Raw genomic sequence first — 62,527 nt, forward strand, 5'->3', positions numbered from 1 at the left:
AGTCACCATCTCGGAGTTGGAAATTGAAATTAATATTTTAACTTGCAGCTCTCGAGATTTTGCTGGGTCTCAACCCAGCTTAATTAGCTGACACCTGGCTCCCCATGTTCCCATTGTGCTAGTTGCACTCCCTGGCAACTGCTTTATTAACATCTCCACCCGCATGCTGGAGTTTCCAGAAGCTTTAGCGGTGGTACCTGCCAGTGAGGCCCACTATTTCTGGCTTGGCATTTGAGAACAGTTAACCTGCGAACATACGCAAGCCATAGACTTTTGGAGGTTAAATGAGGTTTGGATCCAAAGTAGGCACCTCTAAATAAACAGAAAGGGAATGTTTGCGGCTCTGAATCCCCATTTCCCACAAGGTACATTGCTGCTCAAATGATTGAACACTGTTCCTGACACAGTTTCTTTACCCAAACATACGGGGTGACCAGCTTTGCTTTCTTTTTAGGTTCTGCCTCTCTGAATTCTTATTAGAAAGTCTATACTTTTCAGGTGATTTCTGAAAATGTCAAAATTGCTAGTCACCTCGCAAACGGACTTACTAATTAATCTCCTCTAACTCCCCCACCAAAAAATACGATGCCACTGAAAACACTGAATGGCCATCCTCCCCAACTCATCCCACCATGATTAGGGGGAACATTTTAGGAGAAGACAAGTTACCCCTCATTCCCAGTTTTGTCCATCATAGTAACTCGATTTCAATTTTGGCCCCCTCTTTCACCTACTACATAAATTAGTTAACAATGAGAGGGAAGTTAAGATCAGTGAAGCTACCCAAAGTAACTATCCAAATAAAAGCAATTAAATGAATTATGTGCACTAAAACAACCATAATAAAAAATATCTCATTTTCTCAAAGTATCATTTACTAACAACCTTTTCAAAGGACTTAAATAAATGCAAAACAGGAACCCAGTTTTGCAACTTAATTTAGAACAGGATATCAGACAAATATATGCTTTTCTCTCAGTTCAATAACATGCCCAAATCCCGCAGATTAATATGCAATTTATAAAACTATATTTGGATTATGCTATCACCCATGTGAATAAGTCTCAGCCTAAAATGAGAAACAGGAGTCAAAAATATGACTCATTATTGACCATTCTTGTTTTTAAGGCTTGTCTTAGTAAATAAAATATTGATCTTGTCCGTTTGGGACTCTGGTTTAATTCCATTCTCCGGCCTTAAGTGAAACGAATTCAATGGTCTAGAGTTATTCTTAGCAAATAGTAATCCTCATAACAACAACAATAACCAAAAATAAACAGTTCATTCTAGCTAATTTGGTCTTGTTTTTCTAAGAAAGATGCTCTACCTGTGCTACCATGGAGACTGAACAGACCATATTACAAAAGTATAATAAGACAAACACACTTCTACTCCATCAATAATTTTAATCAACATTGCATTCTTGCCACATTTCTCCCAGTTTTATTCAGATCAAGTTACACACTCTCTAATTTTTTTCACCCAGTTTTCTGCACGTGCACTTTGTAAAGGCGGGAAAGTTACTTCACACAGAGTCTAGAGTTTCCGTTTCCCCAAACTGTTAATAACTTCTAGCAATTAGGCAGATAAATTTTATAATGGCCACCACTGAAACCTGAATGATATTTAGAGTGTAAGACACAAATTTCTATGTGGCACAATCTTTCTTTGATCAGATATTTAATATTTTGGAAAATTTCCAAATCACCTCTAACAATTTAACAGGAATACCTGCCCACCAAACTTATTTGGAAAACAAACAGTATACCTGTTCCTCCTAATAATGAAAGGCACAAATTAAAAAGAAATGAAAAAAGAAACTTGTAAGCAATTGGAGATATGATGCATTTCTGGAAAAATCAAGATAGAGTGCAAAACCCAGAAAAATCATCCTAGCTAAATATAAGCTGCTGACTAGCCAAGATATGCAGCAATTCTATTCAAAGCAGAGTCTTCATCAACCTGCGACACCCATCACACCGAGAGAACAACCGGTTCCCAACACTGGTTATCTGAGCAGAGGATGGGAGTCAGAATATTATTCCAATTCTATAACTAGTTTCAAAAGCTTTAGTATTTAAGAGTTCCTGGTATTGATCCATCAAGGTGGGAGCACATCCTAGACTCATGCTTATGAGTTGGATGTGGTTAATATTCTTATATATTTTTCTAAAATTCTGTTGATAGTCTCTTCATTGCCTGGGTTCCCATGAGAGTAACAAAGGTAGTGTTCTATGAATAAAATGTTGTCAACTTATTCTCAAAGTGCTAAGACACAAAGGGAATATAGCTATGAATGAAAATCTCTAGTTCATGTATACCGCTGAAAAAATGGATTTTTAAAAAAACTCCAAATATATCCATGGTAAAAATTCTCATTTAAAAAAAAAATTCCAGAGTCACAAATTAAACTGCATATGATGTGTTGCATAATCAATTGAAGATAGAATATTATCATTTAAAATTCAATTAATATAATTAACTGATACTGAAAACATTCTAATACTTTAAAGCATATCCCTTTACAATAAAGTACTACTGAATAGCTTTCTTTTTCTAGACCATGCTCAATGGCCTATTACTACTGACTTTGTTTCTTTGCTGAGAAGATAATTTAAAAATACATTACCACAGTAAAGTGAAAGAGTCTTCAAATCTGGTTAAAACCAGTCCCCAACCTAAATTTTACCCTGTTGACAGACCAAAAAAAATAAATATATATAAAAAAATGGAAAACTGAAATCTCTCCAGATGAATTTTTCTAAACTTCAGAATGTCTTGGGTGAATCTTCCAGTTACAAGTGACACACATATATGTTTTCTAAATATTTATGACTCTAAGGTTTCTTGTGACACAGACACAAATATTTCCACCTTCTACCCTTTCGGGCATATTATAAATTCATTCCACCCACAGAACTCTCATGGACATTAATGAGGGTTCCTCCATTAAAATGGGTGTAGAATAAGCCTTGACATTTTTAATAATTAAAATCAAATCCCATTGAGTAGAAATTTTACAGAAATGGAAAAAGTCCAATAATTAGATTATCATTACATCTTTGAATTGACTATTGTCAAAATCAGTCTTTTTAAAAAAATGAAGAAACAGTCATATTTGGTAATAAATTATTTAATAAATGATGAAAGCTAAAAATATACTTCTTATGCAGGATATGCTGAGGTGTCGATAAAGACAATCCGTGTAACAAGTACCCTGTAAATAATCTAAATAAGAAAATAATTTCCTACGCAGTTTAAATATCACTTTTATTAAAACTTTACAATGGAAATCAAAATGTGACTAGCATATACATTTCTTTAACTTCTTCTTTGTTCACCTTTTTGAAGGATAAAAAGTTACTTGAGTTTTATCCTTTACAATGGTCAGGATGAACACTTTGGACCCCATCAATGCTAAACCAGATGCCATGTCTGAAAAGATTAATAAGCTAATTGTTAGCAATATTTCTTTACACGCTTTGCCAATCAAGTACATGAGAATTAAATTCTTATTACTTTGAAAAACAAGACCAATTTGCTAACAAAATATTTACCCAAAGCATATTAATTCATGTTTTGCTAATCAGAAGTCTCATTTTTTTCCCCGCAAGAAAACAGTGCATTTTCTTACCAGTTACCAATTTGAACACTTTATGAATACTGCTACTTTAGCTACAGAAAGTACAAGGGGTAAAAAAATTTGTCACTGAATTGTTGTCACCAGAACATGCAGGTTTTCATTCAAAAACTAAGTCTGAGGATCTCAGTACATTAAATCTACAATAAGTTTACGCCCCTATCAGATAGAAGCACAGATTCTTCTAGCACCAATAGGTAAGGACACAGGTAGGGTATAAAAAGACTTCTTTGGGGATTGCCACCTTACTTCCCTCAGAAACTAGTAGGTTAGTTCCCGCTAAAACTCTGTATGGGTAGCTGATGGAGCTCCACAGAGATCTGAAAAAAAACACAAAAGAAGAGTTAAATGCCATATCAGCTAAGTGGTTTTTATTTTGGCAAAGCGCATTTTTTGGCAAGCTAATTTAAAAGAGCTGCAATGAGATGCTTTTATAACTTTAAAACCCATAAAGATCCGATTTTAAACTAGACTTGCCGTGTGAGGGAATCATCAGCGACCAATGGAAGATAGGATGCGGACACAATAGTTCTGCATCATAGCCACTCTTAGATGCTTAGAGAGTGCATTAACCAGCTAATGAGTTTGCATTAACCAACTTCTATTGTCTGGGCTCTTTCTGGACATACGATGCTGATGTTATTCTCCAGATGTTGCAAGTTTAGGCAAATATGGGGAAGACTAAGATAGGAAAATACTGCACACTTTAATTAAAAATGATCAGAGCATGCATTTCTGGATATTGGGTGTCACATTTTGTAGATTATCTTTATGTGAAATAATCTGGTCATTTGGGTATTTCTTTGGTGATAATATTCCACTAGGATAGATTATTAGGTGTCTCAATTCTTTCTGCAGAGAGGAGATTAATAGGAAGTGAATTTTATTCTGAAATGTATATAAAATTTATGCTATTGTCAAACCAGGTGATATGAGACTATTTATGTCCTGGGTTGGGGACTTGTATCCTGCCTCAGGTTGGTATAACTCTACTTATTACCATGATACCATATTAGGATTTGAATTAGAAACCATCACCCTGACTCTGCCTAATCAGTGATTAACGTGGAAATGAAACTTCTGGCCACCAGCAGTGATTTTACCTTACCTTCACTAAATATTCTAACAGTGACTTGGGCCAACCTGGTAAACTCATTCTTAGTTGGCGTTGGTTAGAAAAAAAGGTATTGTGTCAGAAATGACCACTAACCCCCGACACTTGGATTTTCACGCAGTTTTCAGATGAATTTTAGGATTTTGGTCTGTCGGTTGAAACGGTGATAGCAGCCTTTTACGTGGGAGATCAAAGTCAAGTTTTAGAAGAAACCTGATCGATTACAGTATAGGAATTCTAGAACACCTGACTGATATTCTTCACTCATTAAAAAGATGACAACATTTATGGAATTTGACACAAAAATGATATAGCTAGACAAAACACTGACACCCTAAAATTAAAATGAGGTTTGTTTTCTCATTAGCATTAATGAGAAAGTTGCTGGTGAATATTTCAGTGTTCGTAAAGGGTGCTCAGACTTTTGGATATATGTTTATTAATAGCCAAGTGAAGTAGATAATACTGCTTTACCTCAAGCATGGAGTCAAAATGGAGGCTTGTGCAAAGTTTTCCTTTTGATTCTTTCTAAGGTTGAATCAGCAGCATCAGGTGTGCTATTCTCCCTAATTAGCCTGAATAGAGGCAGTATCTTTTCATTTCAAACACACATATAAACATGCATATGTGCTTGAACAAAAATTACTCCCTCTTGATCACCTAGTTTGCATGGAAGAACAGGTACAAGTAAAGAAGTGACTCTCATATTTATAATTACTTTACAAAGATGTGGATTTGTTTCCAGGCAACATTTTGGATGCAGCTAGGACAATCTCCGAGTAGTAACCCAAATTGCCCAGATATTTTGAAAGAACTTCACAGTCTATTAGCTATTACTTTCTGCTTCAGTTGTCATTTGTAGTCATAGGTATTGAGACTTTTCTTTTGTTAATGGTTTTCTTTGTGTGCTTTTTCTGGGAATCATTTTTAGATGTAAGCAAATTCATTTCTTTAAATTTCCTCCTGTGACTGATTAGCTTAAATCATCTCAATAGGAGTCTTCATTCGGGGCTGATCTCTCTTTGGCTGTAATTTATTCCCTCTCAATTTTAACCAGCAAGGTTAATGCGTATGAACCATGTGCTATATGCATCTTCAAATGTTCTTATAAAAATGTGGATGTATACTGGGGGCTTTATTTCTATAGAGGGCCAGAGTGTTGTCTTTTTGACCAATTGTCTCTCCCCTAATAATCTAACTTCCACTTGGGTCTAAATAGACAAGGACAATCTACTCTTCAATGGAATTTATATTTTGTATCCACTGCTATTAAGGAACACCTGCTTCCTGAGCATCTGTGCTGTATGGTCAGAAACGTATCTATGTGCTTTTACATGTTATCAAACCACCAATTTGTCCAGTTGAATTTACGAGTTCTATTGTAGTGGACAATGTTGGAAATTTATGAAAGAAAATTGTTTGGCGGTTCAGTTTAACACCAATACGTGTAATTTAAGAGGAGATTAGGAATACTGACAATAATCTGGAAAGAGTTTTTGTTACCCAGTTGGATGTCTTATTGCTATATAAAATTTATGAAACATTTTTCAAGGCCTGGATCTTAAATACAGGTAAAGTAAAATATTTCCACCTGTCCTGGATAATTATGGTAACCGCTAATACAGGGGAAAAGAATACAGAAAAAGAGTACACTTGTTATTCTTTGAAAAGTTTAAAGCTTTCTCCCATCAGAAAATAAGTGAGCTGGTCGGAAAATTCAAACTCTCCCAAGAGATGGCCTCATGGAGGGGCATGTCTGTAGTGCTGTCCACAGAGGTCACGTTAGTGAGAGGACAGATTTTCTTCTAAGATAAGCAAAGCATGTCACAGAATAATAATATCTGCATCATTATTTAGCACTCATGATATGTTAGGCACTGTACAAAAATTAGCTATCTTTAGGAGGAGATGGGATGTAGGAGAGTTATTTATGCCGATCTCTTCAGTTGTCTCATTACTTGGCCCAAATAAGTCACAAACTGCCCACATTCTCCAAAACACTGGACTAATATCGCCAGAATGCTTGGATTAGAAAAAAAATTTAGATAGCCTATCTGTGTGATATAAGGGAAATATGAAGTGTTTGAGTTGATGGAAATTTCCAGTTGTTTGGAAATATAGGTTCCTATTTTGGAAGGGAGTTTAAAGAAATGAACCAAACTTTGAACACCTCTCCTCTCATCACAAGTACACTGTATGATACAACCACCTACTGCTGATCGCAAAATACATATTACTTGAACTGTTCTTCAAATCATAAATGTCTCTATATATACTCTATTAAAAGTGCATTAACCCTTAAAAGTGCATCAACAAGAAAATGCCTACATGTAGATATTCTTATGACAATTTTAAAGGGCAAGAAATGAAGTAACTAAAGAAACCTATTCAGTGAAACTCAAAACCGATCAGTAAGCTAAACGTATGGGTTTTTCATAATTGCAAACCAAGTTCGGAGGCCTTCTTTTCTTTTTTAAGTAATTTTAACACACCTAAATTTCAAGGGCTGCTCTCATCTAAAAAATATACATATACAGGTAGATGGAAGCCTGTTTCCTTAAATATATGAATAGAAACCCATTTCTAAAAACTCTTAAGTGTCTTAATAAATTGTTAATGTTCACATCTCACTTAGCAATCAATCACGACTGGGGCCAAAAGAATGGGAAACTCCTTTCATTATTCAGATTGGGGAACTCTGTTTCTAAAAGAGAAAAAAGAGGTGGTGACGACCTAGTGCCGAAAGAGATGGACTGAGTGATATTTAGATTGGTGAAATTAAAGATCGGACTGTGCTGTAAAGAATTAAAACAAGCTGAGGTGATAAAATCCTCTGCAACTCTATTTTTTAACTCCACGTGGTGACATTTCTGACTCAGCTTCAGAACAATCCTCCCAAGCAGTTTGTTGCATCAAAGCAGTAGACTAGGTTTGGAAAAAAAAAAAGCTGAAATGCTGCACAGAGAGAGCACATGTTACATCAGACACACTACCTGATTTTTCACTGCACAGCTTGTCAGCTAGATAGACTGCCTCTTGGGCGATAAGTGCGTATATTTCATCTTCATACTCTTCTATTATAGTTTCACACTGTAGAAATGAAATAAAACACATGTGTACAGACACACACACGTAGAGTTTCTTGCTAAGGAAACCTAAAAAAATTCTCATTAGCTAGAACTATAAAATCGTATTACCGTGACAGCCCCTGTTTTTGCATTTGCAGTTTCATAGATTATCATGATGGAATAACGTTCTTCGAAGAGTGCTAATTGCTTAATTTTCTTCCAACTTTAACTCTACGCTTGATCAGGTTGGAGGGCGGAGTTGGGAGAGAGGGTTCAAGTTTGAGATTTGGGGTTGTTTTGGTGAATAATTTGTTTTTTTTGGTTTTTTTTTAGAAAAGTCCAAGAGAGATGGAGAGATGACACTTTTTGGCTAAAACAGTGATTTAAAGTAACAATAATGCATTTTTAAAAGCTAGATGGCATCTTCACATTTGACCAATAATCAATTTTTTAGTATGACAAATAATGCCCAACATGTGAAAACAATTGTCTTCTTTGCAAAACACCTTCAATTTCGCCAAGATAATATGTTTGACAGCTACTTAGGAAAGTTTCTTTTAACACCATTAAAAACAACAGTAAACTAGCCCCATTGTACAATGCTGAACAAAAAATGAAATCTGACGTATTAGAGAGGCGGTCAGTTTTTTGGGAATCCTAAATTCTGGATACCCTAAATTCAATGTAAAATATAGATCTGAATGACAGATTTGTGGATTTTCCCCATGTTTACAGGATTCCAACTGCAATCCAGAAAGTTTGTGGCAGATCTCTTAAAGTGGTTCTGTTTTCTCCATGCAAAGCCCTACAGAGGTGATGCATTGATATTTTTAGTAGAAGGAAAATTAAATCATGCCAAATATTCATTTTGTAAAAATGTGAAAGAGAACACTTGGCGTTTAAATTCATGCCTCACAGTGAACTAGTATTCACTTTACTTTTTAATACTGATATATTACTACCTTTCCCTTCTAATAAAAATACCATTTTCTTCCATAGCCTAATCCCCTCCCTTCAGGGTTTCTACTTGTCTGGCAGTTTTACCCAGGAGTGAATAAACAAGCATTTAAAACAGGCTTCACCACCACTTGGCTTGTCCAATAGTCTAAAGGACAGAAAAACACACTGCATGTTTGCAATATATTCCATTTCCACGGCCTTTCAATAAACCAGAGAGACTGACACTCATGTAAAATAAACATTATTTGAAGAAGAAATTGGCATTAAGCCAACCACAGTACCTACGCATTTAACTTAGTTTTATGTCAGGATGTTCCAATGAAATCAAGAGCAATGCCTTCCTCCTCTGTAAGGCCTCAGGAAAGGACGACACTCCCTCTCCCTCCCACCCCCCTCCCAATCTATAAATATTTGAAAACTCCATTGGTCTTAATTTTGATTTTAACTTAGTAACCACAGCCCTGATCTCTTGCATGAAAATCTGTGAAGAGACTTCCTTGGAAAACAGTTGCTTGGAATCACTTGTGAAATAAAAAAAGAATTATTCTTAAGCTATGTCAGTTTGGGGAAGGTTTAGGTGCAAAAAGAGTACTTGACCCAGTGGATTTTGAGGTTAGCTCTTTCAGTTCAAATACCACTTACTACTATTTAAGAACCATTTAAGACCCACTGTAGATCTTATAAAATATTCTGCAAAATGCATTATTAACCAACAGGTAAAATACCAAAATCAAATTTCAAATTAATCAGAAAAGCACAGAAGGACATTTAAATATATTGTTCAACCAATTGCACATTTCTGTTTTGTGCTTAAATGAATTCACTATTTTCTCCTGCTGTTAGGTGTCTCAATTCTAAAAGAACAAGCATGGTCTAACATGTTTTCATTGAAAGCATTAACTATTTGCTAAAATGACAGCTTACCGCAAATTTCAAAGGTTTGTAAGCATCAGAATAAAAATAAAATCTTTTAAATTCTTCGTATATTTTATCCCCTTTCCTGGGGGCAAATCTCTTGAATGATTTCTCCTTAGTTTGGGGGTCCTCTTCAAGTTTGTAGTCATTCATTCTGTTACATACGTTTTCCAGAACTTCTGTTAAGAATGCCTCTGACTTGGCTAAGGAAATCTAGAAGAGGGTTAAAAAAAGGAAAAAAATGATATGACCGCAGACACCTCAGAGGATCCGCATATGGATACAAACCTCTACGCTCTCCACCGTCAAGCATGTTATCCCTCTCTTAATCTAAACAGCTCTTCACACAAATAACATCACATACATCATTTAAAAGGTTAGCTGCATTTGACATAAACTCCACAGATGTCTGAAACAGCCCTGGAAAAAAATGAAAAAAAACCCAACCCTTCCCACCCCTATAATTCTAGAATTCAGCTCTAGATTCTTAGCCCACCTCCCTCGATGCCCCCCAAAACTGTCATTTTTCAAAGATGAACAAACATTCAGAAGCCAGTGACACCCTGCCGGTTGTTCTGCATTTACACGAACACGAGAGATTTCTTGTTTCAGGCACTCGTGTTCCTTAGCAGGAGCCGAATTCAAGGAACAAGCTGGGGAAGGTCTTTGGCTTTGAGTTGGTCTGTCCTGTTGCTGTGCGTCAACTCGGATGCGGCTGTTTGGAGCTTCCCAAGGGTTTTGCGGAGAAAGACAACAGCTCCCCAAATTTCACTTCTCCCAGGTTCTACTATTTCAGCTTTATTTGAGAGCAGCTGGTCCGTGTCTTTGTCCAGTCCTTCTGCCTCAGACTTAAGCAAGAAATCAGCAGAAACATTTAGACGCTACCTACATGCTTAGTGAGGGTCTCAACAGCTAGTGTTCCCGGGGGTCAAAGAGCATCCCTCGCCCTTGGTAACGGGGACAAAAAACTTCTCTCCCGTCTAGACAGGTCAAGGTGCAAGATGCTCCTCTCCCTGTTGCTTCTTCCGGAAGGGGGCGTGAATGGGAGCCAAGTGCACAGTAAACAACGGGGCTGCATCCTTGGGCCTTTGGAAGATTTTTTTTCTCTCCACCCTCTGCTGATCAAAGTAGGAAGTTTTCATGACAACCATAGTCAAAGGGGCTGAATCACAAATGAACTCGATTTCTGCAATGTTGATATATCCCGTCTCTATTGTCTCTTTTCAGACACAGTATGAACCCTTCCGGTCTCAATGATTACATTACAGAAGCACTTTCACATGTGGGCTTCATTGACACAAAGGGTTTCCTTGCTCCACCACCATCTGGCCACAAATCAGATAAATAAAGGCTTGAGAATTAAAATTGAAGCCCAGGTTTCTCTTTTTTTAAGCTAGGTCCTATAATGAAACATCCCCTCCCCGCTCCCGACTTCTCAATGTGGGGAATCTGCTTTTCCGCTGTTTCATTAAAAAAAAAAGGGGTGGGGGGAGTAAAGAGGGCAAAGAGCAAACGCCACAGGCTTATCCAACCCAACCCACCCACCACCCCAAAAAGAAATCAATTTGAGACTTTAGTCTAAAAATATTTTCTACATATATATGTATACATACATATATATACACATTTATATGTAAATTTATTTTACATTGATGCCATTGTACAAACCAGAGTATGCCATGCAAAGAGATTACTGGACTCAAGCTTAGATAAAGCTAATGAGAGTCATCCAGCAAAGAAAGTTAATACCACAATGTAGAAAAAATAGCTTTAACATTTCTCAGTGGTGCACTGCAACCATAAGTGAAATTCCAGACATGAGTTGAGGAAAAATAAACACATGGAAAACATAGATTCCATGTGACTCTGATGAAATCTTATGAACATTTTCAAACAAAAAACCACGATGGATTTACGATAAATTAGAAAAGCTGACTTACTACAACATTTTACAAGAGCGAAGGATTAAAGTTGATGTGTTCATCACTAAATGTAAGATTCAAAAACAGAGCTAAATGCTTGAATTACATCTCGCCCAGACAATGCAACAGAAGAGGAATATTTGTAATAGATTCATGAGTTTTAAGTATATTTCCTTCTCCAAAGAAAAATATCTGCAGCACTTTCTGGAAGTGAGTATTTATTTTTATGCTCTGAAGAACATATTGCACTTCTTTTTTTCCACAAATTCAACTGCTATTCAAGCAGCCTCACCCTCATTCTCTCTCTCTCTTTCTCTCTAACCAATCAGAAAAGCTAACACAGTAGCTTAGCGTGAGTATACAGAGTGACATCATATGAGTGGCAAGTATAAGACCATTGAGAGAGATCGCTTAGAAACTTAAACACCACCGCATATCGGAACACTACCAACCTACTGAAAATGTTACAAGATAGAAAGGACATTCTTGAAAACGATTTCTAAAATAAACAAACTCAGATTCCTTCTTTTGTGGAAAAGCAGCCAATTTCTGCACAGAGACATACTGTGAAAACACATGAAAGGCTTTTAAAATTCGTGTTTGCAAATTATTTGTTAATTCTGCTAATCTTTATATTTAGCAAGTCAAAAAAAAACTTCCGCCTAACAGTGGATGCTTTTCCAATTTTTTTTTTAAACTTCCATGCATATCTTAAAACATAATATCAGATTGTCTATAGTTAGCATAATGTCATCAATAGACTCAACTACCTATTATTTTGGACCAATGTGAATTTTAGAATTTTTGGTGAGGTGTGGGGAGAGAATTCAGCACATTTTAGCTAGCAGTTTAGGATAAGAATGCATTCTTTAAAGAGCTCAAATATAAGAAATAAATTTTTTTCTTAAAGAATGACACGGATGTCCAATATTCAGTAAAAAAAAGAGAGGAAAATAGAGAACGTGACCTCCAGATAACTTCATTTTTTGTTTCATTTACTACGAGATACAAAGATCAGTCACCACCAACAGGCTTTGACTTGTTGCCTTTCAACTCTCCGGATACTGAATATTTATATAGAAAAATAAATATATTTAGCATTTAAACAAGTACATTTTTTAAACTATCCTCGATAAAATTAAACAAGGCTCAAGGAAGAGTTGAGCCCTTTCTTTCAGAAGTGTTTTGAGCGCAGTAAGTGTAAGAGAGCAATAAGTATTGGGACAAGTGGCATAAAACTAGTCTTTCTTTCTACACTGTGAAGATTTTGAATAGTACTTGTCAATAAAGCAACTCCTATTGTAATCTCACCGGAGACATGGGCCTCCACCCTTAAAAGGCCGTCTCAGAGATACTAACCTCATTAAAATATGAATGAAGAAGGCAACCATCATTGTAATGGGAGAAAGCCATTTTACCCAGCACACAATTTTTTAAAGTCATTTGTATATCCACATCTACTTTCACATAAATACACATATCTTTATATAATATACACCGTAAACATGAAATGACCCCCTAGTTAATTTCCAGTCAACTATGGAGATGAGGGGAGATCCGAACAAGTCTAACTTTTCAAATAACTTAACACCTCTGGATCATTCTTAACGTGTAACTGGAATACATTTTACATTTCGTAGATGGTCCACTGGTCACTTTCACGATCATTTCATGCTGGGTCGTACTTAGAGTAGTTAAAGCCCTCAATTCTTTAATACTTTCTGGGGCATTTGGGCTGTAATTTTAGCCCTTAGAAAACTGCAACCAGGAAATGTATTAGGGACACTAGGACAGCACTTTAATAACAGTCAATTACAGGGGGCATCCCATGTTTGTTCATTACTATGTCTCTGTTAATCTTGTAGTAAATTTCTTGCTTGATAGCAATCACAATCAGCCAGGAATACAATTATGCTAGACAGTGCAAGAAGGGTAAACGGCCATTGCTGGGTGTCTGCCTTTTCCAAGCCCAGGCTGCCAGTGTCAAATAGATTTCCAATCTCTTTTATGGCTACGTTGCTGTGTCCTTCAGATAGGTATGTAGCCACTACTTAGCATATTCAGTTACTAGTAATTGATTTGAAATTGTTGCAGAGATTTCCTTTACAACACTTTTGGTTAACGCAAGCGATTTTAATTGCATTACAGAAAATGGTTCGGGTAGTTTAATCACTAACTTTTCATCCATAAAAATGTTCAAATCATTTCTGATAGTAGTTAAAAGTTAATATTTAGAAGTGGAAATTCAAACCTCCTTTGCTCTAGGCTACAACAGGGGAAGCATGAATTCAAAAACCTCTCACAAGGCTGATGAGATATATAATTAGCTATTATGTTAATTGACTCGACTATGAGTTTGTTGTATGAGATTTCTTCATATAATATGCAAATAGCATCTAAGATTTAGTTTTATTAGACAATATAATTAAAAGTGTTCTAAAGGGGTGAATTGAAACAAGGACTAATAAGGGTTTGGAAAATTTCAGCTTGCTGAGTAACTAAAAAATAGGAGTCCACCTGGGCTTAATCAGTAAGAGAGACTTTTGGTAGCATATGTTTAGGCAACAAAGCCAGACTGCATAAAACCAACAAGAATTAAAACTGCCAATTTCCTTCACCAATGGTTCTGCCTTAAAGGCGGTAGGGTTTGGGTTAGAAAATAAATTATCCGGCCAAATTTTGAGTTCAATAAGCAATCCAAACAGTATATAACCCAAAGTAACCCAAAGAGTATATAAACAAGCCCTCTCCAGACAGCATTCACACATAACAACGGAACTATAGCAACTGTGAGTGTTTCTATATTCACCAATTCAGGTAAAATGTTTCTGAAATAGTTCAGTTTTAGTGGGAAAGTGTTAGCAGCAAAATAACACTTGCCCTTGCTTGGAAGGATTTCAAGAGGATCAATATACCTCTTTGAGGACTGCCCCAAATGTAACCACTGGAATAAATAATTTTCAGTCACATTTTCAGTCCCAAGCTTTTTCCAGCTCTAGTGACCAACCAAACTTATTAGAACAACTAGTGAGGTAAACTACCTTTACAATATCAGCAGTGGTGTTGGTTTTACTTTATTTGATTACTTCCTGGTGGGAGGGGACGACTGGTTTTTGTTTTTTTAGGGCAAAAATGGCACTGTTTGCTTTTCTGTTAGAAACAACTCTCAGATTCTTGGGCGACAAAACCTGCATGGGCTCAGAATGAAGGTCCAGGTTGACTGCATAGAATGGAGCTAACCTAAATGTACAGGAAATGTGAACAGTGTTTGACACATAGTAAATGCTTAACAAATACCATAAGATAAATAAATAAAAGTCATTGTTAATGAGATCTGAGCCCAATTTAAAAACTTTTTTCTTGGCTGTTTATCCCTCTAGGTGGCAGGTATTAAGAATAAAGTTCGAGTTTGTTATTTTTCGATAACTGGGTTGCTCTAGAAAAACCTTTATGGTCAGAGGATAAATTGGGTAGGAATAAGGCCTTCAGCAACCATAAACTGCACAGTCTTCATTATTTTGTAAGGCTCAGCTAACACACACTTTTTTGTTAGTTCCCTAGATAACGGCAATCCTTCCTTATTCTAAATAGAATTTAAATATAGAACCTAGGGGAAGGCAATACATGCTGTAAACACTCAACCAACATCAGCAATAAATGTCTATATATACATTCTCATGTTACACCAACTGTCTATTACCTCTTCTTAGAACTAATACTTCTTGATCCTTTGCCAACAGAGAACATTTAGCTTCTCCCAATCTCTGCTTCAGCCACTGAAGGGGGCCACCGGCTTGTTACCTGCCTTGGTCCTTGGCCATGATGCTAAGACAGCCAACTCTACCAACCCCCTTCCAGTCAATCATTCAATCAAAGCCATTTTTTGAGGACCGACTATGTGCTGGGCACTGTACCAAACAGCAAGATATATGTTCCCTGCCCCTGTGAAGCTTACAGTTTAATGGGGGAGACAGAGAGATGGCATTATTTACCAACAGTGAAAGCCTAAAGGAGAACTAGGATTAAGCAGGAAAAGTGCAGACATGTCAGGGCAAGATAGCGGAAGACATAACTGAATGCAAGATGAATAGATCCATAAAATACATACAGTAAATAAATAGCCTTAAAAAAAAGGGTTAAAAACAGCCTTCTTTGAGACACTGTTGGCATCCCTAGTACTGCCATCTGTACAAGCGGCAAATGGTGGATTTCCTATGAAAAAATTAAGGAGAAGGTGACAAATATATTGAATTATAAATCATAATCTACCCAAAATATGCCAATGTCCCATCTCCCCAGATGTGAAATCTCACACACAGCCCTCGCCAATCACACACGCATATTGTGCAAAGTGAGCCAGCTGGCCACGTAACTGACAAGCAAGCCAGAAAACTTTATATAGCTTGTGGTTTGGGCCACAGACAGCTAAAAGGAGTAGGGGGATGAAAGGCTTGCTGACATTCTGCTCAACCTTAACCGGTCTTTATTCACGGGAAATAATGGTGAGCTGCAGGAGTTTGGCTTCCACACCAGCTCAGGAAAGGTAAAAATGTCACACCCTGGTGGGTTCAGCTTCTCTTATCTCCTTCTCTGTCTCTACCACTTTTTCTCCTCTCCTCTCCCTCTCGGTCTTACTGGGCAGGAGCCGGGTCTAGCGGAATGAGCACTGGACTGCCCTGCTCTGCCACTGCTCTGCTGTGCCACATTGGGCTAGTCACTTAACTTCTCTGGGCCTCCATTTCCTCATCCATTAAATAGGGATAATCATACCTGTCTGTCTCTGAATCACAATGTAGGGAGACATCCTAGGAGACCCAGCCATACTCCTGGAGTGGTGATTCTCACCTACGGACTCCCAGGAGAGCCTAGAACTTGGGATCTCTCCCTCCTTTCCATCACCAACTCCATCTTCAGGGTTGGGGAGGAGTTATTCTAGATAAATTGCTGCACTTGGAGTGTGGTGGGAATCAATACCTGGTTTGAAATTCTAGTTTCTAACCTTTTAACATCTTCTACACTCTAGAGAAAGCAAGCCCGCAAGAAAACCACATGGTAAGTGGGATAAACTGAACTGAGTTACTCCCACTAGGGTGGAATGGGGAAGACTATCTCATCCTCATCGACCTCAGTAATGATACCTTGGAGCCCCTATTTGGGCAGAGCAGTACCCAAAGAATTGTGGGGAGTTGCAAAGGAAGGATAAGACATGGATCCGGCCTTAGGGGAGTTTATAATTGAGTGACAGCAAGGAGCCAACACAAAAACATGAATTACGCCAAAAATGAAACTCTCCCAGACGTAAAATTTAAGTGTATAATTGATATTTATGGTTCAGAGGTATACGGAATATATGTGTGTGTGTGTGTGTGTGTGGTAGAATATGTATGTTCATATATATACATATATGTAGACATGGCAATATTATCAGTGCTTATCAGTGCTAAGCAGCAGTGTGGCTCAGTGGAAAGAGCACAGGCTTGGGAGTCAGAGGTCACAGGTTCAAATCCCCGCTCAGCCATTTGTCAGCTGTGTGACTTTGGGCAAGTCACTTAACTTCTCTGGGCCTCAGTTACCTCATCTGTCAAATGGAGATTACAATTGATGACCTTGTATCTACCCTAGCGCTTAGAACACTGCTTAAATGTCGTTATCATTATTATTATTATTATTATTACTAGTGTAGGAGGTGAGAATAACATGGCTTGCTGTTTGGGGCTTTTCAGCTGGGAACTGACTGAAGAGCAGATCGGGGCAGGGTAAAGAGTTTATTCTGATGTAGTTTATTTGCCTTTTCTAGGAAGCTGACTGTTGTGATTTGTTTAGTCAAACTTTTCCCTTCCTGTCAGAGGAAAGAGCAGGTGAATACATAGGAGGGATTGGGAATTTATTCGAATGGGTCACTCGGAAATCCCTTCCTGTCCTTAATCTCTTTTGTACTTTCTCTTCCTTACATTCTGGGGAGGGATAGCCAGGCAATGAATTCTGGATGTGAAAGATCCCCAATCTGCCATTTAGCCGACTCCCCGCAAGCAAGTCTCTCTCCCCTTTTTGATATCCATACAACTTTATATGATGCCCATAAAACATGACAGATGAGAGCACTGGCAAATGGAGTTTAACTGATAAAATACAAAAACGGGAGCCAACCATCATCAACACCAACAACCTCTCCACTGAGCACTTTTTGTGCGCAGAGCACTGTGGAAGATGATTGGGTAGCATCAAGAAGAATCACCTCATCAAGACCGTAAGCTCACTGTGGGCAGTGAATGGGTCCCAGGTTCTTAGTACAGTTTTCTGCACTGTACACTAAGTGCTCAAAAAATACAATCAATTGATTGATCAAGAAATATCCAATTGTCTCCTAACCTTATTAATCCTGAGTGCCTATCTAAAGAGACCAACCAAAGAGGAAGCATGCTTTTTGCCTCCAGAATTCCTGGCTTCTTTTAGAATAAGAAGATAGAAAAGAGAAAAAAAACTACCAGTAATCTTAGTTGTACTTGGAACATGGAAAATTATCTGCTATATCGGTACTGATGATATTAACACTTTTAAGAAGCTAGAAGTACCAAGAAAACTATACTTGACTGGAAATTTTCAGCTTCTTTTAAGGGATCACCAATGCACTCCATGAAAACACTGCTAATTGCAAGATCTCTCCAAAGCTTGTTCTCATTTATATATTTATATCCACTGCCATTAATTATATATCCATCTGTACTCTTTTTATGTATTTAGAGAGAAAATAATTTTTCTTTAAAAGGGATTTTTTTTTTCCAGACTATTCCCTAAAATTTTCACTGCCCCCATTCTTAAAGTTTTGGGCTTCACAGGACCAGTTTTCCATCTTTTTGGTTTTGGAAAGACAATCCTAAAATTCTGGAATCCCATGAGACTCCTCAATAGGAAGCTAAGAGCCCCTGGCCTCAGCGTGGCTCAGTGGAAAGAGCCTGGACTTGGGAGTCAGAGGTCATGGGTTCTAATCCCCACTCTGCCACTTGTCAGCTGGGTGACTTTGGCAAATCACTTCACTCCTCTGTGCCTCAGTTCCCTCATCTGTAAAATGGGGATTAAGACTGTGAGCCCAACGTGGGACAACCTGATTACCTTATATCCCCACCAGTGCTTAGAACAATGCTTGGCACATAGTAAACGCTTGACAAATGTCATTATTATTATTATTATCTCTTATGAAAAGACGGGGTGAAGTTGATTAATTTTTCTAGGAAAACCGGCTAATTCAGAGTGGAGGGCCGAAAAGAGACTTCTTCCATTTTTATCACAGCAACCATGTTTTTCCTGTGGGTTGGTCAGAAGCCATGCTGGGCAAAGGTTGTAGGGAGCTGTTCTCTTGGCTCCTTGGATATTTCCCACTATTTCATAATCAACATCTGCGGCTCACAGAACAGAAAGCAGGTAGCATTGAAAACGTCCATTAAACCCCTCCAACAGGAAGGTTTTCGGATCAGGAGCCAGGACCCTCATGCAAAAATCAGCCTCCCTGACTTGTAAGATACAGTGTGCAGACATAGAGAGCATCAGTGGCTTTTGAAAAGCTGATACAGCTGCTCAAACCACTAGGTGAAAGGAGTTTTTCTTCTTCATTCCAGTCGGCCCACGTTTACTTTTGCATCGCATCCTGCAGCCTAGCTTTGGTCATCTATCTCTCCAGTTAGATGTAAACCCCTTGTGGGCAGAGACTGGTCTTATGGTCTGTTGTACTTTCCCAAGGACTCAATATAGTGACTTATCTCATTAGGTGCTCAATCAATACCCCTACTAATTTCTCATGGTGGGCCCATCTTTACACTGGGGCTGAACTTTCTGTAACCAAAGGACTAGGTCCAGTTATATACATCAAGACTGACTCTCAGTGAAGGGGTGAGAAGAAAAGAAAATAAGCCAAAAGCACAGCCTAAGTCATGATACCAGGGAAAATAGAAATAACAGGGGAGAAATATTCACCCATAAATGATAAGCATTTATACATAAGATACATAGAAATACTGGTAGGATGCAGTGAAGGTGGAGATACACAGTGTAACTTTGGGTATAGTTGAAACACACAGTACTTTGGTCCTCACAAAGCCTAGGCAGAAAACAAGGGCAGGGGGTGTTTCTGTGGTTGGGAGTCCTGGAATTGGGGATTTGAAGGTTTGTGATAAACCCCGCTCATCAGGTTAGAGAGATGATAATAATAATAATAATATTTGTTGAGCTTTATGTACCAAGAACTGCAAGCACTGGGATAGATACAAGATAATCAGTTCCCACATGGGGCTCACAATCTAAGTAGGAGGGAGAACAGGGATTGAATCTCCATTTTGCCAGTGAGGGAACTGAGGAACATAGAAGTTATAGGACCCACTAAAGGTCTCACAGCAGGTACATGACAGAGCCAAGATTACAACCCAGGTTCTCCACTCCCAGGCCCAGGCTCTTTCCATTAGGTCACCCTGCTTCAGATGGGCTGTTGGCAAAATGCCTGATTTAAAATACTGCTTTCTATTCAGTGTGTTTTTAAATGAACTGCTATCTTTCTCGGGCCCAATGTCTGTCTTGCACTGCTTTTATTCTGGAAACAAACCACAATCTAAAATATATCCCCATCATCCCCACAATTATTTATGTAATGTATGGTTTAAACCATTCTTAGTGGGTGGAGTCAGGAGCAATTAGCAGTGAATCTGCACCAGATAGTACTGCTGGTTTGATGTGGGGGGGAGAATGACAAAATCACAACAAGGGTGTGTTATGCATTTGAGCTTCGACATCTCCTGCAAGGCCTTGAGAAATGATACTTGTCAAATGCTCAGAAAAACCTGGACCCAAAAGTGACATCTCGTGAACCTCAAGATTCTAAACAAGGAATAATGACCATGAGCCCAGATGAGGTCAGAAGTGAGGGGAGGAATTTCATGAGGGGCTGAAGGGGTCATTGTTGGGTTTGTTTCACGTAACATTTTCAGCCTTGATCTGGAAGGGGAAGTGAATACGGAAGAGTAATTAAGCATTGCTATGGGTGAGCCTGAAGCAGGAAGTGAGCAAACCTTGTAGGGTGACCTTTGATGGAGCCCAAGAAATCTAGACATCGCTTTGCTGACCAGAAGTGCAGATGAAGCATATAAAATGGAATGGCGTGGTATCATAAGGATAAACACAAAGGTTCTTTGGGGAAACCCGCGGAATCTAGAGTGAATAGCTAGCTGTGGGGAGGGGATCCCTGTTCCCTCCAGATTTCTCTCAGAGCTATGTTCCCCTCCCAGATTCCCATGAACACTGGCACCGTTTCTGGGCCGTGGGACTCAGCGGCCCCACTAGAGGCAGGGGGATGCTGGGTGTCTGAAGTAAAATTCTGGGCAGAAAGGAGACAGGTGCTGAATGGGGAAGAATGGTGTTCCACCAGATGTGAAGAAGAGGGAGTTCCAGGAAGGAACTCCATGTAGTCTGGCCCCCCACTTTTCCGCTGCTCCTCCTCCCCTCCCCATCACCCCTATTCTCTCCCTCTGCTCTACCCCCTTCCCATCCCCACAGCACTTGTGTATATTTGTACATATTTATTACTCTATATTATTAATGATGAGTATATATCTATAATTGTATTTATGTATTTTGATGGTAATGATGCCTGACCACTTGTTTTGTTTTGTTGTCTGTCTCCCCCTTCTAGACTGTGAGCCCATTGTTGGGTAGGGATTGTCTCTGTTGCCGAATTGTACTTTCCAAGCCCTTAGTATAGGGCTGTGCACACAGTAAGCGCTCAATAAATACGATTGAATGATTGAATGAACTCTGGAGACTTGACAGTGCTCTCATCATACAGTTGAAACCAGGAGATGCACAGTAGACAGGTGCTCAGTAAATCTTCAACTGTTCTCAGAATAACAACAAGCATTTAGACCAGGAAAAAATGATTGGAGTAGCGAGGCTTTGCTCCTCAGAGTCCTTTCCCCCGCCCCCCCCGGCCATCCCATCAGCTCTGGTCTTCCCCAACACCTCACCCCATCCCATCAAGTCTCGTCTTCCTGCACACCCAGCTCTGGTCTTTAGGACCAATATCATTAGAAACAGTCTTTGCTTCAGAGAAAAATGACACTGAGAATACATTTAACATTTATCTGGTTTGCAGCTTGCCTGACTTCTTTCCCCTAGAATAACACTGAAAACTCCATTCTGTCAGGCAGGGTGTTTACTAATCCTGAACTGGTGCTCCATGCCAGTGACAGAGCTGAACGTTCTGATGGCTGGTTGATTTTGGTGTTAATCAAGATCACTCCTGCAACTGGGTAACTGCTTCTCATTCTGGAACACAAAGAATTTGCTGGGGTGAGATGAAAATGCGCTTTTACATCCCTTCTGCAGTTTAAGTGGGTCTTCTTAAAAGCTGACTCAAGATAATTTAGCCACAGCAAAGTAGATGGAACCATTGCTAAACACACAATACCCACTAATTCTTATCAACCACCATTTAGGCAAAACAAAGGGGATTATCACCACAGCTGTCAGGAAAGACTCCCACTTTACTACGTTTACAGGTACCAAAGGTCAGATTTTTACCACAGTCTTTGGGGAGGAGACACATTTCTCAACAGAATTAATCCGCTGTCAGAAGTAAACAGACCCTCATAATTGATTTCGATTAAATGCTTAAAACCTGAATAATGCATTATGAATGAGGAAAAAATTAAAATTCTAATTCTGAGACCGCCAATTTTGTGTACTTTATTCCTTTCCTCAGCACTCCTGTACACACGTATATTTCGAGCTATTTATATATTTATTTGTACATTCCGTTATTTGTTCAGCTGGCTCATCCTGATGTGTTTGTAGCACTTCCTACTTTATCCTTGTTGTTCTTCTGCTTTCACTAGCGATAAATTATTTTTGCCTGACTCTTCCATTAGCTTGTAAGCCCCTTGAGGCTAGCAAATGTATGTCTTCCTTTAGTTATGCTCTCTCAAGTGCTTAGTGCAGTGCCTAGCACTCAGTTGACTCTCAAAAAATGCTACTGGCTAATTGTTTTAAGAAAACTTACACTTACACCTTTCCAATTTTAAACTTGAGTGCAGATAGTGTGCAAGATTTAACCAGTATGGGTTTAGTTTTTACAGAGGGGGAGATTATAAACATTCATATTAACATTATGGCAGTTTTCATTGAATCATTGCAAAAGCTTGCTCTAAGATTTGGATGTTTTTTGAATTCCAATGAAGGAACGGAAGTAGCATGGTCCCTGAGTATTGAAGGGATGAAGTGAAGGAAAAATTTACAAAGTCCATTTTGGCATAATACTAATAATAATTTGTGGTATTTAACAAGTGTCTATATGCAAGAACTGCATTAAACATGGGGTAGATACCAGATAAGCAGGTTGGACACAGTCCCCATCCCATATAGAGCTCACAGTCTAAATAGCAGGGAGAACAGGTATTTAATCCCCATTTTACAGATGAGCAAATTGGGGCAAAGAGAAGTTAAGTGACTTCTCCAAGGATTCACAGCAGGCAAGTAACAAAGTGGGGATTAGAATTTAGGTCCCCTGACACCGAGGGCCCTGCTGTTTTCACCAAGCCACGCTGCATCTCATGCTATTTCCCACCATATCGTTCCTGGGGACAGCTGTCCCAAATGTTCTAAGTAAAGACCCACTTTGAAGTCTCTTTGTGTATAAACCTCTTCTTGCATAAACTGAGCTTCAGTAAAGTTTACTCTTGAAAAGACTAATGAAACCCAGGAATTGGCATCAGTCATACATACACACACACACACACACACACACGCACACAGCCCACATAATTGCTGGACCTCATGGTAGGATATTCACAATGTGCTGCTTGTCTCCATCCCATCCTCTTATAGTAATAATAATAATGATAGTTTTAAGTGCTGGGGTAGTTACAAGGTAATCAGGTTCTCCCATGTGGGACTCACAGTCTTAATCCCTATTTTACAGATGAGGTAACTGAGGCACAGAGAAGTGAAGTGACTTGGCCAGGGTCACACAGCAAAGTGGCAGACCTGGGAACCCACGTCATTTGACTCTCAAGCCCTTGTCAGTTCCATTAAGCCATACTGCATCTCAGAACCCTTATTTGCTATTGTTTTAATGAGACGTTCTTCCCCTTGATTCTATTTATTGCCACTGTTCTTATCTGTCTCCCCCATTAGACTGTAAGCCCGTCAAAGGGCAGGGACTGTCTCTATCTGTTACCGATTTGTACATTCCAAGTGCTTAGTACAGTGCTCTGCACATAGTAAGCACTCAATAAATACTATTGAATGAATGAATGAACCCAGTTTTTAGAAGCCTGCACAAGCCTCAGCCTGGCCCAGAGGAAGGAAGAAGCTTTAGCTGGGATATAGTATTCATGATCCTCCCATGTGGGAGCTTCTTAAACCAAGAGACCTCAGGCCTCGGAAAAAAATTGAGCAATCAGTAGCACTGATTGAGTACCAACTGTGTGCACAGCATTGTGCTTTGGGAGATTGCAACAGAGGAAAATGACACAGACACAATCCCTGCCCTCAAGGAATTTATTATCTAGAGGGGAAGAGAGATCCAAAATACTTTACAGAGGAGAGGAGCAAGAGAATAAATATATCCACCCCAGGTACCAGTTGATTGTGGGCAGGGAATGTATCTTTATTGTTATATTATACTCTCTCAAGTGCTTTGCACACAATAAAGCACTCATTTAAACCAAAGCTTGGAACACAGTAAGCACTTCACAAATATCCATTATCTCTGATTCAGTAGAGTTAGGCTAATTAGTAGGTTCACAAGTTTTTAGGACTGAGACCACAGTTGGACTGATTTGACCTGGGGAGAAGAATAAAACTAAATGGAAAAGGCTCCCTGGAGGAGATTGGATTTCAGGAGGGCTTTGAAGGCAGGGAGACTTGTTGGCTGGTGGTTTTGAAGGGAGAAGGAGGGGCATGAGCAGGAGTTGGGTAGAGAAGCGGTGATAACAAGGGGCAGTGAGAAGGTCACTTGAGGGGAAGAATTGCTAATCAGGACACACCAGTGACATCCCATATCTAGAAATTATTTTTTTATCTTAATGCATGTCTCCTTCTCCACACTGTAAGCCTGATGGGGGCAGGGAATGTGTCTACCAACTCTGTTATATTATACTTTCCCAAGTGCTTAGTACGGTGTTCTGCACATAGTAAGAGCTCAATAAATACCATTGTCTGACCCCCCCTGGCTGACCAAGACCGAGGTTACTAACCTTGTTGGCTTGGAACGGGAAGGAGGAACTAATGGATTGGGGCTCAGAGTCCGGTGACCTACATTCTACCTCATGTACGTTCTCAGTTTCCCCATCTAGAAACAAACAGACCTATCCTTCCCTACCTCCCAGGACTGATGTTAGGGAAAATGAAACACTTGCTGAAGCACTTTCTGCTCTCCAGAAGAAAAGTGCTGTAGAAATCCTGGTCCATTAATAACATCACTCATTTCAAGTGGGCACAGTAGCCTGACTCCCCAGGGAAAGGAGGTGGCCAATTGACACACTTTTGTATGCAGCCCTTCAAGCTCTGGCTATTCGGTATTACTCAGAAGCCCCAGAAAAATCCAGCCTTTGGGGCCCTGCCGCTGTTAAATCTGTGGTCGTGGGTTTCATGTAGAAAGTGCCCCCCTCAGCTTCTTTAATGAAAAAGCATTTGCCTACATAGTCTGAGACTCAGCCTGGCAGCCGGAAGGCCTCATGGACACTGATTAGTAACCAAAAAGTCTAGGAAAACCCTGTGACTCTACATTTTCATGAGGTGAGGGTATTGGATGTTCCTAGACAGTAAAGGTCCGGGCAAAGCCAGTACTGTCAGAGAGGTCATTTCCCTGGTTATGTTTATAGAAAGTTCAGGACAAAGGGCACCGGAAGGCCCAAAGAGCCTAATTATTTCTATCTGATGTGAGGAATAGCCTGGAGGATAGCTCCTGTTAAAGTCTTAAACTTTCTCAATTCAACCTCCCCTTCCCACCAACGCCTCTTTGGTGGCTGCAAAAATTAATGTGGCTTTCAGGTTTGTCTAGGGAGCGAGTTCCCGACGACCCTAATAATAAGTTCTCATGCTGGTAGAGTTTCCTCATCATCACATGTAGCTCTGACCCTTTACCTCAAAGGGAATCCCCCCTTTCCCTTCACCAATCACTCCTTTCAAGACACAGAGTTCTGCCAGGAAATAAATAAATATATATTATATAAAATCAGCACAGCAGAGAATTCTAGGTGATGGGGTGACCTGGCTTGATGGGAATTCTTCTCATGTTCAAAAGTTCTTTCTTCAAAAGTTCTTCTTTCCCATGTTGAGAAAGAGATATCAATGAGGAAAAATCCAAGTTAAAAAAATAGGGATGAAGCAGCAACTGGAAAAGGGAAGCGATTAAAAGTAGGTACATTATTGAGGAATTAAATTGGTTTTTCTCCCTTGCCCAATACAGAGTAAATATGGTAGCTTTTACTTTAAGGGAAAGCTATTCCTAGCCCATCAAAAACTGAAACAAAACATTGGCATAGCTGGTCTAGCTGAAATTTCAGTTTGCCTTGTTTATGGTCCATTCCTTTGTATCCCTCTGTTGGCTCACCATGAGAAATGGAAAGCTGTGACTGCAAAAAGAATGGAATTCTCTCAGATGCCCTCAGTTTCATTCCCACCTCTCCACCTTCTCTGAGGCATGATTCTTGGGTTCTTTCCCAAAAATTGGCAAGAGGCAGAACTTGCTGGTCTGGCAAAGGATTTCTTGAAATCCAGCGATGTTCCAGTGGAGAGCTTCCAAACCAAATGAAACAGACCTGGGAGTTACCACATCCTGGCCTCTAAAGACAGGTAGCTAAAATATAACTGGAAGCATATTAGTGGGTTCATATCAATTTGCAAGGGGTTCTCCTAGAGACTCATTGTAAGGGATTACCTATAGTAAAGCTTGTGGTCAACTTATCTCCTAGGTAATAAGATTGAGGATTTTAGACATTCTCCTTTTATGCAGAACATTTTAATTTGAAAATGAAAATTCAATACGCTCTCAGTATTTTTTTCAACCCAGGATCTCCTGTTTGATACTTCAAATGCTGTGTTTTATCACCACCACACCATCAAGGCCTTGTTATATTTCTCAGAAACTAAATTAATTTGAGGAATGATTTGCCAGGACCTGTTCAAAATAGCCATCATTTATTTTTGGATTTCTAGATAAAATTTGGGAAAAAAACATCCATTGGAGTTCAGTTATTTTCCCAGCTTGTTCTGGAACAGTTTGCTCTGGAAGGAAATCAGGGTTTGTTTTTTTATATATATAATTTTGTCTTCAAATTTTTATGTATTAAAATAGCTTCTTTTTCATCCTCTACCAACCAAATTTAGGATACCGCTATTTTTCTTGTCAATTGGAGGTGTGCTGAATGTGACACAGCCAGTCTTCTGAGATGGGGGTGAATCCTTATTTGTCTCTCTGTTTCTAAAGAGCTGCTCATCTGACCCTCTGGGGGAATCTTGCTGCCATCAACCTCACACAATCAAATCAGGTCGACAGACCAAATAGGAAATACCAGTAAGGATTTCATGCTGAATGGATGACACTTGAAACTGCATGCCATAATTTGGGAGAAAGGAAGATGTAGAAAAGCAAAGTCTTGGTCAGAAATCCCTGAAAACACAAGCTCCCTTAGCAAAACAGAGATGGGGTCAGCTCAGTTTCATCTGCTCCTTCAAGATCTTAAGAAATGATCATTTATCTCCCAACAGCCTAAACTGCCAGAAAAGATTTCAGAGTCTCAAAAGGAACAAGGCTGTGAGGAAGAACAAGCAGACAGCACCGAGGATTGTAGCCCATCTTGAGTTTTAAGTAAAAGGAGTGATTATGGAGCTCGAATTTTAAGCAGAAGGTTGAAACAAATGAAAATGCCACAAGTGAAAATGTCAGTCCATCCCGATAAATATAATTTCATTTAGCCTAGATTAAAATTGTTTTTAGAGTTAAGATGACTGACTACAAATGACCCATAAAAGTTGAACTGAATGAATGACAGAAACTGGGCTTACCAATTTAGCAAAACCTTTTCTGCTACATAGAACGTGAATTATTTCACTGGAATATTCATTTTGCATAGGAAAACCTCCAAGGAGACTCTACTACTGTTTTCTGAAACTGAGCTTCACTTCTGAGATATTCTGCAGGTGCACTGTTTCCAAGGTAAATGGCCTGAAAATATGCTGAGGAAATGAATGAGGTAACCCTACCTTCCTGGAAGGGAATGAAGTATTAATGCCACAAAAAACCCTCAAAAAAACAAAAACCCTGCAAAACTCTCAGATGCTGGATATGAGAAGCCAATTCTATCCTGATTTAAAATTGAAAAAGTAATAAGCCACACAAAAAGCTGCAATCATTCTCTACACATATACTCACTTGAGTGGTCAGATTCCCTGATCAAAGCAAGAAGACTATCCAAATCTCTGACCTCTCCCCGCAAAATCCTGAATGTCCTTCTATAGAGCAGTCACATTTGCTCACTTATGAATCAGGAACCGGAAGCTCTCCTTAAAAATTCTCCTATTGCCCAGGTTTACAATGTTTTTGTAACCAACTTCGGAGAATCAAGCAAGCCCGTGTACAGCCCACTGGGTGGAAATAAATTGAAACCGATGAATGAGTATGTATTTTGATGCAGTACCCCTGTCCTCCACACCTGATACACCCTCGCTCTCAAATAGGGGACTGGAGGGTGCGGGGAGAGGAGCAAGCAAGACATTCCCAAATAGTTAAACTATTTATAGGAAATGACCTTAGAGCTCCCATAAGTGTGGACACCAGAAAAAGTTTGTGTCATTTATTGCCAAACTACTCACTTGGCTTATTTTCCTAATCCACACACTCCAGAAAGGAGAATGAGAGCAAATTTCCACTGACTTTATTCAAAATTAATCTCTGAAGAATTATGCAACTGGGAGGCCCTTTAAACCTAACTACACTAAACAAACAGGTGGGTAGGTTTTTAAAAGAAAAATGCATGCTTCATAATTACCTATGCAGAGGAACACTTGGAAGTGAAGTCTGTCATCCTTATGTCACTTTCAAGGCACAAACCTTGTAGATGCTGGTCTTTTAGCATCGTCAAAGGCATCTCCAAAGCATCTTTTTCCTTCCTGATGCTGTACCGCTTTCTCTGCGGTCCCCATGAATTCTTATTCCCTGACATCTGGAACTTAAATACCAGCCGGTCGCAGTGCTTAACCCCTTGTTGAGAACACTGGGGCATGAACTTTGGGGATAACCCTGGGGAAAAGGTCCCTCTGCTGGCCCCAGAGTAGCAGAGCACAGAACGCTCTGTCCAGCTCAAGTCCCAGAGCCCATGGCCCCGGCCCCTACCCAGGAGTCAGGGCTTTGTGGCCTGCACCGGGGGGGGGGGGGGGGGCAGAAGTGGACCCCAGCCCTGGTGTTGACGCAAAGAACGACACCCCAGTCTTTGGTAAAGTTGACCCAACTAATGGTTGTTCCAGGGCCAGAGGGGTTGATGGGAAGACCGCGAAATTGGGAGGGAGCTGTTTGGGAAAAGGGATATGGGGAACATCCTTGAGGATTCAATTCAGCTCCCTTCACATCAAAAGCCAATCTCTAGATTGTAAGTTCCTTGAGGGCAGGGAACATGTCTACCAAGCCTGCTATATTGTACTCTCCCAGGGGCTTAGTATAGTGCTCTGCACACAGTAAGCACTCAATAAATATGATTGATTGATGGATACTAGCTATTCAAAATGTTCGTAAGACAGCGTAGACCTCTCTGGACACTTCTGGAAAGGAGCGTCCAAAAGATGAATTGCAAGGCCAGGTGTCCGGTCTCCCACGACCATGAGCTGGAGTTTAGCTTGGTCACAGAAGAGATCTGTGATTTGTAATGACTTCACTGGTGATCCTAAGTTAGCCACACATTCAGTCTATCGCTGCAGTAGTGCATGAGGGTTAGGTGTCTGTGTGGTTCCAAGTATTAACAAATCTAGACTGGAGATTTGGCTTTTCGTTTTTAACTGAAATGGCAAGCCCTGAGGTTCCTGGGAACATGCTCTGGCCAGCTCGAGCCCAAGTTACACCCTAACTGGAACCCAAACCTAGGGCCATTTAACACCCAGTGTACCCTGTGCCTCCCGCTGGTCTCCTTTTCCACCAGACTTGTTGGACTTTTTTTTATAGGGTATTTGTCAAGTGCTTACTATATGCCAGGTACTATACTAAGTGCTGAGGTAGATACAAGTTAATCAGGTTGGACACAGTCCATGTCCCACATGGGGCTCACAGTCAATCTCCATTTTACAGATGAGGGAACTAAGGAAGAGAGAAGTGAAGTGAGTTGTCCAAGGTCACAGAGCAGACAAATGGCAGAGCTAGGATTAGAATCCAGGTCCTTCTGACACTCAGGACCATGCCCTATCCACTAGGCTACGCTGCTCTGAACTTTGTCTCTTATGCAGTTTTGTATTTATATTCCTTCATCTTTCCTACTGTATCTGTCTCCAAATGCTTCCCCACCTGATTTTTAGATTGAGCTGAAAGGCCAGGAACTGTGACCAATGCTCACCTAAGCATTTCTAGTACAGTGCTCCGCACAGGGTGAGTGCTTAATAAATACCATTACAATTAATACTACTACGTGAGGGATGAAACATTATCAGAGCGAGAACCCTATCGTACCTTTAGAAACCTTATTTAATCCACTTGGCTAGCACACACCCAAAACAGTATTTGGGATCCAAACAGCCCAACATTTCTCTAGCAGTTGCTCTCTGAAGGTCTGGGAATGATCATTCAACAGGAGCTAGACACCAATATCAGGAAATAAATTAGAATCCGTGGGCAAAAAAAAATAGGGAGGGCAACTGTGTAGGCTGAAGAAGGAACTGGAAATCAAGAGTTGGGGCTCATTCGTATTCAGCATATTCCCAGGACAAATAGAAGGAAGAGTGTCAACGTGAATATTTGAATGTTTAATCTCAATGTGCAGGAAATGAGGAAGAATCAATTAAGATAGAGGTTTGGGGCTTTCTGAGAAAATTATAAAAATGTTTGGCAACTCTGGGCAAACAGACTGGAGCTATTGAAATGTTGAAGTTTCATACATTGTTATGTTGCATATCTGTCTGACCTCTCAGAGACCAGATTTTTAGGAACCTCATCCCAACAACTTCTGCCCCATTGTCTTTCCCCAAAATTGTATCCACTTTTTAAATGGAATCAGCCAAGGCTCAAATCGTCTTCTTATCCAGAAAATTATTAGAGTCTGAACAAGCTGAAATTTTGGCAAAAAAGGATCCCCTTTTGAAATCTGGCAGACCACAGCTCTTCCCACATTTTAAACCCTCCTGAAATCCCACCTCCTCCATCAAGCCTTTCCTGATTGATTGTCCTCCACCCTAAGCCATTTGAGCCTGTCGGTCAATTCTAGCACTTATGAACTATCTTGCATATATGTTCATTCTTTTTTTATCTACTATGGTTGTAAATATTTTTGTCTTTCTCCCCCATTAAAAGGTAAATGCCTTTGGGGTAAGAAACAAGTCACTTTTTTACTCTGTACTTCCCAAGTGCCTAGTACAGTGCACTGCACCAGTGGGCATTCAATAAATACTAATACTGTGACATCATTAAATTGCAAAGGACTCCTGGCATGACACTCATGGTGTCCCGTGTGCCTCAGTGTCCTGAATTCATGGGGGTGGCCCCTGGCCCCTCCGTGAGGAACCCGAAGTATTGAGGAGGTAACAGCGGTAGATGAGGAAATGAAAGGAAGACTGGTCAGGGTGCCAATTTTTATAGTCAGTAACTTCTTTAATGTCATCTGCAGTGCTGTGCATGAGGATAGCTAAGCAATAAAAGTGTGTGCACATATATATACATAAGGCAGCCAGGGACCTAGAGAAAAGGAGACATCCATGCAGAGAATAAAACATGCACTGAGCATTTAAAGGGAACCTGACACAATTGAAGCTATAGCTTGCTCCTCTCTAAATTATTCTCTCCCTCTAGATAATAAGCTCATGGTGGGCAGGGAATGTGTATGATTATTGCTGCACTGTACTCTCCCAAGAGCTTAATGCAATGCTCTGCATACAGTGAACACTCAATAAATATGATTGACTGACTGACTCTCTACCTGAGTCTGCTCCCAGGGTTCTGGAGTCTCCAAACAGAACCCTTTCCCTCCTTTCCTGACTTTGAAAAAAAATTTCAATTTCCCATGGACTCGGGACACCATTTTTCCTGCCACAGGGATGGACACAAATGAAAGTTTCAGGTAGATCTGCAAAACAAGAGAGAATTGGAGGCCAACCCTGGGAGAACAAGAACTCTGAGGTGCAGAGAACTTCTTCCACGTTTGTAGTCACTTGCTAGAAATCCAGCGGCTGTGACACGTTTGCCCAAGAATCACCCACACATTGGTATGCAGCTATGTGCGTCTTTTGTTCCTCCCGTGAATACCAAGCTGGACGCACATTCCGCCAGCTGCACGGGAGACGGGAGGCCTGGGCTATAGGCCTGTGGATTTGTTGGTCCGGGAATAACTGCTGGTTCTCCTTCCAGCATGGCCTAATAATAATAATAATAATTATGGTATTTGTTAAGAGCTTATTAGGCGACATGCACTGTTCTAAGCACTGGAGTAGATACAAGAAGAGACTGGGTTGGACACAGTCCCTTTCCCACATAGGGCTCCCAGTCTTAATCCCCATTTTACAGATGAGGATACTGAGGCTCGGAGAAGTTAAGTGATTTGCCCAAGGTCACATAGCAAACAAATGGCAGAGCTAGGATTAGAACCCATGAGCTTCTGACTCCCAAGTCCATACTCTATCCACTAGGCCATGTTGGGAGGCAGGGGGACAGGCTAAGCTTCTATGGCTGACTTCACATTTAGACTGGGGGTAAGAAATCTCAACTGGCCAAAGTTCCGTCTCATCCGGGTGCCCCATTTGATTGTCTAGAGCGGTTCTGGAGTCCTTCAGATCTGCTCTAGGGTTCAGGAAGGGACTCTCCAGACCAGCATCCCAAGACCTAGCAACCTAACTTATGGGAACTCTCTCCAGAACTCATGACAGTCACTTAGCCAGTGAGCCCCCAAGTAGGGCGGGGACTTGTGTCCAACCTGATTAACGTGTACGTACCCCAGTGCTTAGAACAGTGCTAGACACATAATAAGCACTTAACCAATACAATAGTAATAATAATGATAATGGTACAGTACTTGATACATAATAGGTGTTCAATGGATACCCTTGACTGATTGATGCAGCAAATTCCCAACCTTTTGACGGACCCTGGGTGGAATCCCCAGGCTCAGGTGCATCTCTCAGAGCTGGGAATTTTTCTATTTCATTGTTTGCTATGCAAATCCACTATCAAACCCCTCTTCCACCTGAGAAAGCACCGTGGGGGAAACCTCAGTGACCCGATGAAATGTCTAGCCAAGCCTTGCATAGGCCCCTGCCTGCACTGCCCAGTAATCACAAGGGGCTACTTGCATTCCTCAAGAACAATGGTCCAGAAATGGCTTCAAACAGGCTGGAGGCACAACTTTAGGTTCTGAAAAGAAATACTTCATTTCCAAGCTTAAAGATTACTTTGGGTCCCCAAGGAGCCAGAAGCAATTTAGAAACTGATACCCGGAACAAGAAAAAGGTTAGAAGACTAAGACCAACTGCTGTTTGGCTAAATGGCTGGTAATTGCACGGATCGGCAATTATGAGCTGTCGTATCATCTCCCGGTTACCTTTTTTCTCTGCTGCGTCCCATCAGGGTTGATTCGGAACGACCCAACCACCATCGTCTTCTTCTGGCGTGCCTTCATCACGTCATACTCGATCTCGTCCATCAGAGCCTTGCAAGCTGAAGGAGATACAGACCCCGCTGGTGACAAAGGAGAAGGAGGGGAGGGGAGAGAGCACCCGAAACGTGCCGGCTGAATCACGACCAGCTCTCCAGGGCTGAGCTCGCTTCCAAGCCCTCGTGTAAAACTTCAGCAGACTCTAGTTCGACCTGCCCCTTCCTCCCCGATTCTGCTCTCTCTGTAACCGCAGCCCAGTGGCCATTCGGTAGCCATGGAATCCTCGAGACTGAAGCTCCTTGTGGGCAGGAAACATGACTTCCAACTCGGTAGTACTGTACGCTCCCCAGTGCTTAGCGCAGTGACTTGCCCATAGTAGGTGCTCAATAAATACCACTGAGTAATCGAATGACTGCGGTTTCTCTCCTGATGTCCGTCCATCCTGCAGCAATTAATCAATCGTATTTATTGAGCGCTTTCTGTGAGCAGAGCACTGTACTATGCTTTTGGGAGAGTACAATAAAGCAGAGTTGGTAGACTTATCCCCTATCCACAATGAGTTTATACCAAGGAGCCCCAGAGGCCCTCCTTCTCCTGGAATGTCTGTTCGGAGAACCCCAAACTTCCAGATTTTCCTGGAGCTTCTGCAAGGGATCTAGACAGTGGGTGAATGGGGGGATTTGGCTACAAGGGGAAGGAGACTGAAGGATGTGGAAAGATGAGCAGGTAGGAGCCAGTTTGGAGGGGGCCCTGTGGCTTCTAATAATAATAATAATTATTATTATGGTATTTGTTAAGCACGTAATATGTGTCAAGCACTGCTCTGAGCACTGGGTTAATCAGGTTAGACACAGTCCCTATCCCACATGGGGTTTAATTTACACTCTTAATCCCCATTTTTTTTAACAGATGAGGTAACTGAGGCACAGAGAAGTTAAGTGACTTGCCCAAGGTCACACAGCAGGCAAGTGGTGGAGCACTGGGGTGAGCCCATTTGAGTGTAAATACCTTGTGAATATGAAATGAGTCTCATGCTTCTCTAACACCCAGAGGGTACCAATAAATACCACTACTCCCATCCTCCCAAATACACTCCTGGCAATTCTTTGTTTCTTGACCCTGGACTAATGACTTTAAAGCCCCCAAATTAGCTAGGGCTTTTTCCTTGGCCTTTTCCCAAAATAATAACAACAACAATAATAATATTTGCTAAGCACTTATTATATGTCAACCACTATATTAAGCACTGGAGTAGGAGCAACAATCAGTTTGGACACAATCCCTGGGCCACCTGGGGCTCAGAGTCTAAGGTAGAGGGAGAGCAGGTGTTGAATCCCCTTGTTCTGCAGATGAGGAAACTGAGGCAGAGAGGCGTTAAGTGACTTGCCTAAGGTCACACACCAGAAAAGTTGTGGAGTTGGAATTAGAACCCAGGTCTTCAGATGTTCAGGCCTGTGCTCTATCCACTAGGCCACACTATTTCCATCTGAGACTTTTTTCTAGCACAATGGCCCAGGAGATGGGCCATAGTTAAAGGCATGGTGGTGGGGGCGGGCGGGGGGGGGGGAGTGGAGGAGAAGAGGAAGAGGGCGAGAGAGAGAGAGATTGAGAGAAAAGAAGAAATGAGCTATCATCTCTCCTCTGACTTCAGGAATGAAAGTGGTGGGTGCAATCTCAGAGATACAGGACTAATAGGGACCTCTGACAATTGCTTCATCTGTGCCCTGGAATTTCTGATCTTGAGGAGAGGAAACGGGATCAGAAAGGTGAAAGCAGTTGGGATGGGGAAGGGAGGGTGCTCCGTTAATGAAATCATTAACCCATTCACGCCTGAAAATCCCTCCGTCATTCCCTGAGGAGGTGTGAAAGACAGGATCATTTCCCATTTCTGCCCCGGGTCACAGAATAGGGAGCGGCGTGGGACAGCCGTGACCCAGGTCTCCCGACTTCTCGTCCAGCCTTCATTTAAATGTTAATCTGAAATCTTTGTTTAAACCACTTGAGTGTAGAGTTTATTAAAACCAGCTGGGAGGAATAGTGCGGTGGCGAAAGATTGGCAGGGCACACACTCAGCTGGAGGTGGGGGCAAAGGAGAGGGCCACGCTGGGGACCAGGGGGAATAAGGATGGCTACTTGGTCCACCTCAAAGTGGCCCCTAGGGGCAAGTGGGCAGCTCCTGGTGCATCCCTCCAATGCTTCTCTCTGGTCACAGCTCACTCACCACCAACCTAATCAGGGCTCACAAGCAGCTTCTCTCATTACTTGTGGACATTCCCTAGATGCTCTTTATAATAATAACCACAATGATAATGATGGTTTTTGTTAAGAGCTTACTATGTGTCAGGCGCTGTTCTAAGCACTGGGATAGATAAAAGCTAATCAGGTTGGACACAGTCCCTGTCCCACCTGGGGCTCAGTCTTAATCCTCATTTTACAGATAACTGAGGCACAGAGAAGTGAAGTGACTTACCCAAGGTCACACAGCAGACAAGTGGCGAAGAGCGCTTACTGTGTCGAAGCACTGGGCTAAAAACTGGGATAGATACAAGCGGCTAAGAAGTAGTGTGGTCTAACGGAAAGTATACAGGCCTGGGCATCAGAACACCTGGATTCTAATTCTCGCTTTGTCACTTGCCTGCTTACTTTACCTTGGGCAAGTCACTTAACTCCTCTGGGCCACAGTTTCCTCGTCTGTAAAATAGGGATTAATTCCCATTCTCCCTCCTGCTTAAGCTGTGAGCCTCAAGTGGAACAGCAACTGTTTCCAACCAGATTTACTTGCATTTACCTCAGCACTTAGTTCAGTGTTTGGCACATAGTAAGCACTTAAATACCACAATTATTATATAAGATACTTATATCAGACCCAGCCCTTGTTCCACTTGGAATTTAAGAGGGAGTAAGACTAGGTTTTTCATCCCCATTGTATAGATGAGGAAACCTTAGGTGATTTGCCTTTGGTCCCATAGCAGGCCACTGATAGAGCAGGGGTAAGAATCAAGATCTACTGACTCCTAGGCCCTTTTTCTTTCCATCAGGTGCAGAAAATGGGTGAAGAAACTAAGAGTCACAAAAACAGTGAAAAGGATGGTAAATGGGTCCTAAGAAAAAATGTTAATGGAATTGGGATTAACTTGGAAAAGGGAAGGTGAAGGGAGTGAACTACTTGCCTCTAGACTGTAAGGTCATTATGGGCAGGGAACATATCTGCTAACTCTTAGTTAGCTTAGTACAGTGATATGCAAATAATAAGTGCTCATTAAATACCACTGATTGGTTGCTTTATAATAATGTTGGTATTTATTAAGCACTTACTATGTGCAGAGCACTGTTCTAAGTGCTGGGGGGTAGATACAGGGTAATCAGTTGTCCCACGTGAGGCTCACAGTTAATCCCCATTTTACAGATGAGGTAACTGAGGCCCAGAGAAGTTAAGTGACTTGCCCACAGTCATACAGCTGACAGGAGAATGCTGCTAAGTTCTCCATTTTCAAAGAGGCCTAAACAAGAAAAAAATGGTCAATTTCTGTTGGACATAGGAAATAACTTCTCGAGTGTTAGCATGATAAACTTTTGGCATAGGTGCCCCAAGAGGTGGGTGAAATCCTCATCCCTGGAAATCTTTCAGGAAGAAGAGCTATCCAACTCTCCTAGGTGGTTTAGGCCTTGGAGGAAGAGGACATGGGTTCTAATCCTTGCTCTGCCACTTGTCTACTCCGTGACCTTGGGCAAGCCACTTAACTTCCCTGTGCCTCAGTTACCTCATCTCTAGAATGGGGATTAAGACTGTGAGCGCCAAGTGGGCCAACCTAATCACCTTGTATCTGCTCCAGTGCTTACAACAGCACTTGGCCCATAGTAAGCATTTAACAAATATCATTATTCTTATTATTATCTGTCTGAAGGCAGGGGATTGTTCCATATGACCTTTCCCATCTCTAATATTCTTCGAGATCACAGATCTCATCATATGACTGGCGAGGAGAGAAAAAGGGTGGTGGTGAAGGAGGGAGCTATAGTAGCAACAGTGACTCAGAAGTCAAGCCTTTTTAACCCCCTCCAACAGCTCCCTTAGGGTTGGGTCAAAGGATCTGGAGGTTGGGGAGAATGGGGGCAGTTAGGATAGGAGAGAAGCACTCATCAGTTCACGATTTCACTCATCGTGGAAAGAGCCCGGGCTTGAGAGACAGAGGTCATGAGTTCTACTCCTGGCTCCACCACATGTCAGCTGTGTGACCTTGGGCAAGTCACTTAACTTCTATGGGCCTCAGTTCCCTCAGCTGTAAAATGAGGATGAAGTTTGTGACTCCCACGTGGGACAACCTGATGACCTTGTATCCACCTCAGCGTTTAGGACAGTGCTTGGCACATAGTAAGCGCTTAACAAATACTATCATTATTATCAGTTATGTGGGCTAAGAGAAACCTAATCACCCCCTTGCCCACACCATATTCACCAAGGGCATCTGAACTGCTGAGGAAATGTGTAAGGTGGGGATGGGCCACAGTTTAAAATGATGCTGATGGCAATAATCAATAGCAGCGCGTGGCTCAGTGGAAAGAGCCCGGGCTTGGGAGTCAGAGGTCATGGGTTCAAACCCCGGCTCTGCCACTTGTCAGCTGTGTGACTGTGGGCAAGTCACTTAACTTCTCTGTGCCTCAGTTACCTCATCTGTAAAATGGGGATTAAGACTGTGAGCCCCACGTGGGACAACCTGATTCCCCTGTGTCTACCCCAGCGCTTAGAACAGTGCTCGGCCCATAGTAAGCGCTTAACAAATACCAACATTATTATTACCCCGGCTCTGCCACTTGTCAGTTGTGTGACTGTGGGCAAGTCACTTCACTTCTCTGTGCCTCCGTTACCTCATCTGTAAAATGGGGATTAACTGTGAGCCTCACAGGGGACAACCTGATTACCCTGTATCTACCCCAGCGCTTAGAACAGTGCTCTGCACATAATAAGCACTTAACCAATACCAACATTAGTAGTAGTAAGCAGTAGTATGAGAAGCAGCGTGGCGCAGTGGAAAGAGCACGAGCTTTGGAGTCAGGGCTCATGAGTTCGAATCCCAGCTCTGCCACTTGTCAGCTGTGTGACTGTGGGCAAGTCACTTCACTTCTCTGTGCCTCAGTTCCCTCATCTGTAAAATGGGGATTAAGACTGTGAGCCCCACGTGGGACAACCTGATTCCCCTGTGTTTACCCCAGCGCTTAGAACAGTGCTCTGCACATAGTAAGCGCTTAACAAATACCAACATTATTATTATTAGTAGTAGTAGTAGTGACCAAGGACCTGTCTTTGCCCATTTCTTCAAGGTGGCCACGAGGGGGCGACGTTGGTGTTAACCCAAATCACTCGGAATAATAATAATAATGTTGGTATTTGTTAGGCGCTTACTATGTGCAGAGCACTGTTTTAAGTGCTACGGTAGATACAGGGTCATCAGGTTGTCCCACGTGAGGCTCACAGTCTTAATCCCCATTTGACAGATGAGGTAACTGAGGCACACAGAAGTTAAGTGACCTGCCCACAGCCACACAACTGACAAGTAGCGGAGTCGGTATTCGAAGCCATGACCTCTGACTCCCTAGCCCGGGCTCTTTCCACTGACCCACGCTGCTTTAATTCCCCTAAACACTCCACACTGGGCTCTAGTGCCCTATGGGTCTGTTTCCTGTGTGTTAACGAAGAATCCTCTTTATGAGAAAAGACACCTAAACATATTGATCAATTAATGGTATTTTTTGAGCATTCCCATGCCAATCAGATTTATTGAGCGCTTACTGTGTGCAGAGCACTGTATTAAGCACTTGGGAGAGTACAGAATACAATATAACAGGCACATTCCTTTCCCACAACGAGCTTACAGTCTGTGTGTGCAGAGCACTCTGCTAGGCACTTGGGAGAGTACAGGACAGTAGAGTTGGTAAACATGGTCCCTGTCCTCAAGGAGCCTACAGTCTAGTATATCGCCAAGATCCGCCCTTTCCTCTCCACCCAAACGGCTACCTTACTGCTACAGGCTCTCGTTATATCCCGGCTAGACTACTGTGTCAGCCTTCTCTCTGACCTCCCTTCCTCCTCTCTCGCCCCGCTCCGGTCTATTCTTCACTCCGCTGCCCGGCTCATCTTCCCGCAGAAACGATCTGGGCATGTCACTCCCCTTCTTAAACAACTCCAGTGGTTGCCTATCGACTTCCGCTCCAAACAGAAACTCCTCACTCTAGGCTTCGAGGCTCTCCATCACCTCGCCCCTTCCTACCTCTCCTCCCTTCTCTCTTTCTACTGCCCACCCCGCACGCTCCGCTCCTCTGCCGCCCACCTCCTCGCCGTCCCTCGGTCTCGCCTATCCCGCCGTCGACCCCCGGGTCACGTCCTCCCGCGGTCCCGGAACGCCCTCCCTCCTCACCTCCGCCAAACTGATTCTCTTTCCCTCTTCAAAACCTTACTTAAAAATCACCTCCTCCAAGAGGCGTTCCCAGACTGAGCTCCTCTTCCCCCTCTACCCCCTCTGCCATCCCCCCTTTACCTCTCCGCAGCTTAAGCCTCATTTTCCCCTTTTCCCTCTGCTCCTCCACCTCTCCCTTCCCATCCCCACAGCACTGTACTCGTCCGCTCAACTGTATATATTTTCGTTACCCTATTTATTTTGTTAATGAATTGTACATCGCCTTGATTCTATTTAGTTGCCATTGTTTTTACGAGATGTTCTTCCCCTCGACGCTGTTTAGTGCCATTGTTCTTGTCTGTCCGTCTCCCCCCATTAGACTGTAAGCCCGTCAAACGGCAGGGACTGTCTCTATCTGTTGCCGACGTGTTCATCCCAAGCGCTTAGTACAGTGCTCTGCACATAGTAAGCGCTCAATAAATACTATTGAATGAATGAATAGTGGCAGTGTGTGCTGAGATGCCTTTTGGGGAGCAAGGTGTCCAGAACATTCAAAAGGATTTTTGTGCCCATTCGTGGGTAGACATCATCTTGATCTCAGGAGTCAAAATGAAATGACTGGCCAAACTCACCAGCTATTGTCTCTCATTTGATGGATTCACTGGACAGAATGCAGTTGGCCTTTCTCAAAGAGCAAGAGCCCGTTAGTTCACTCAACCAGTTCAACAGGGGCCCCTCCTCAAAGTAGCAATCAGTCAGTGGTATTTATTGAATGTTTACTGTATGCAAAGCACTGAACTAAATGCTTAGTAGGTGCCGGTGACATAGTTAAATGGTCAATGAGTTGCATTAAAAAAACCCAAAAGACAAGTCCTTGGAGAGTGCAGTATCATAAAGTTAGTCACATGATGCCTCAAGGAGCTTACAGTCTAGTGGCAATGTGTGTTCAGAATCCTTTTTGAAGGCAAGGTGATTGGGGCATTTAAGAAATTTTTATGTGCATCTATAGGGGCCAACTCCAACTGTCTGAGGTGGACTGCCGGCCCAGCTCCTCCCAGTCTCTGACAAGAACAGTTTCAAATCAAGGCTGAAAAGACTGTCCACTCCAAGTCACCTTGCCCTCACCCCACAAGCCCTCAAACACCTAAAGTCCTTTCTCCCTTTTTGCTCCCACACTTAAATGAAGAGGTGATAATAATAATAATACTAAAAAAAGTATTTGATAAGTGCTTACTATGTGCCAGGCACTGTTCTAGGCCTGGGGTAGATGCAAGATAATTGGGTTAGCCACAGTCCCAGGTCCATATAGGGCTCACAATCTTAATCCCCATTTTACAGATGAGGGAACTGAGGCACAAAGAAGTTAAGTGACTTGCCCAAGGTCACACAACAGAAAAGTGATACCTTGTAGGGTGAGTTCACAAGCCAAATCAGACACCCTGTTACTAGAAAAATGAACGATCTTACATTTATGGATTTTAAAATACAAAAACATAATTTACAGTTCAGAGTACCGAATATAATTATGCCCAAACTAATTGTGTCACCTCATTATCTTATAAATATACTTGCACTATGCTCAGTCAGTTGTACTGCAGCTTTGCATTTTCATGTTAACTGACATCCCTGTGTGTGTAAATCACTGTAATTTGCATGATTACAATTTCTTATTAAGAAAATCTTCACGTGAAAATACACCTGGGGATTCAGTGACTGTTGATCTTGCCTCTCCCAGAGCCTAAGCCTTCCTCTGGATGGAAGCTGCTTTGGTTCTTTCAAACACTTAAGAGATGCCAAAGGAGCAAGGATAAGCTGGGTGGGAGAATGAAGGAAATGAACCAAGGCAGGTTACCCAAAGATCTGCTGAAAGGTGAGCTATTTCACACCTCTACTTATTTTCACAGCATTTAGTACAGTGTTCTGCACACAGTAAGTGCTTAAAAAATAGTATTACTGCTATTACTGATGTGGAAAGTTCATAAACAAGGAAGACAGAAGGAACATGTTTAGAGAAAGAGTGTAGCCTAGTGGATAGAGCACGGGCCTGGGAAGCATCAGAAAGATCTAGGTTCTAATCCCATCTCTGCCTTTTGTCTGCTGTGTGACTTTGGGGAGGTCACTTAACTTCTCTGTACCTCAGTTACCTCATCTGTAAAATGGGGATTAAGACTATGAGTCCCCTATGGGACATGGACTGAGTCCAACCTGATTAGCTTGTACCTACTTCAGCACCTAGTACAGTGCCTGGCACAGAGTAAGTGCTTTAATAAATACCATTTAAAAAAAAGAAAAAGACAAGCCCATGGCACTGGGAGGTAGCAGCAGAAGACCAGTCACACAGAAATTCAAAAAAGGGTGGCTGTGTTAGAGTACGCAGTTCAAAAATCTGGTCAAAAATCAGTATGAGGACAGGGTCAAAAGTGGAAGGAGGAGGAAAGAGAGGGAAGAGCAAAAGGCGAAGATGGTTGGGTTGGGGAGGAAGTGGCAAATAAGGGAGAGAGGAACAGTGGAACAAAAGCAAGTTATCTCTTCCACTGAAGCTGCTGCTGCCCATCTCCAAAATCTTCTGTATCCCCTACTGTCCACCACTGCCCAGGGAACTGGATTGGGCTGCTAACAGAGGATTTTTTTTTAAAGTGTGACTGTTGTGATTATTGAAAGACTTCTGATTAAAGCACCTCTAGACTGTGAGCTCATTGTGGGCAGGGATTGTCACTTTTTATTGTTTTATTGTTCTTTCCCAAGCACTTAGCACAACGCTCTGCACACAGTAAGTGCTTAATAAATGCAGCTGAATGATCACTTTATCTTAGAACAGAAGCTTCAAGATGATCACCACACCAAGAGGGAAAAACAAAAGCATCACCAGACACTAGGGTTGTAAATGCAACAATATATCCAGGGGCAATTTTATCACATATACACTGTAGAAGGGATTATCTGTCACTCCTGAGGTATCTTTTTGCTTGTTTGTTTTAAATGATATTTTTAAAGTACTTATGTGCCAGGCACTGTACTAAGCGCTGGGGTAGATACAAGCTAATCAGGTTGGACACAGTCCAGGTCCCTCTTGGGGTTCACAGTCTTAATCCCCATTTTAAGAGATGAGGTAACTGTGGCATAAAGAAGTGAAGTGATTTGTGCAAGGTCACACAGCAGACAAGTGGCAGAGCTAGGATTGGAACCCACCTCCTCTGACTCCCAGGCTTGTGCTCTATTCACTAGGCCATGCTGCTTCTCTTTATCCACTTATTTTCTCTCTCACTCACTCACTCACGCACACACACACACACACCACACAGAGATAGAAATCTCAGTCAATCCCATCTTTTTCCAACCTCAGAGGTTGCACACACACACACACACACACAGATAAAAATCTCAATCAATTCTTCAACCCCAGAAGTTAGACACACACACACATACACACCACCCTCTCTCTCATATATATACTCTAGAGGAGCTAAAAAGATTTAATGCTACTTCTAAAAGTGTCAGATGAAAACAGCATTGTGAGGCTCTGAGAGAATTTGGGTAGAGGTGTTTTGGAAAACTTTCCAAGGTGACTAGAGCCTGAAGTAAGCAGACCAGAAAGTGTAAACACCCATGCAAGGATAGAATTTAAAGGAGCCACTTAGTTTTTCGTAAGATATAGTGAGGAAGTTGATTGTCCAAGAAATTGTCATAGTCTAAATGTTCCCAGGTCTAAGGCTCAGGTGAGGAGAAATGCAGAAAATAAATCCACAAAAATCCATTCCTTTCTCAGCAGACCTGATGTTTCTAAGGAAGTAGGTGTCCCCTGACCAGGCCTCCAACTACTTGCCGTTAAGCACCCCGATAGTGCAGGGGGTTCTGTCCAGTGCTCACATGCATTTCTGTGAATTAGATGTGCACATTTCTGAAGCTCTGAGTCTCAGCTTAGGTTGCCATGCTTCAGTCGCTCTATTTGCATGTTTGCAAATTTGTGTCCAGCCATTCCTCAAGGGCAGGGACATGACTGTAGTAACTCCACTGGGGCCCAGTCCTCTACTTTGGAAGCTGGCTGGCTGTCTCTATGGTGACCATCCATCCCTGGTCCGGTTCGGACAAAGGAGTACCTGGAACATCGCAAGTTGAAGGTTGCTGGTAAAGTTATTGGGTCAAGTCAGAATGCCCCAGCCCCAGCCACTCAGAGGAAATTTTTTCCATTTCACCAACCTAAGTTTAAAATAGGAATCTTTAGCAAGTGGAATCCTTGTAGAAGACTGGAAGGAGGAAACTTAACATATTTAAAACAAACACATTCCACTGAAAAACAACCCAACTTCAATCCTCAGGATCGAAGTTTCGCCTGGGCTGTTTTCAAGAGCCTTTCAGATGTCGGGCTTCTCTGCATAGAGAGGGTGACCACCTCTTCCTTCACACCCACATTCCTGTCTTCTCTCAGGAACTGTTTTCCAATAAAATGTCAAAAGGTACCAAAGTCTGTTCCAACTAAGATCATCTCTTTCCTGCCTGAGGGGAGGCCTCAGGCAGTTGGAGCAGTGGGGGCTTTAGTGGAACAATAAGTATTTAGTCTGCTAATCAGATTCAGATGGGAGGTAAAATAGTTATTGTTGGCTCATTAGGGACTAACATTTCAAGAGCAGTGATGGGACTAATGTTACATGGAACAGGACTAGATTTATCTGTGGAACTATGGTCCACTTGGAAGTTTAAGAATAAAGACAGGAGAACCATCAAATTCTTAATGACCAGTCACCTTATTGGTGGAAATAATTTTCCTGACAAGTGCCATACATTTTAATATCGGGTGTAGGCCTTTGCATACACACTGACCTGGAAAAAAAAAAGCACTGCAGAACTATGACTTCTGCGATCATTTCTCTTATTGGCATTTTTTATCTGTTTTGTAGTCAGCAAGTCTCAGAGAAGTAGGAGAAAATCTTCCCTACTTTAGGAGAGTGGGGTAGACAGAGAGAAGAAGAAAAAGAGAAAGAGAGGGAGAGAAATAAACAGTTTATAAGCTTTGCTGTGTAAGCCTCAGTTCCTTCATCTGCAAAATGGGGATTCAATACCTGTTCTCTCCTACTTAGACTGTGAGTCCCATGTGGATCTAATTATCATATATCAACCCCAGCACTTAGTCTGTCAGTCAATCATATTTATTGGGAGCTCACTGTGTTCAGAGCACTGTACCAAATGCTTGGGAGAGTATAACAGACATGTTTCCTGCCCACAACAAGCTTACAGTCTAGTCTACAGGCTTAATACAATTTTTCTGTTAGAACAGGAGTGGACAACATGTGTGGTTGGTGCTAATGGTGATACTGAGATAGGGCCTGGGGTGAAGAAAAATGGTCAGCCTCTCAGCCCTACCCCTTCCCCTTCTTCCCCTCAACTCAAAATCAGGAAGATTCCTTTGCTCAACAATATGTTTCTAGTCCCTTAAGAATGGCCCCTCCTCTCAGGATTGCACCTAGAGGGTTTCCAGTACTCTAGCAGTCACAGATACAAGAGGTAGAGTCAAGCAGAGGCATACCCATTCCACTCCTAGCTTGGGCAGAGACTAACGAGTGGAAGACAATCTGCTACAAGTCAAAACTCTCATGTGCTGGGCAGCAGCGGCACGGGAGAGAGTCGAGGGTGGAAACTCAAGTTTACTGTGTGGAAGAAAGCAATGGTAAACCACGTGCCTATTTTTAACCAAGAAAACTCTATGGATAGACAATGTTTGCAGATGGACGTGGGGCATTCTGGGAGAGACATGTCCATGAAGTCAGAGATGCCTTGACAGCATAAGAAAAGAACAGCCCATTGTTGGCAAAACAAATTATTTTGATCTTTCCAAATGAGGAAAGGCTTGGGAGTGTGGCACTTTTTCAATCAAGCAATCATATTTATTGAGCACTTATTGCATGCAGAGCACTGTACTAAACACTTGGGAGAGTACAATTTAACAGACCTGAATGTACCATTCAGGTAGAACTAGATTTCCTATCCTATGCAACCACAGATCCACTCACAGGGAGGGGAGAACAAAATGACGAGGGCACAGAATGGAGAACTAAAACAACACTTACAAGGTCACAGCAAACAACATCTTTATATCACAGACCTATCAATTATCTAAAGCAAACAGATTACTCTCTCCTTTCTCTCTGAGTAAAACAAACATTATGGTGGTGAAGGGGCTTGAGGCAAGAACCACTTAGTGGGCTGAAATAATTTGGTAGCAGTCCACTGTTGAAAAGCACTGCTTTGAGTGAGAGGGCAGAATGTAACTTATTTCCAAGGCGAACCATCATGATGCTTCGTCTTCCAGCTGGACCATATAAATCCTCTTCCTATAGGGAACAGGATCAGGAGTTGGGCAGATCTTCCCCATCACCTAATTCAGAATGAACTTGTTAAAGCATTTTTAGTATAATGAAAACATTAGATCAATTCCTAGCAGTGATAGTTGTCATTAAATCAATAGTGTGTGTAGTCCATTATGCTGATGGCTGACACAAGCACTTGAAGGTCTGCTAACAATGAGACTGCACAGAAATGCCCTCTACAAAGAGAGCAGCAGGGGGAAAAAAAAGAAGAGATAAAAATCTGTTACGTCTACCAATCTGGGGGACATTGAAAGGAAGAAAAAAAGTGATCGTTGGAATGTTACAGGTACCTAACAAGAGCTGATCAGCAGAAGGAATGATTCATTACGCGATGCATCACTTGCACTTTAGTTACACATGAGCCCACTGACAGAACTTGGGGTCCACCCACCCCACCTTTATCACCTTCCTGAATAATGAGCAAAGCAAAGCAAATGAGCAAATAATGACAAGCACGAGGAGGGTGGGAGAAGAAATCAATCCAATAAAGAAGCACAAGGTGAGCCCTCGAACAGTACATTGATCGGAAGTCAGAAACGAGTTAAAGCGGCCCCCTGTGACCCACGGATCCCTGCAGGCTTTACTTTGGACTGGAACCAAGGAGGAAGAGAGTCCCCTATTCAGAAACCCGCAGGGATAGGAGAAGTATTTTGGTGGAAGAAGCACAGGACAGAGACAAGAGACCTGGGTTCTAATCATGACTCTTCCAATTGCCTGCTGTGTGACCTTGGACAAGCCATTTAACTGACCTTCAGTTTCCTCATCTATAAAATGGGGACTAAAAACCTGTCCTTCCCCCTTAGACTGAGGCACCTTGTGGGACAGGGACTGTGTTGGATCTGAATGCATTTTATCTACTTCAGTGCTTGGAACTCAGTAAACATTTAAGTAAAACCACTCTTATTAATACGATGAAGGAGAGGAACCCAGAAGAAGTTTAAGACAGAGTTCCTGAGGCTACAAAGTGTAGAGAGAGAAAACACTTTCCATAACCACAGGAGTTCTGCCTAGGCATCTTATAATGATTGTACTGATTAAGTATTTATTATATGCCAAGTGCTGGGGTAGAAACGAGATAAGTAGATCTGACACACAGGGCTTCCAGTCTAAGAGGGCGGGAGAACAGTCATTTTTCCACCATTTTACAGATGAGGATTGTAAAATACAAAGAAGTGATATGCCCAAGTTCACACAGCAGACAATCGACAGTCGGGACTAGTATTAAGGTCTGCTCACTCAGTCCCCTGCTCTTTCCACTATGCCAAGCTGCCTTCCCAGTTAGGAAGGGAATGGCCTAAAGCAGGGCCTCATGGCAAAAACGCGGGGTTGGGAGTCAGAGGACAAAGGTTCAAAGCCCAGCTCTGCCACTTGTCTGTTATGTGACCTTGGCAAGTCACTAAACTTCTTTGTGCCTCAGTTACCTCATCTGTAAAATGGGGATTAAGACTGTGAGCCCCATGTAGGACAAGGACTGTGTCCAACCTGATTATCTTGTATCTACCCCAGAGCTTAGAACAGTGTTTGGCACATAGTAAGCACTTAATGAATATCATAATTATTATTACTACAAATAAATGGAAGGGACAGCCCTAAGTAAAAGGGAGGATTGTGTAAGCCAAAACCTGGTAAGAACCCACTTTGAGGGTCTTTAGGAGCATACACTAGGTGCTTAATAAATAGAGCTGACTGCAAGGTTGTCAGCCCTGTGAACAGTTGTCACTGCTGAGAGGCAGCAGTTGAGAAGCAGCATGGCTCAGGGGAAAGAGCCCGGGCTTGGGAGTCAGAGGTCATGGGTTCGAATCCTGGCTCCGTCACTTGTCAGCTGTGTGACTGTGGGCAAGTCACTTGGCTTTTCTGTGCCTCAGTTACCTCATCTGCAAAATGGGGATGAAGACTGTGAGCCTCACATGGGACAACCTGATTACCCTGTATCTACCCCAGCGCTTAGAACAGTGCTCTGCACATAGTAAGCGCTTAACAAATACCAACATTATTATTATTATTATTGTCAAAAACAATCAGATCACAGAAATTTTACCAAGGCCCAGGGAACATAGGCTAAATCTTGCCTGGATTACTACAGCATTTGGGGGAGAGAACTAAGATTATATTAATAATACCCTCAGTTCTCCTAAAATGTGGGCGTTACATTCTTATAGAAATCCCACACTGAGGAAAACTCGCATTGTAGTACTCACCATGATCTACACTGCCTGTACAGACATGACCATTTCTTGTCCCGGACCAATTCACTTGGTTGGAAGAACACTCAATTCTGTCATCGTCTTCTAGCCAAAATGCATTGTGAAAACATGCATTCTGGCAGTACTGAGTGTACCCCATAATAATTACCGACTCTCTTCTGAAAACTAAAAGCCCTTCATGAATGTTAATTCTTAACAAACCCAACATCCCTGAATTTATTTTTGTGGGCTGCTATATATTTTGGTACAGTACTTCACTGTAAGGGTAGATGAGGTGGATTGCTGCTACATTTCCCTAAATAGGTTTATTTCAGAAAAAAACAAAACACATTAAGGGGTTTAAAGCTCATGATCCAGAATCCATTTATTAAGCAATCATCCCTGAATGCTGAGATTTCACCAAAGAAGAGACTTAACACTCCACTCCTCTCTTCCTACCATCCATAAAATTGGTAATTCAAGCGTAACTGGAAAAAGATCATGTGTTTCCCCACTATGAATCCAATCAATTGACATTATCTGTTGAGCACGTAAAACTGTACTGAGTACTAGCGAGAATTCAACAGACATAAGATACATGGTTCCTACCCTCAACTGTTTCAAAATCTAATGAATCCAAATATTTTACAAGATTCGAAATGAAATCTGCTCTCAAAATCGGAGACACAGTGTGGTCTAATGAACAGAGCACGGGTCTGGGAGTCAGAAGGATCTGGATTCTAATCCCAGCTGTGCCAGTTGTCCTCTATGTGACCTTGGGCAAGTCACTTAACTTCTCTCTGCCTCAGTTTCCTCATCTGAAAAGGGTGATTAAGAACTGTGAGCCCCATGTGGGACAAGGACTGTGTCCAACCTGAGTAGTTTGTATCTACCCCAGCGCTGAGAACCAGTGTCTAGCACCTAGTAAGAGCTTAACAAATACCATAAAAAAATTCAAGAGCTGTCTTCCAAATATATTCTTGTACTTATCAAGCTGTAGCAGTTGCAGTTAAATATGGGTTGCCCTTCCTCTTGGACTGGTTATCCCATGTGGGACAGGGAAAGTGGGGAACTGATTGTACCATATCTACCCCAGGCCTTAGTTCAGTGTTTGGCAAATAGTAAGCACTTAAATACCGTAATTATTAATTGTATTATTGACTGCCTGAGGGAGTTGCCTTAAAGGGGGGGAGCCACTCACAGTGTTCCCTTATTCCACCCCTCAGCTACTCGGGGAAGAGGAAGCCTGGAGATTAATTTACTCAGGGTATTCTTTGAGTGCTTACTGGATGCTAAGCACTGCTGGAGTGGAGTGTGGGTCGAGTGAAGGAAGGGTCTGCTCTCCATGGGTGTAAGTTCCACCAGCGTGGCCTCGGGGCCCTGGGGGAAAAAAATCACTCACCTCCGCAGAACACCTCTCGGTCTCTTTCCGCTCTCACCTGAGCCGGGGGTCGGACCAGCAGCAACAGCATCCCTAGCAGCTGCACGCCCCTAAAAGCAGGAAGAGGTCGTCTCATGGTTTCCTCCTGGAGAGAGGAAGGGAAAATGAGCGGGCACCTTTCCATTGGGGACTAGTTCCAAAGTTTCAGAAACCACTCTGGCCCTTCCTCCTAGGGGATGTGGACATGCAAAGCTTGTACAGGTGTGGTGGGCATTGCCGGGGAAACCAACAGCCTGCTTCCAGCCCCGCCCCGCCTCTGAAGCAGGTGAGGAGAGACACATTACCTGCACAGTTGCATCTGGTCAGATGCACCTGACCCCCATACCTGTGAGTTCCACAAGAGGGGAGGGTTTCCAGTGACCCTCCCACCCTGTATCCCCACGCCCCCCTCCCCCCCCTCGGGCCAGAGGACCCAGGGCCAGCCCGCACACCTAAAATTCCTGAGCTCCAGTAAGCCAATTGTATTTGAGCTCTTACTGTGTGCAGAGCACTGTACTAAGTGCTTTGGAGAGTACAATATAACAATAAGCAGACATTCCCTGTCCACAATTTGTCTAGAGACAAGTTTACAGTCTGTAAATTGGGGATTAAGACTGTGAGCCTTTTGTGTGACAGGGACTGTGTCCCACCTGAGTAACTTGGATCTACCCCAGCATTTAGCACAATGCCTAGCACCTAGTAAGTGCTTAACAAATACCAGCAGGCACTGTACTAAGAGCAAGGGTAGATACAAGCTAGTCAGGTGGGACACAGTCCCTGTCCCACAGAAAGCTCACAGTCTTAATCCCCATATTTCAGTTGAAGGAACTGAAGCACACAGAAGTGGAGTCATTTGCCCAAGGTCACAAAGCAGACAAGTGGTGGAGCTGGATTAGAACCCAGGTCCTTCTGCCTTCCAGGTCCATGTTCTATCCACTAGGCTGTTTCTTCTCATGCTTGTTTTTTTTCCCTTCCCAGTTTCCCTCCCACAGAGGAATAGTTCATTTAAAGAACTGGGGTACTTGTCATTCAGGTAAATTTCAAATCCAGACTCCAAAGCTAAGAAAGACATCAACAGCAGGGCTGGGCTAGAATCCTGACAGCTACTACCCACCCGGTCAGTCCATGGAATGTATTTAATTGTCTGTCCCCTCTACTAGATTATAAACTCCTTGAGGGCAGGGATCACGTCTACCAATTATACTTTCCCAAAGACTTAGTACAGTGCTCTGCACACAGTAAGCCCTCAGTAACTGCCACTGATTTACTAATTGATTGTTCTGCCCTCAGCAAGTGCTCGTGAAATACCACTGACGTTGATTTATTGATTGGTTGGTAGTTTTTTTTGAGACTCCTCATAGGACAGGTACAGTGTTCTGTCCATCTGGAGTGCTTGATATAAGTGCTGTTTGACTGAGAAGCAAGGGCATTAAAGGGAATGGGCTCTAGACAGTTGTTTGTTTGTTTTTTTTTTTTAACTGCCGGCCTTCTTGGTCATTTTCCAGCTCATGGTGTTTTTTCTTCTGTGCCTCCTCCTACCTCCTCTGGGCATCCCTTCTGCAGGAGTCAGAAAAGAGATGCAGGAATAGGATCAGCAGGTTTTCTTCCCTGTGAATTCCAAACCACTCCTTTAGGAAATCATTGACCTCTACCCCTGGCAGAGCCTCTCCAGGAGAAGGCAAAATTCCCAGCTCCTACCTTGTGTTAGTGTCTGCCTTCAGTTAGAGCCCGGGGGCAGGAATCATTTGCGTTTGTTTTGAACAGCTCCAGGTTTACCATCCGTGCCCTTCACCTGGTAATACATGCGTGTGTCCTGTTGTCGGTATATTTCCAGGACGAAAGGGATCATGCGCAATGGAAATATGCCCTTCATTCAACTTAATCTCTCTATGTGCTCAGAGACACTTTTTTTGAAACATCATTTTGGGGCTAGTACTTTTTTGCAAGGGGAATAAACATCCTGTTCCTTCCATCTCCCCGGTTGGAACAGTCTGGTATCAGCTTCGCTACCTTTTTAGATGCTCTTAAGGCTTACTGAATATAGCTTTCCCTGGCTCCCTTCAGACCTAACATGGTGAAGAAATTTTCCCTTGTACTGATGTATTTTGGGAGAGTACAACTTAACACACATTCCCTGCTCACAACAAGCTTACAGTCTAGATGGGAAGTTTTCATCCTAGAGGAGATGCGATTTCAGATGGCCTTTGAAGGGAGGAGAGTAGTTGTCTGCCGAGTATGAAGAGAAGGAATTCCAGCAGGAAAGAGGGTGTGAGCAAGAGGTCAGCGGAGGGAGAGTCGAGAATGAGGCAGTGAGTAGGTTGACTTGAGAGGATCTAAGTGTACAAGCTGGAGCGAGAGAGGGGATAGGCACAAGGGAGAGATCATTGTTCTAGGTATAATGAGAATAATAATAAGAAAGATTAAGAATAATAAGAAATAAGAATGTAATAAGAAATGCACAGTCCTTTTCCACAAGGAATTCACAACTGAAGGCATAGGAGGATTCAAAAGTTAAAAACAGTGAAAAAACAGGGTTAACACCCATAGCCTCCACCTTTAGATGGGGGTGGGCATTAGCTTCACTCTAGGCACTCAAGGGGAGAGGGAGATGGGTGGGAAAGAAATGGGGATACTGGAACTCAGTTGGAATCTAAGAGGATGTGGCCAGGGGCTGGGTGAATCCCTGAGCCTTAAAATCAGTCAGTCAATCATTCACTGGTATTTATCGAACGCTTACTCTGTGCCTAGTAATAGTGATCTAGTGATACGTTTAATGGATTTTGCCTATTTTGCCTTCTATCAATTAAAGGAGTATTTCCCAAAGACCCCTCCAATAACCTGGATAAAAATAATAACAGTAATACTATTTGTTAAGCCCTTACTGTATATCAAGCAATGTTCTAAACATTGGATCTAAAAAATGATTAAAAAACAATCTGGCACTCTTAAGATCCTGCCTCATTTTATCCTTGCTGGCCAGTGCCAACATTAAAGCACTTTACATTTAAAAGCAGCACCGTCTCACTGGATATCAGAGCAGTTGACTCAATGCTTCGTAGTGGCCACTCTGCACTTAGCTTCCCCATTCAGACAAAGAGAAAAGCCAATAACCTCAGCCCTCTGAGGCTTCACCTCTATCATTTAGTGTGTTTTGGTCTGAATTGTTTCATGTCTTTTACTTAAAGGGGAAACCTCTTGGGCAGAGATCATGTGACTCAGGCTCTCCTGAACTTTACCAATAATGACTTTCTTTAAAAATATATCCTGAAGCCAGCCAGCCAGCCAAAATACTGGAGCAGCAAGGTGGTATGGATAACTGAACAAAATTGTGCTTGGCTATTTTTTGGGCAGCTGCCGGATGGATTTTTTTCTTTCCTTTCATGCCATTTAACATTGTATTTTGAGGCACCTTTGGTTCAAATAATTGATCAGTTTAGACCCCCGATGTTCAGATAATTGAATTGCTGCATATATATCCAGGGAAGTGGGGAAAATGAAAAACCAAGAAACTCATTGAACCAGGATATACACTGCCCTGGGGCTAGGAAAAGGGAGATAGGCAGAGGTGATGGAGTTTGGAGGGGAGAGGTGGTGGCCAAGGAGAAATCTAGCATTTTATCCCAATCAACTGTCACATAAAGTAGTAAAAATAGCAAAGCATAGTGGATAGAGCATGGGCCTGGGAATCAGAAGGTTGTGGGTTCTAATCCTGGCTCTGCCATTTGTCTGCTGTGTGACCATGGGCAAGTCACTTCACTTCTCTGGGTCTCAGTTACCGCATCTGTAAACTGGGGATTGAGACTATGAGCCCCATGTGGGACAGGTAATGTGTCCAACCTGATTTGCTTGTATCCATCCCTTCTTTTAGTTCAGGGTTGGCACATAGTAAACACTTAAAAAAATACCACAATTATTATTATTATTGATTGACCAGCTGAGTACTGTACTGAGAGGGTGCATTAAGGAGGTACTGTACTAAATTGGACCAGTTGTTCTGGGCCCTCCAGAAGGTAGACAGAATTGGAGTTCTCACCTCACGAGGCCTATGGGAAACATGGCCTAATTTGTGCAGCCGCTTTGTACTGGAACCCTGGGACTCTTCAATCAATTAGTCCGTAGCATTTATTGAGCACCTACTCTTTCTGGAGCACTGTATTATGAAGTATTTGGGAGAGTACAATTGAGATTGCAGATACAATCCCTGCCCTCAAGGAATTTACCAGCAATCCCAAACCTCCAAGGTGTAAATCTGCCCAAGGGAATTACACAAACATTCACACAGACCCCACCCCTACACACACCTCTCTCAGAAAATCAAATCTTTGTCCTCATCATTAGAGGGCCTTCCACTCCTTAATTCTTTCTTCTATTCTCTTTCCAGCTTCTGCTCCTTAGCCTTAGAGCCAGGAGATACTTCCCTGGGGATGGCCCTCTCCCAGGTGAAATTAAACACTGTAAATGGACGGGTGGATCTCATCATACCTCAGAAAACCCTCTTGAAAATGCACTTCCTCTAGAAGGCATTCCCCAGTTAAACTCACTTTTTCAAGCAAGGTAAATCCAACCACCATCTTTAGCACTTAAGTTAACACACTTATCCTGTGTACGTATCAGTTTACGCTCATTTACACTTATTTACTCATCACTGTAACTGTATGTAAACCTGCAACCCACAGTTGTAGCATTGTTCTTTCTCCTGCTCTGGTTATTTGTAAATAATTTGTATCTGCTGTCTTTCCCAATAGATTATAGGCCCCCAGAGGGAAGGAACCCTGTCTTCTCCTGAACTCTTCTAAGCCTTTTGAACATAACTTGCACACTGAACATGTTCAATAAATACAACTGATTGGTCACAAAAAAAGATTAATAGAAGATGGACACTTTCATTCTTGAGCCACGAAACAGAAAAATGCTTGGAAATTGTAAAGGACAATAGTCCAAATATCTGCTTTCATGATAATGTTGGTATTTGTTAAGCGCTTACTATGTGCAGAGCACTGTTCTAAGTGCTGGGGTGGATACAGGGTCATCAGGTTGTCCCATGTGAGGCTCACAGTCTTAATCCCCATTTTACAGATGAGATAACTGAGGCCCAGAGAAGTGAAGTGACTTGCCCACAGTCACACAGCTGACAAGTGGCAGATCCGGGATTTGAACCCATGACCATTCATTCAGAAATGTATTCCCCCAAAAGAGAGGCTGCATTTCTATGAGAAATCCAGATCATGATGATTACACCTTGAAGCCAAAATACAAGCAACATCTTTTGGAATGTTTTGGACAAAGGGAAATAAATTAATTTTCAAGCCCCCTTACTAACTTTTGGCACTGGCATGGTGGGCTAATTGCAAAAAAGGTCAGCTGCAAAAGAAAAATTTGCCCCTTCAGCCAGGCACATTTTACACCCAGTTATAAGACACTGAAAAGAGAAGCTTAGGTTGAAAGTGCTTCTAACCAGAATATTCACTCCCATCAGGTTTCATTATCCAGGATAAACATATGGTATTTGGTGTGCTGCTCCACTCCAGTATTTGCTGCTTAGGGAATTTCAGTCCTGACAAAAGAGATTATCCACTAAACGTGGCAAACATTAAAGTTGCAAGGAGGCAGGGCAATGATCAGATCAGACCCCAGTTCTGATCTCAGTTAAAATATGTCTTTAAAACCATATGCGTTGCATAGCCCCGAGCACAATAGATAGGGCTGTGTTTGAAAGTCTCTTCCACTGGGGAAATAATTTTCAACCCTTATTGTAAACAGCAATCTATTTGCATTTTGTATGCTTTTCACATAGTGTTCCTTGCTAATGATCATAGATAAAACAGCTACTGTTAAGGATTTTTTTCCAGCCCCTTTTTCCACCTCTTCCTCTCTCCACCCTGATCCTGCTGTGATGTCATATGATCATGTTCGGGATATAACAAATTCTATTATAACCAACTGTGATTCTCCAAACAGAATGAGGACTGCACTGGAGAGCTTTTCCGAGTCCACTGATTCAAATCTGCAAGTTCTATAATGCCTTGGCCAAATCTGGAAATGGATTATCAAGACATGTTAACACTTTCAGGACACTTGTGAGATTCCCCCTTTCTGGAGTTTTGTTTTCTTTGGGATTCCACCTTAGCAGAAAGGTGGAAATTTAAGTGCTTAGATTTTCAGCTATATTGGTGCAATCTTTGACAGACAACACCCATGACTTCAACAATACCTCCTTACAAAGCCACTTGTTTGGGTTAAGTGCTCTGCATGAAGTAAGCACTCAATAAATACCACTGATTAACTGCCTGGGAGTGCTATTGAACCAGAAAATTGTTAAAAAGTGGATGTTCCCAAGTTGATTTGAAACTCTAAGCCAACAGCATTTCCTCCACTCTGCCAAACTGAACTACAGCTTGAGATATTTCAGAGAGAATCTGCTCTGTATAATTGCACCAAGTTTAAAAGATGGAATTACGACGACTGATGAGAGCAAGCGAACTTGGAAATTGTCTCAATCCCCTCTTTTGTATTGTACTCTCCCAAATGCTTAGTACAGTGATCTGCATAGAGTAAGTGCTCAGTAAAAACCTGATTGACTGACTGATGGAGAGCTTACCAAGAACATATAGGATCCTCTGAAGGTTTCAACCACAGATCCCGAAATCAAACTGGACAGAATGCAAATTAGCTCCACCACTCAGAAAATTTTGAAATCCCAGCTCTCTTACCAAACACGCTAAGTATTGAAACCCATGATAACGGCGGATAAAGTTTTTGAAAGTGAGATCCGCTGCACCCCAGCCAAAGGATTAAAGAGAAAAGCACAAACATTCTCACTAACAAACTGGGGAAAAAAAGAAACCCCCAAAGAACTCCTTTTCTCTTCATACCTGGCTCCCCAAGAGGAACAAAGTCACAGATAACAAACAGCTTAAGACTTTCCCCTCCCCCTCTGCCAGGACCAAAAGCAAAGTCAGCTTTCCTAAACTCACTAATCCCCCCAGCTCAAAGGAACCTGACACCTGCAGGTAACCCAAACAGAAATCAGACCTTACCTAATTTCTTAAACGTCTTGGGCACTGAACATGCAAAAAAAAAACCCACCAAAAAAACCCAAGCACCCAAAAAGTGGAAGGGCCTCAGGTGCTGACGGGGTTGAAAATTGAAGCTGGTGAATAGAATTTTTCCTCTGACTTTGGGATTCTTCTCCCCCTATTTATATGGTCCAATAGCCATGACAGAGACGAACCAATGATGGAGTGCCACTGAGGTATTTACTGACAGAAACAGCTTGCCCGTTGAATGCTAGGGAGGTTAACCAATTAGAAGCAATTAGACTAGTAGAAATGCAGGAAGCAAAACAACCAATGGACAACAGTAAAAGGCAGGGCCAAATGTCTTGCTCCTGAAAGGGACAGAATGGGCCATAGCAACAAAAGACTCTAGAGCTCTGGGGACAGGAGTCTAGGGAGAAGACCCAAGCTCTTTCTTTAAATAAGAAGGGATGGAATGATGCTTGTAACAGAGCTGTTCTTGTGCCTTCCATTAGCCAAGAAAAATGGCATCTCTATTTTCCACCATTACCAGGACATTATGACGCATCTTTGTGTGGGCACATAAAATGATTGTGCAGAGTGCCATCTGGGGGCATGGCTGGAGGTAGGGCAGTGGGTACACATTCTTGGCCGTTCTGCTTAGTCACCGCTAATCCCCCAGCAAGATCACTCCCTTATGCATCACAAAACACACGGGAAATGGATTTCAGAAGCCCATTGCTTAGGGCAGGAGTCTGCTCCAATTGGACATAATCCCTATTAGAACAGAAAACCCAGGAGGAGGCACAGTCCCAAGTGTTTAGCATAGTGTTTTGCACAGAGTAAGCACTCGATAAATACGATTGATTGATTGAGAGCCCTCCACCCCTTTGCAGGACCAGGGAATGCTTTGATACAGCCCCTTATAGCTCCATGGGATAATCATGTTTATGGTCATGTACAGACAGGCTGTGGTCTACACCAGCCAATTAGCCAAGTAATTCAAGATCCCAAAATACTCTCTGGCCTGAATTATTCGGATATTTCTGTCAGAAGTGAGTTTTTTTGGCCTGAAATTGGTTAATTCAGGCCAAAGTATATTATTAGGCTTCCATTATCTGGGTGATTTATGTATCTCTTTATCACCCCAAAGAAGGCTGCCCATTAGTGAGTGGAGTGCTTAGCTTTGTTTTAATTGTGAGTTTAGAAGAGGAAATGGATCTAGAGTATGTAAGGGTAGTTTACACGCCCCCCCCCTTGCCCATTTTCTCCTTTCCCCAGATATTTAAACTGCTTTCTAGTTCCTAAATGCTTAAATTGTATGTGCTGTACTATAGACATTCAGGTAGTCCGACTTGGTTAAGCAGCTAAAAAGTACTTTTTTTACAGGATTTGTTAAAATGCCTACTATGTGCCAGGCACAGTACTAAGCTCTGGGGTAGATACAAGCAAATCAGTTTGGACACAGTCCATGTTCCTCAAGGGACTCAGTCTGAATCTCCATTTTACAGATGAGGCAGCTGAGGCACAGAGAAATTCAGTGACATGTCCAAGGTCTCATAGCAGACAAGTGGGGGATTATAACCCAGGACCTTCTGACTCCCTGGCCCACATGGTCTCGTGGTTTTCATTTATTTATTTATCATTTATCTAACGGTCCTCTAGTTTGTAAGCTCCTTGTGGGCAGTAGCTTACTTTATTGTACTTTTATCTCCCAAGTACTGAGTTCAATACGCTGTGCGCAGAGTATAAATACCATCGATTGATTGATAGATTATCTGTATTGAAGCCCGATTGAATCACATCAACTCATTCCTGTCCACCCAACTTCCACCCTTGGCCCTTCCATATTGAATCCCTATCCCCAGAGTTTAAGCAGTGTGGCTCAATGGAAAGAGCTCGAGCTTGGGAGTCAGAAGTCATGGGTTTAAATTCCGGCTCTGCCACTTGTCAGCTGTGTGATTGTGGGCAAGTCACTTCACTTCTCTGTGCCTCAGTTATCTCAACTGTAAAATGGGGATGGAAACTGTGAACCCCACGTGGGACAACCTGATTACCTTGTATCCCCCCAGCGCTTAGAACAGTGCTTTGCACATAGTAAGCACTTAACAAATACCACCATTATTATTATTATTTTTATTATTATATAGATATATGTACTTTTATTTGTGCTGTATATTCAATTATTTATTAAACTACTTCATTTGGACCACATCTGTGCTACTTTCTGTTTGATCCTTGTTCTTCCGTCTTTCATTCAATAGTAGTTATTGAGTGCTTATTGTGTGCAGAGCACTGTACTAATTGCTTGGAAAGCACAATTCAGCAACAGAGACAATTCCTGCCCAACAACAGGTTTACAGTCTAGTCTAGAAGACTCCCACTGTTTGTAAATTCCTTTTTGCTGTCTCCTTCATTACAGCCCTGGAGAGCAGAGAATAGGTGTCCTGCTTCTGCTGTACCCTCCCAATCGCTCAATACAGTGCTGGCCCCAAAGAGGTGTTCAGTACCCACCATTAGCTGATTTACGGGCATCACGAGTGCATGTTTTACGGGGCACTGGATCTCTGAATCTATGCTTCTTCCATTGTCTCTCTGTCGTCCAGGTAATCACTGTGCCGAATCAATTCCCCTGCTGGGGCTCAGATGTCTGAAGTTTGTTTTTGTGCTCCTGGTCTGCATCCTCAGGTGTGAGCAGGGTGTCATTTTCTCAGGTACGCCTTTCGGGTCCGTGGCATATCCTGAGCAGTCCTCGAGCCCGCTGTCGCTTTTCAGTCAGAGTTGATTGCTAGGAATGCAGGTGTTTTAGAATGATAAATTTGAAAACGTAATTTTGAAGCCGCTGTCCAATGTAACCCACTTAACTGCAGGCTCACATTTAAAATCACGTCCTCCTCAATCAGGATGTTTTAAAATTAAAAACAAACAAATCATCACTTCCCCCTCAAAAAACAAAGCCTTCAGCCAAGCATCTTAATAAAAGATGTTATGTCAGCAGATGATAAAAGAACTGTCTATTTTTCAAGATCCAATTCATTAGCAATTTAAGAAACTGGTTAACATGGCATATGATGTTACCGTAATCCAAGGGATTTGCAGGTTTATTACATCCATATGAAAGAATGTATGTATTATTAATGAGAGGCGTGGTCTGAGCAAGAATGGAGAAAACGGGAGACTTGAATTTTAATTGTGGTTTGGAATCTGGCCAACACCAGACATTTACCTTTTTTGCCTTAATTTCCTCATCCATTTGCCATTTTCCCTCTTCTGAGGATCTCTGGAAAAGTGAATGCAGAGCAGTCCAGTGTATTAGGCGAAAGACCAGGGACTCCAGTGTTTTCTAGTCCCAGTTTTACTGGGATTAGAATTCCACTCTGTGACTTTAGGCTATCACATGACCTCTCTGGGCCTCCAAGACCTTATCTGAAATGAGAAGATAATACAGACTTGCTTCTCAGTGCTATTAAAAGGGCTAACTAATGTATCGGTGATCTGTTTCCCAAACACAAAGAACCCCTAATGCTATATTGTAATTCTGTGACATCACGAGAGTGCTTTGAAGATGAAAATTCAAAGGTTTCTTTTTTTTAAGCACTCACCCCAGTCTAAAATTCTTCATCCCCAAAGAATAAAAACAGCCTTTTCGGTTGAATATGTTTTAAATTCAGCACGAGCTGGACAAAAATACTACCCTGCACAGTCTCTGTCCTCAGCTAAGGTTTGGCCCACAGTTCACTGTGGACCAGCATTAGGGTTTATGACATCAGAGGGGAGGGTTTCTGACCCAAGAACCCCCTAGGGAATCTTGTGGGGTGGACAGGTCCATTTGGAATCCTGAAAAATAGCTCGCTTAAGTAGGCTGTGAAAACCACGGTGGTTATTACAGCAAATCCTATCTGCCTCCTAGCTTGCTGTGGGAACACATCAGGTAAGGACGGGAGTGAGCTAGTGTAGCTGTTCAAACCACCAGCACTATAATCCTTCACATAGGCTCTCAGTTCCAACGTCTCCGGGATTGGACCGAGGCTCATTCTAGGTTTATAGTGAGCTGTTCCATTGTCAACTCTACCACCACCATCATCATCATCATCATCATCATCATTTTGGTATTTATTAAGCACTTGCTGTGTGCCAGGCACTGTACTAAGCGCTGGGGTGGAAACAAGCAAATCTGGTTGGACACAGTCCCTGTCACAGGTGGGGCTCACAGTTTCAATCCCCAACAGATGAGGAAACTGAGGCACAGAGCAGTGAGGTGACCCGCTCAAGGTCACACAGCAGACAAGCAGTGAAGCCAGGACCAGAACTCGGGTCCTCTGACTTCCAGGCCTGGGCTCTTTTCCATCAGGCCATGCAGCTTGTCTTATAGTTTGTATTCAACTCGTTTATATACCTTTTTTCATCAGTTTAGCAAATCAAAGGCAATAGAATTTTAGAAATAGTGATTAAATCACCAGCCCTATAAGCATTTCTAGCCTGAGAGAGCAATTGCAAATTCTCTCCTAGTTATCTCTTTGAGGGAGAGACAGTATGGCCTACTGGATAGAACAGGCCTGGTAGTCAGAAGGTCATGGGTTCTAATCCCAGATCTGCCACTTGTTTTCTATGTGACCTTGGGCAATTCACTTAACTTCTCTGTGCCTCAGTTCCCTCCTCTGTAAAATGGGGAGTGAAATTGTGAGCCCCGTGTGGGACAGGGACTGTGTCCATCCCAATTATCTTGTACTTACCCCAGGACTTAGAATAGTGCCTGGTACATAGTGAGCACTTAACAAATACCATAATTATTATTATTGAGGAAGGCAACCATTTGCTTGAGGGAGGTGCCTTTTCATTTTTAATTTTCTAAACTGATAGCTCCATCCCCCTGGGGTTTTCTTATTCCCAAAAAGGCCCTGAAGGAAAGTTGGCTAGTTTTCCTACCCCTATGCCTCAGTTACAGTTTTTTGCAACAGACCAGGTGACTTCCAAGAATAGCTGAGAGAAGGGAAAAGGATGAAAACATCATTACCATCATCTTCAGGTTCGAAGGCAGCATGACAAACATCTCTGCTTTCTGATTTAATATCACTTTTAGCTTTGGGAAGACTTGGCACAGGAATATGGGAAAAGACAATTAAGTCCAGAATTTAGAGAGTGGAGAGAATGCTCTTCCAAACCAGATGGGTTCAGACTAAAGTGCGGTAGGATGAATAGGTTAAATAGTAGAAATGCTATTTATTGAGCAATAACTGAGAGGGGTGTACTGTGCTAAACACTTGGGACATGCATAGATGGAGAAATGTCTCCATATTTTGGTTGCCTGGATGATTGAGTTTCCTCAAAATCAACTTAAACCTCAAACTGAGTATTTCAGCCAGATAGATATTTTGACTTAAAACAGCGAGACAAGATTTTCTGGACAGTTAGCTGAATATTTATTTGGGACTCAAGCAGAGATGAGGAAGGGTCTTCCAAGCATGAAGGAAAGAAAAGTCAGTTTGAAGAGTGAAAAATAGATAAAAGGGGAGATGAGAAAAGGTAACAAGTTTAATTTGAGGAGCTTCCTCTTTGCCCAACTTTTTAGGGGCAACAAATGGAGGCAGCAGTAAGATGAGTTATTTCTCCATCAAAAGAGTCTTTAAAAAACATCCTTTTGAGTTTTTTGAGACTTATAGGACATCATGAAGGTGGAACCTATTGAACTGGACACCAGAGACTGGTCAGGGTCAGAC

At 42.0% G+C, this 62,527-nt stretch overlaps 1 protein-coding gene across 5 annotated transcripts; it reads right to left on the bottom strand.

The window, feature by feature from the left end:
• Positions 1 to 3,244: 3,244 nt before the first annotated feature.
• On the bottom strand, positions 3,245 to 60,546 carry CNPY1 (canopy FGF signaling regulator 1). 5 transcript variants are annotated; one of them, XM_029077368.2, is made up of 8 exons: positions 60,413 to 60,546; positions 60,037 to 60,090; positions 59,325 to 59,598; positions 49,777 to 49,900; positions 33,384 to 33,499; positions 9,707 to 9,910; positions 7,748 to 7,844; positions 3,245 to 3,960 (listed from the first exon to the last, which is right to left on the bottom strand). In XM_029077368.2, the coding sequence occupies exons 3-8, from the start codon at positions 59,343 to 59,345 to the stop codon at positions 3,920 to 3,922; spliced, it is 603 nt and encodes a 200-aa protein (XP_028933201.1). In that variant the 5' UTR covers positions 59,346 to 59,598; positions 60,037 to 60,090; positions 60,413 to 60,546; the 3' UTR covers positions 3,245 to 3,919. The 5 variants fall into 5 exon arrangements, with proteins under 5 accessions (XP_028933201.1, XP_007666048.1, XP_007666049.1 ...); XM_007667858.3 differs by having other exon boundaries at positions 60,037 to 60,236; XM_007667859.4 differs by lacking the exons at positions 59,325 to 59,598; positions 60,037 to 60,090; positions 60,413 to 60,546 and adding an exon at positions 56,832 to 57,030.
• Between the last annotated feature and the right edge of the window lie 1,981 nt (positions 60,547 to 62,527).

The sequence above is a fragment of the Ornithorhynchus anatinus genome, chromosome 13 (genome assembly GCF_004115215.2).
Source record: "Ornithorhynchus anatinus isolate Pmale09 chromosome 13, mOrnAna1.pri.v4, whole genome shotgun sequence".
NCBI lineage: Eukaryota > Metazoa > Chordata > Mammalia > Monotremata > Ornithorhynchidae > Ornithorhynchus > Ornithorhynchus anatinus.

Excerpts from the sequence above, each read along its gene's own strand:
- CNPY1 (XM_029077367.2), bottom strand. The coding sequence starts at position 49,939 with ATGGAAAGGTGCCCGCTCATTTTCCCTTCCTCTCTCCAGGAGGAAACC. Across the intron at positions 33,500-49,776 it reads CCGAGAGGTGTTCTGCGGAG|CTTGCAAGGCTCTGATGGAC; the intron begins GTGAGTGATTTT and ends TATCTCCTTCAG. Across the intron at positions 7,845-9,706 it reads ACAAACCTTTGAAATTTGCG|TGTGAAACTATAATAGAAGA; the intron begins GTAAGCTGTCAT and ends TCATTTCTACAG.